This window comes from Mustela nivalis, assembly GCF_964662115.1.
Source record: "Mustela nivalis genome assembly, chromosome: 16".
In the NCBI taxonomy this organism is placed as follows: Eukaryota; Metazoa; Chordata; class Mammalia; order Carnivora; family Mustelidae; genus Mustela; species Mustela nivalis.
Genome location: NC_139035.1, coordinates 63,326,561 through 63,382,645, shown reverse-complemented (window position 1 = coordinate 63,382,645; position 56,085 = coordinate 63,326,561). Strand labels below are relative to the sequence as shown.

Below are 56,085 nucleotides of genomic sequence, written 5' to 3'. Positions count from 1 at the left end.
AAAGAGTGGACATCATATTTTGCTTTTCATTTCAGTAGAAACCTTTCATTTTTTTTCCATTGAGTAGAATGTTAGCCTTTATTATGTTGGCCTTTATTATGTTGAGGTATGTCTTTTCTATACTCAATCTACTAAGAGTTTTTATCATGAAAGAATCTTATCTTTCATGAGATGCGTTTTCTACATCTGTTAGGATAATCATGTGATTTTTATCTTGCATTTTATTAATGAAATATATTACATTTATTGATTTGTATGTGTTGAACCATCCTTGTATCCTGAGGATAAATCCCACTTTGTCATGATGTATAATCTTTTCTATGTATTCTTGAATCCTTTTTATGTGTTTTATGTTGAGAATTTTTGCAACTATATTTACCAGGGATATTGGTCTATAGTTTTCTCATGGTGTTCTTATCTGGCTGGGTGATGCTGGCCTTGAAGAATGAGTTTAGAAGTTTCTTCTCCTCCTCAACTTCTTGAAAGAGTTTGAGGATTGGTGTTAACTTCTTTGAATGTTTTGTAGAATTCTCCAGTGAAGTTGTCTGGTCTTTGGGTTTTCTGTGTTGGGAAGTTTTTAACTACTGATTCCATTTCTTTACTTGTTATTGATCTGTTCAGAATTACTATTTCTTTCTAATTTAGTCTTGGTAGGTTGTGTGTTTCTAGAAATGTATCCATTTCTTCCAGCTTATCTAATTTGTTGGCATATAATTGTTCATAACACTCTTTTATGGTCTTATGCATGTCCGTAGTATCAGTTGTAATGTCCCTTTTTATTTCTAATCTTATTTATTTGAGTATTCTCTCTCTTTTGGTTAGTCTAGATAAGGATTTGTTAATTTTTTAAAATCTTTTTGAAGAACCAGCTTTTAGTTTCATTGATCCTTTCTACTGTTTTTCTGGTCTCTATTTCATTTATTTCCACCCTGATCTTTATTATTTCCTTCCTTCTGCTAACTTTAGGCTTAATTTGTTCTTTTTGTAGTTCCTTGAGGTGTACAGTGAGTTATTTATTTGAGAGCTTTCTCATTTTTTAAAAAAGATTTTATTTATTTATCTGACAGACAGAAATCACAAGTAGGCAGAGAGTCAGGCAGAGAAGGAGAGAGGAGGAAGCAGGCTCACCGCCGAGCAGAGAGCCTGATGTGGGGCTCGATCCCAGGACCCTGAGATCATGACCTGAGCTGAAGGCAGAGGCTTTAAACCACTGAGCCACCCAGGTGCCCCTCATTTTTTTAATATATGCATTTATTGCTATAAACTTTCCTCTCAAAACTGATTTTGCCACATCCCATAAGTTTTGATATGGTGTATTTACATTTTTATTTGTTTCAAGATAAGTTTTTATTTCCTTTTCGATTTCTTCTTTGACCCATTGTTGTTTAGAAGTGTGTTGTTTAATGTTTTGTAATTGATACATCTCAAGGCTCTCCACGTAAGATTATTTGAAAAGTTGCACCAGAGAGGGATGTATTTCTTGCTTATATTTTGTTAATAAAATGATCAAATGTGGGCACCTAGGTGCCTCAGTTGGTTAAGTGACTGCCTTTGGCTCAGGTCATGATCCTGGAGTCCCGGGATCAAGTCCCACATCGGGCTCCCAGATCCAGGGGGAGTCTGCTTCTCTCCCTGACCTTCTCCCATCTCACATTCTGTCTCAAATAAATAAATAAATAAAATCTTTAAAAAAAAAAAAAAAGATCAAAACTTCATTGAAAAAAAAAAAGAAGTGTGTTGTTTAGTTTCTATATATTTGTAACTTCCCAATTTTTTTCAGTTGTTGATTTCTAGTTTCATTCCGTTGTGGTCAGAAAAGATAGTTGGTATGATTTCTGTCTTCTTAAATTTGCTGATTGTTTTGTGTCCTGTCATCTGATCTATCCTGGAGAACGTTCCATGTGCACTGGAGAAAAATAGTGTATTCTACTATTGGATGGAAAGTTCTGTATATACTTGTTAAATTTATTTGTTCTAGAGTGTGGTTCAATTCCAAGATTTCGTTATTGATTGTCTGTCTGGATGACCTATCCATTGCTGAAGGAGGATATTGAGGTCCCCTTCTATTATTGTATTGTTGTCTATTTCTCTCTTTAGATCTGTTAGTATTTTTACTTAATATATTTTGGTGCTCCGATGTTGAGTGCATGTATATGATTGTCATGTATTCTTGTATTGACCTTTTTATCCTTGTAGAATGTCTTTCTTTGTTTTTGGCTTGAAGTCTATTTCCTCTGATGTTAGAATGGCTATGCCCATTTTCTTTTGGTTTCCACTGGCATGCAACATCCTTTTCCATTTTCTCATTTTGAGCCAGTATGTGTCTTTAGAGCTGAAATGAGTCTCCTGTAGGTAGCATTTAGTTGGATCTTTTTTTTTTTTAAGATTTTTTTTTTTAAGTAATCTCTACACCCAGCATGGGGATCAAACTCACAACCTGAGAGCAAAAGTAACATGCTCCACTGACTGAGCGAGCCAAGTACTCCAGGTCTTGTTTTGTAAAATCTGTCTAGCCATTCTGTACCTTTTGGTTGGTGAATTCCATCCATTTGTATTTAGAGTGATTATTGACTTGTCAAGACACTACTGCCATCTACTGTTTGCCTTCTGGTTGTTTTGTATCCCCATTCGGCTCATTCTTCCTGTTTCTGTATAGAAATGGTGTGCTTTAAACGTCCTCATCCAGGGCGCCTGGGTGGCTCAGTCAGTTGGGCATTTGACTTGATTTCAGCGTAGGTCATGATCTCAGAGTCATGAGATTGAGCCTGTGTTGGGTTCCACACTTGGCACAGAGTCTCTTTAAGATTCTCTCTTTTTCCTCTCCCTGTGCCCCTCCTCTGCTGCTCATGCTTGTTCTTTCTCTCTAAAATAAACATAAATAAATAAATAAATAAATAAATAAGAAAGAAATAAAAGTCCTCATCTGAAGTGTCTGAGAGTCATCCCCTGATTATGACCAGGAGGTTATACAAGCAGGAGCCAAGCTATGGTGTTAGGCTTTTCTATATGTTCTTCTCATCACTATATTTACACTTTACAGTCTCTCCTATGCTAAGTTCTCACCACTGCATGATATTGGTATTTGTTTTCTCTGAGACTATGTAGTTTGTAATATAAACATGTCAATTTTATGACCACCTGGAGCCCAAATGGTCCAAGCCTCTCTTAGCTACCGTGTTCTTCAGTGTTTTCTCACGTGTATGTTATTACTGCTTGATACTCAGACCTACTTTGTAGCTAACCTGTAGATGTGTCCAAAGTCAAACCATCTTGATGAAATACTTTGACACTACAATCAATAATCATTTTTACTAATATTGATACTTTCCCTCAATTTTTGATTCAGTCATAAATTGAAATTTTCTTTGTATTCTGCTAATACAGGTGAAGCAGAGGATGTATTTGTGCTATTTTTCTGTCTTCTGCATGCATCATCTCTTCCCCATTATACTGATATTTTCCTCAGGGCAGAGACTCTTCTTATTTCTTTATCTTCTCCTCCCACCTCCGCTCCACCTCTTTTATGAGTATAGTGCCAACACAGGGCTGGAATACTGGGTATTGGCTGAGTCACTCAGTTTCTAGTAAACACCCTTGGGCAAGTTCTCCCTTGCTCAGCACTTGGTGTTATTGCTAGCCTCAGTATCATTTCCCTCCATTGGTTCCAGAAGACTAGCTTCACTTCCACAATTCTGCCAGGGCTCAAGTTGGCCCTAGCCTGCCCACCTGCTCTCACCTTTGCTAGAGTAGACTCTTTTTCTGGGACTTCTACTAAGACTGGGGGCCACAGGAAAGAACAGATGTTGAGCAGGTGACTACCACTATCTTATTCAAAATGACTTTTCCCAGTTTCTAGACTAACAAACTGAAGCCCACAGGATGTACTTTTCCTTAAGTCTCCTCAGTGAACAACATATATCTTTCATATTTGCAACCTCACTCAACTGCTACGGTCAGAAGAGATCCTCACTTGCTTTCCTGTGCTTCTAGGATTTGTCTTTTCCTAGCAATCCTCCAGTCGATGCATAAAAAGGACAAATTTTAGGACCTTTGTGTCGAGATTTGTCCCGAACTGAGTCTATACCCACCACACTTCATCTATTTCTGATTCTTCATCCTCCAGGACTTCTGCTCTAGAGACCTCACTCACTGGCTTCTCTGGCTACAAACTTTTCTGCTTTCTGTCCAGGTGATCACATTCCTCTTCCCTTCTGGCTCAGAGCCTGTTTAGCTCTTATAGTAAGCTGTATCTTAGTTCCACCCTTCTGTTTGTTGCCTCAGAAGATAGTCTGCCTGGGTGTGATCTAGGATCCCAACTCTCTCGTTCCCAACAGGTTATGAGAAATTGTTCACCCTCAGGCTGGAAATCAGCATTAAAGAAAGCTGAGTCTGCAGCCTATACTAGGTAAAACTGGAAATAAGGTCGGGGAGCAAAATATGCATCTTAAAATGTGCCTCTTTGGTGTGTGGCTACTTGTAGCAAATTAATTTTAACAAATGGAAGGTTCAAGAGGAAACTTTGACCTTATACTAACTGTCTAAAGGAATTTAGACAGAGGAGCTTTTCCAGGAAGGGAGCTATTACCATAGTTACCTACAGTATAATATGAGCTGGATGTGGTCGACGGAGAGGAACATAGCAAGTCTGTTTCTTAAAATTCCTCTCTGTGTCCCATTGTTTCTGTATGGTCCAACAGACATTTCTTTACTCAACATTTACTCTTTTTCATCTTTCTGATTGGGTTCCTTCCCTCTGAAGTCCCAGGCCCCTACCCCCTTTTCCTTAGCTCTGGATGGTATACCAGCCTCAATTGCCTGACTGCCTGGGGGCTTCCTATTCTGATGGAGCCCCTGTATGAATGTAATTGCACTGATTTTCCGCCTCACACCAATTTAACTCTTAGCCCCATCAAAGGAATATTAGAGGGTAAAAGACCGTTTTTCCTTCCCCAGCAGTCAGTGTCCTTGGCAGGATAAACTTTGACTGGACACTGTTCACCCAGGACTGCCGCAGCTGAGAGATCCTGAGACTTCTGGTAAAACCTAAGCAGGTGAGACTTCTTATCAATTCACTCTTCTGGAAATCTGCCGGCAGGGTCTAATGGAGGTGCTGGTGGTAAGAGTACATTTTTAAAATCTAAATTCAGATAAACAGAAGGAAATATTTGTGAAACTAATTCCTTGGGCATAGCAACTTGGTAAAAGTTTGTTGTAAGTAATTTTGTGTTCTATGGGTCCTTTTTTTCTCCCAGAGACAGTCATTGTTTTCTTTTGTCTTCTTTATGATCAGTGAGAATTTCTCTGGTCTCCATCAGGTGGACGGGGTACATATGCAACTGGCAGGAGGCTGAGCAGGCTGAGGACTGAAGGTTAGGGAATTAAAAAGGGGGCAGGGAGGTGGTGAACTTTTGGCTTGGTAAGTCACCCTATTCTGTTCAAAAGGAGGGAAAACACATGATTTCCTGTGTTTTGAAACAGCTGTTTAAAATAGGGCCCTTATTAGTACCGCCCCTGTTTTCTTAGGCTATCTTTGGGAAGGAACTTTCTGGATCTTGTGAAGGCTGCATTTTTTTGCCCTCTCTTATAGTATACCTCTCACATCTTTGGTTAAGCCATAAAGAGGCTTATTGGTTTAAGTCTCTTCTGAGATTAATATAAAATCCTACTCACCAATGACCACATGATGGATCCTTTAAATTGGCTATATTTGAAAGAAAAAAAATTTTGGACAGCTCTCATTCTAAACGTTGGTCTTATTGGTGTAACAGCTAGCCATAGGGACTCCCTTAATAAGATGGAAGAACCAAAATTAGGCTTAGAACAAAAATCAAAGTCCGCTCAGACCCCTTCCTATTGGCCTTCAGACATTTGCAGATATTGTAAAAAAAATCAGTGCATTGGAAGTACAATTGTCCTCCACTTAAGAAGAAAAGAAAAAAAAATTGAAAGCAATTGTCCTTATCTTACAAATCTTTGCAAAACTAGAAAAATAAATAAATAAATAAATAAATAAAGCAGCACTAAAGGCAATCCTAAGTCTATTTATAGGGCACCTGGGTGGCTCATCATTAAGTGTCTGCCTTCAGCTCAGGTCATGATCCCAGGGTCCTGGGATCCAGCCCTGTTTGGGGTCCCTGCTCAGTAGGAAGCCTGCTTCTCGATCTCACACTCCCCCTGCTTGTATTCTCTCTCTATCTCTGTTTCTCTCTGTCAGATAAATAAGGACTTTAAAAAACAAACAAACAAACAAACAAACAAAACAGTCTATTTATTCCTTTTTACCAAACCTACGACTCTCCCTATTTCTCTCACAGGGTTTTGTAAATCATTTGACCTTAGGAAAACAAAGTCCTTGGGGAAACTGAAATACTTTTTCTGTCCCTTGAAGATATAAATGTTACCATATCTTTGAAGCTTCACAGACACAATTCCTGTGGAACCCAGCTAGACCCTGTAGATCCTGTATTTTCCTATTAACCCGCCCCACAATCCACCCGTCTCTCCTCCGGGGGCCTCCAGTTTTTGAAGGCCTCAGTGTTCTGCAGCCTCCTCTGCCCAGCAAAGCAATCAACTCTCTTCCTTCTTTATATCCAGTCCCTGTTTTTGCATTATGTTTTGGCTCCGAAGCACAGAGGTCAGTTTTCAACAGTAAAAGTATCTGAAACAAGCCCCTACTCACCAAAGACTAAAGAAAAAAAGAAAAAGGAATGAAAAAACAGTCTTTTAAAAAATTACAGACTATATGCAAAGGGCTCTTGTGCTCAAACCTGATACCATAGCCTCCTTAAGATTACTTTCATAGACAGATACACATCTTCAAAGTTTTCTCTACAGATAGTAATAAGCCAGCCATTGGGGTGAGTAAAATTAAATTTATTCCAACTATTATTTATAAGCTAGTGTGTTTTATATTGTTTTGAAACAGAAGCTATGAGATCTCTGTTTTATATGTATGTACATTTTAGATAAGGTGGGTTTTTTTTTTACCTCTGGATGGTGTTGCTAAGATTAATTTGTAAAGGAGTTCTATTTAATTGGCTTAAAATTAAGCACTTACAGATAAACCATTTATAAATCTCAGATATACAATAGAAACTAAGCCAGATTTTTTTCAAGTTCTAGGCTCTAGGATAATTTTCAGAAAATAAAAGTTAGTTTAAGTTTGTTAGCTTTTCTTTAAGCAATCTCTGTGCCCAGCATAGGGCTCAAACTCATGACCTTAAATTAAGATCAAGAGATGTATGCTCTACCAAACCAACTGAACCAGCCAGGTGCCCCTGAGTTTGTTGGTTTAAATAATACAGACCGGTATTAGAGTTACTTACATTGAATATAATGCAGATATTCAACTCTTCTTCTTCTTCTTCTTTTTTTTTTTTAAGATTTTTATTCATTCATTTGACAGACAGAGATCACAATTAGGCAGAGAGGCAGGCAGAGTCAGAGGGGGAAGCAGGCTTCCCACTAAGCAGAGAACCCGATGTGGGGCTTGATCCAAGGACCCTGGGACCATGACCTGAGCTGAAGGCAGAGGCTTTAACCCACTGAGCCACCCAGGTACCCCTCAACTCTTCTTTTAAAGACTTTATTTGGCTCCGTAGCTCAGGGGTTAGAGCACTGGTCTCGTAAATACTTTATTTATTTGAGAAAGAGAGAGAGATTGAGAGCAAGCACAAGAGGGGGGAGGGGCAGAAGGAGAGGGAGAAGCAGACTACCTGCTGAGCAGAGAGTCCCCAACTTGGGGCTCTATCCCAGGACCCGGGGATCATGACCTGAGCCGAAGGCAAACGTTTTACTGACTGAGCCACCCAGGCACCCAGATATCCAACCTTTTATTCTACTTTTATTAGCCAAATAAGTTTGTCATCACCTAGACCCCAAGACTTGCCATTTCCTGCCCACTTGCTTCTACTCACTAACCTTTGTCTTACATTCTTCCTTAAGCCCTTCTTTCTTGCCTTCTTCTTAACTCAAGGAAATGAAACCCTAACACCCAGACCCCTCCAGGTGATAGTGAACTGCCCTGATAAAATCTCCACCAGACACCCCTCCCCTGCTTCCAGACACTTCCTCCTCTCTCCCCCAACTCATGCCTGCTCAGATGACCTACCATTACCTTTACCTCATTATCACACTAAAATCTCCACCCAAGGAGGAACACAAGCCTCATTTACATAACATACAATGTACAGGTGGGCATGGTTCCTTAAGGCACGTGCATGACCATTTGCCCCCTCTATATACATGACAAGGCTTCCTTATCTAAATTTTCATCCCAACTCCAAGTGAAAGGAACCTATTCATTCTCTCTTGGGGAGTCAAGACTTTGGTTCCTTTTTTTTTTTTTTTTTTTTGACAGAGACCCAGTGAGAGAGGGAACACAGGCAGAGGAGCGGGAGAGGGAGAAGAAAAGGCTTCCTGCTGAGCAGGGAGCCCAACCTGGGGCTCAGTCCCAGGACCCTCGAATCACAACTGAGCCACGCAGGCGCCCCAGGGAGTTAAGGCTTTGGAAGCCATTCTCCCTGATCTCCTTATTTGCTGCATACAAAAGTGTTCTTTGGGGGATGAATCATCCTGGTCCAGTTTCTAACCCACCAAGGAAGGAACTCAGTTTGGTTTGCTTACAAGTTTACATCATCTCTGTTGCAATATTTGTCAGCAAAAAATAGAACAAAAAATAATGGCTGATTTTTTTTTTAAAGATTTTTTATTTATTAATTTGACAGAGAGAAATCACAAGTAGATGGAGAGGCAGCCAGAGAGAGAGAGAGGGAAGCAGGCTCCCTGCTGAGCAGAGGGCCCGATGCGGGACTCGATCCCAGGACCCTGAGATCATGACCCGAGCTGAAGGCAGTGGCTTAACCCACTGAGCCACCCAGGTGCCCCATAATGGCTGATTTTGTCTAGTGTTTCATGAAGTTTTCATGGGTAATTTAAACATAATTATTAATAACCAGTAATTTAAATAGATGTAAGTAGAATAGCAGGATTTTAGGTGAACTTTTTAAAGGAATAATTCAGTGTTTAAAAATAGTTTCCCAAATATCCTTGGTACTTAAAACCTTAAACTTTTGCCAAGTTAAGTCAAATGATGGAAATTTATCAAATATCTAGATCATTTCTACATAATATAAAAAAAGAAACATTAGTTACTGAGCATAGTTTTCTCTACTTTGGACTCCTTATTACAGAGAAAGTAAAGATAAATTTGGGTCTGTTAATAAACATGAGTTTATTGAATAAACATGTGCTTTATTGAGAGACTGTACTATAGAGAATTGCATGTTTCTAGAAATTATGACATGTATTCATATGTTTGCCAGTCGAAGAATGCTGGCACAACAGGTCACAATTGCTGGCGTCTTAGTTTTCACTACAAATTAATGTGTCTAATAATATATGTGGCTAAAACTACTAGAAGTAATAAGGAAATAGCTCTGTATTAAGTAAAAAAAAAGAAAGATAAGAAAAAAGTATGAGATAAGAAAAAGTATGAGATATTGAGATGTTTTGGTTAAGGGAAAAGAAAGAAAATTTGTACTAAAGTAAAACTGGTTATGGGAAAGAGGAAAAGACAAAATCTGAACATAAAAAAATGGAAGTCATAGAAAGTTTGTGGAAAAGAAATCTTTGAAAGTGAATTTTATGTATGCTCAAGTCTAGCTAAGATTGGAATGAATTTAATTAAGAAAATGGGTTTTAATATCCAAAAGAAGCAAAATTAAAATTTGTTTTTTAAAGATTTTATTGTTTTAAAGATTTGTTTATTTGAGAGAGAGAGAGAGAGCGAGAGCATGTGGGGTGCTTGTGAGCAGGGGGAGGGGCAGAAGGAGAGCTAGAAGCTCAAGCAGATTCCAAGTTGAGTTGGAGCCTGACCTAAGTCTTGATCTCACAACCCTGAGATCATGACCTGAGCCACAATCAAGAGTTGGACGTTCAACTGTCAGCCACCCAGGCACCCCTGAGATTTCATTTTTTAAGTCATCTCCTATGCCCATAACCTTGAGATCAAGAGTTCCGTACTCAGCTCAGACTGAGCCAGCCAGGCACCCCAAAATTTGTTCTATCTGTTAAGAGGACAAAATGTTCTTGGACTGTTGTTCTGCTTTTAATAACAAGAGCTTATGAGGGGCTTTTCTTTGCATTTGAAGTGACATACCTAGAAAACAAAAATGTTGTGTTTATCAAAATAATGTTTGGTGCTTCACGTTGTCTTAATCAGGTCTTTGACGGCTTAAGAAAACCTAATCTCATTATTATAAGAATGAAGTTTTCCCTTTTTACAGCCATTTAACATTGTGTGTTTGTCTGCAAAACCTTTTTTTTTTTTTTTAACATTTTATTCATTTATTTGACAGAGAGAGACATAGTGAGAGAGGGAATGCAAGCAGGGGGAGTGGGAAGGGAGAAGCAGGCTTCCCGCCAAGCAAGAAGCCGGATGTGCGGCTCAATCCCAGAACCTTGGGATCATGACCTGAGCTGAAGACAGACGCCCAATAACTGAACCACCCAGGACCCCCTGTCTGCAAAATCTTTAATTGTCACCATGGTTAAATGAATAACTAAGTATCATTAGTTATTACGTAGTGACCTATGATCCTATTTGACTAAGTGTTTTAAAATCTATCTTTTTTTTTTAATTTTTAATTTTTTATAAACATATATTTTTATCCCCAGGGGTACAGGTTAAAATCTTTTTGATATATTTTTTCCCAAAGTTTATTTATTTATTTTTAAGTAATCTCTGCATCCAACATGGGGTTCGAACTCATGACGCCAAAATCAGGCATCACATGCTCTTCCAGTTAAGCCAGGCAGGTGCCCCACCTTTTTGATTTTTTTTTTTTTTTTTTTTTTTGAGAGAGAACACATTTCACTTGTGTGAGGATTTGGGGAAAGAGAGAGAATTTTTTTTTTAAATGATTTTATTTATTTACTTGACAGACAGAGATCACAAGTAGGCAGAGAGGCAGGCAGCGAGAGAGGAGGAAGTAAGCCCCTCGCGGAGCAGAGAGCCCAGTGCAGGGCTCTATCCCAGGACCCCAGGATCCTGACCTGTGCAGAAGGCAGGGGCTTTAACCCACTGAGCCACCCAGGCAACCCAAGAGAGAGAGAATCCTAAACAGGCTCCACATCCAGTGTGGAGGCCAACACAGAGCTTTATCTCATAGCTCCAAGATCATGAACTGAGCCAAAATCAAGAGTTGGACACCTAACCAACTGAGCCACTCAGGTGCCTCCAAACAAGAAGAACTTTTTTTTTTTAATTGCACAAATACTTTTAATTGTATTATTTCCTCACAACAAACTCATTATGAAATGTTAAGTTGAACCCAATGATGGAGAACACATTGGTTTAAATTAGTTAGCCTTTTCTCTTCCTTCCTCGTGTACCTCTCAGTTTCCCTTTCCTCCTCCCAAACACAGATCTGGCAGTCACCAGCCCTGCAGTGGGCCCCCTCCATCATCACTGCGAGAGTCGCTGCTGGTGACACCTTGGTCCCTAGCAGGAGCAGGGTTTGCTGCGCTCTGCAAACCTGGGCGTCTGGCGGGTGACTCTGGGGCTGCTCTCCCTCGTTGCACGTTTGCCGAAGATACACTCAGCAGTCTTCCTTAATAAAGGAGCAAAACCAAGAAGAACTCTTAAAGAACACCTGGTTATTGGCAAAAGAATGAATACGTGATCAGTAGAACAGAATAGAGAGCCCAGAAATAAATACACTCAACGGATTTTTGACAAAGAAGCAAAAGCCATATAATGGAGAAAAGACAGTCTTTTTAACAAACGGTGCTAGGACAACTGGACATCCACAAAATGTGAATCTAGCCACCAACCTTAAACCCGTCACAAAAATTAACTCAAAATGAATCACAGACCTAAAAGTAAAATGCAAAACTATAAAACTCCCTGAAGATAACAGAGGAGAAAAATCTAGATGATCTTGGATATGGTAATGGCTTTTTACATACAACATGAGAAGTACAATCCACTAAAGAAATAATTGATAAGCTGGGTTTTGTTAAAATTAGTAACTTCTGCTCTGTAGAGGATGTCAAGAGAATCAGAAGTCAAGTCACAGACTGGGAGAAAATATTTGCAAGTCATATCAGGTAAAGAGCATCCTGTCACCCTCATCTTGCTGAGGTCCAGAGAAACAAAATGCCTTTTCCAAGACCACAGAGTGGCAAAGGTAGGTCTAAAATCAGATCTCACCCCTCCCTTCCTAACTTAGGTCCTTAGAGATAAAGAGCCTTCTGTTGTCTAAGCCCCTCACTGTGTCATAGGTCTTGGCCTCTTGGGAAAGAGCCCTTCTGTCATGTTATTTCTCCCTCCTCTGCATCAGAATTCTTGGGTATTCTGCTGTTCTGAGAAAGGGTGACTGGTGACAAATGCATCCTCTGAAGTTAATGACCCACACAGCTTAGGACATTTGTGTTTCTAAAATGGTGTTAAAGATGAAAACACTTTAATATAAAGACAGCAACACTTTAATATAAAGACATGGACTCCTAGAGGAAGTTTCCAGGCTGTCTGGTGATGCTACTGTAGGACCTGGATGTGATGCCCCAAACCAGAGCCTCCATACCTCAATCGTTCTTTCTCCTTTCTTCTCTTCTGTGGTTGCATTTCCTCCCTGACTTCCTCTTCTTTTGGGATCAGCAGCTGATGGTAGTGCTATGTGGGTGGCTGGGCTCTGGAGGAAGTGGGTGTAATGAGGAAACCCTAGAGAGAACTGATGAAACAATCACGGGAATCCACTCAAAGGGTGGTCAGGGTGTTAAGGGGAAGAGAAACAGAACCTAGCCAAGCAGAGAAGAGAGTCAAGAGCACCTCCTGAATCAAGTGACTAGAATCTGGGAGTGTCTGGACCTGGAGTCACTGGAGGTTATAGCCCTGATTGGCCCTCTCCAACCTGGGTCCATAAACAGTGTTCCTCATTGGAGTAGAAGAGACTCTCCAGGTCCTTTGATGACAGAAATGATGAAGACTAAATTTGTATGTCAGGCGGGGTTTTTTTTTTTTTTTTTTAGCTTATTTATTTGTCAGAGAGAGAGAGAGAGTGAGTGAGCACACACACAAGCAGGGGGAGGGCCGAGTGAGAGGGAGAAACAGGCCCCCTGCTAAGCAAGGAGCCCGATGTGAGGCTCGATCCCAGGACCCTGGGCTCATGACCCGAGCCGGAGGCAGACACTTAACTGACTGAGCCACCCAGGTGCCCCCCAGTTTTGTGTTAAGCATTGTTGAGAACAAGACGAAAAACCCAACATGCTACACTCCATGTCGTCAAACTGAGACCTAATTACAGTTTGGGCTCTAACAGAAATAGAATCTTATCCCAATCACTAATTGCCTGATCTTCGTAAGTTAGGTCATCTACCTGATGATCGCAAGCCCCAACCCCTGCCCCAGCAAAGGAAAACAGACTTGCCATGACCAATGTTTTTGGCCTTATACAAATTCCTTCTCTCTGCTCAATTCTGCCTATAAAATCTTTCGTTTTGTGTAGCTCCTCGGACCTCTTTCCTATCTGCTAGATTGGATGCTGCCCAATTAATGAATCATTGAATAGAATCAATAAGATCTTCAAAATCTACTCGGTTGTCTTTTGTTTTTTTAAACAGCATCATTCATGGATTTTCTCATTTAATCTTTGCAACATTATAAAGTAAGTGCTAATGCAATCTCCATTTTAAAAATGAAACAACAGAGCTTTAAAAAGATGGGTAATATATCTAGGATTACACATCTGGTAAGGGTGGTAAGGCTTTTGATCTGGGTTTGCTATCTCCAAAGTCCATGCACGTAATCACAGGGCTTTCCTGATTTTTAAACCATTCATACCTTTCCCATCTCCAGACAAATACATTAATATCAAACTGTTTCTTTCTAACAAGTCTTTCTCATTACCATATTTCAGTTTCAATAAATAGGGGTACCGTGGCTCAGTTGGTGAAGTGTCTGCCTTCAGCTCAGGTCATGATGCCAGGTCCTGGGACTAGCCCAGCATGGGGCTCCCTGCTCTGCAAGGAGGGTGCTTCTCCCTCCCCTCTGCACCTCCCCGTTTGTGTTCTCTGCCTCTCTCTCAATGAAGAAATTAAATCTTCAAAAAAAAAAAAATATATGTGCCTGTATACTTGTATCCATTTTCTTTTAGAAATTCCTCTTTGTATTTTGTTCTTTAGCCTTTTCCCAGCTGTGATGGGAAAGAGAGACTCCTACTTCTATAGAGAGACTCGTATTTGGTTTTGTAGGGGATGAGAAATAATTTTCCCCCTCCCCTTCTAGGATCTGGGCTGAGACAACTTCCCCCTCCTCAGTAACAAAAGACAGATTAACAGCAGAAAAACAGAATTTGAATAATGCCAATATGTCCTGTATACTGGGAAATGTCCAGGAAAACTGAGTGACTCCCCACAATGGCCCAAGTCATCACTTAAATATGATCTTCAGCTAAACACAAAAGAAAAAAAAGTTACAAGGGGAAGGGAGGAGCCATTTATAGGACGTTATAGGACGTAAAATCTTATACAGATTTAAGTCTGTGCCTTCTCCACTGATAGAGTTTCCTGTGATTCAGTCATCCTTCTCACCCTAGCACCTGAAGAGAGGAGACCCCCTTACAAATGGAGATTTCCTTATAAATGTAAATGTCCCTTACAGAAGGGTCGCTGCTACTAGGTTTTCAGAACTTCTCATGTGTCTGCTGTTACTTAAAAATAACCACCTCAACATAATCTGTATGCCAAAGAGGCATATTTTGGGATGACATATTCTGTTCCCCTTCACAACAAATCACGGACAGCCAACTAGGCTTTTGCAAATAATGCAAATGATTAAAGTATACCCGACAAAATGATTACTTTGCTTTGCTTCCACTTTTTCCTTTTGCAAGACCTTACCTAAGGTTCTGTTGGTGGACCGCTCATAACCACTTCCGGATTCCCAATGGAAATTGATTTTTGCTGAAATAAACTCCTAAAAAAATTCTAGTATGCCTCAGTTTATCTTTTAACTGTTTCTTCATGGGCATATGAGGATGGGTATAGTTTACCTTTTGAAATTGTTGTGTTAGAGATAATATATGTAAAATGTCTCCTCTATAGTAAGCATTCATATGCTTACATAGTAACATACTGATTTTGGTCTCTTAATGTGTTAACTGTATATCGCTTTGTGTTTTTGTTTTGAATGACAATGAAGGAACGCGTTTGATGTCCTTTATTTTAGGGAGTCTGACAGGTAGAGAAGGGGCTTCATTTGATCCATTAAACCGAAGCATTGGAAATCGGAGAAGCTTGTAACAAGCAGAACTACAGGATCACAAGCATCATGGACCAAGTGTAGTCTTTGGAGGCAAACCCAATGATCAAACGTGTTTCCCACTTTGCAAGAGCTCCAGAAATACACGTGACAGCATTATGCTTCTAAGCGGCAGAAAGAGGAAGAATAGTAAAACAGGTACAAAGTGGTGAATGGAGGTCATGACAAGAAGGGAAAGGACCAATGTCAGCATCTTCTCATTCGAATGGGCTTGACGGAAGTCTCTGGCACTCATGCAGGACCAGATACCAGGTGGAGCTTTCCTCAGTTGCAATATACACACTCACAGTTCAACACTATGTAATTTGGCAGAGTGTCAGTGGTCAAGAATTCTTAGTAGGGCTCTTTCTATGAATCTCACCTTTGCTAACGTGTTAGGGAGCCAAATAAAGAAACCACTTAACTCATGCTCTAACTAAAACCCATTGTGCTTATTCCGCTTCACTTTCTTGAGGCAATGATGAAGATTTAAGATGTTTTGCAGTGACTGAGAACATCCCAAATGCCAGGCCAGAAAAGCCCTGTGGGAGACCACACCCCATTGCCCCCACACATCCCCTTCCTGAAAGGTCCCCCAATAATGGGTCCGTGATTAAAGGAGCAAGACTGATACAAAGCGAAGGTCAAGCAAAGCTTTATTTCGCGCCAAGCATCGAGAATCAAACCCAACCACCAGGGCCGCACATTTTAGAGGGCGACCTCTCTCTGCCTTACAGACTAGCTTTTAAGGGCAAAGGCCATGTGGTTGGGCCTGGCCACGCACAGGTGGCCAGTGAGATAGTAACACACAGAGAAAGCTGCACAGTCATGCTAGGTCACACATAAGTGATCAATTGAATTAAAATTTACTCTATAGTAGATATTTGACCTAGCCTATCACCTTGGTCAGAATTGGCGTCCAAAAGGCAGGACCCATACTCCTTGGTAGCTAGGGAGACAGTATGTGCCCCCACTGATTGGATACCTCCACCTGGCCTGACCCACCCTTGTATTTGGGCTTTGTTACCTGGGACTGGTTTCCCGGGCTTGCTTTTAAGTAAGTCCCCTGGGGGCGGGGGTGGGGGCAGAATCAGTTTAAGTTTTACTGCATAAACAACAAAATGACTGTTTAATCCAAGATGGAATCACTCTGGCTATATAGGCCCTTACACTTCCCTCCCCATGATTATGGGCTGAACACATACCAACTCCCCCCCATGATCATGTGCCCTCAGCCTGCTCTCTTGCACATACCACCCCCATTCCAACCTCTCCTTAGAAAACTCTAGGCGTCCATCTTGTGGGCTAAGTGGTCAGTTGCGAAGGCTTGAGCCGGCCACCTCTCCTGGCTGCCAGCCCCCAAAACAAATGTCTCCCTCTCTTTTTTTCAAAATCTCATCTTTTGAGTTATTCACTTGTGTTGCATTTATTCGACTTTGTTTGACAATAGTTTTGGCCAACCCAGCCAGGAGCTATAATTTTGATCTGTCTAGTGGGGTCAGAATTTCCCATTCAATAAGGAAATGTAGTTATTTCTGTTACAAAAAATAATTTAGGATAATAGTTAAGACAATGAGAGTATTGACAAGTTTCTAGAACCCTTAAACAATTTCTGGAATCCTAAATCAGTAACATACATCCACACACATAAAACCTATGAAGGCTTATCATCACTTCTTTTTTTTTTTAAGATTTTATTTATTTATTTGACACAGAGAGAGAGAGCAAGAGAGAGAATACAAGCAGAGGGAGTGGGAGAGGGAGAAGCAGGCTTCTTTTCCCATTGAGAATGATATTCGGTGTGGGTTTTTTGTATACGGCTTTTATGATATTGAGGTATGTTCCCTCTATCCTTTACTGTGAAGAATTTTAATCAAGAAAGGATGCCGTACTTTGTCAAATTCTTTTTCAGCGTCTATTGAGAGGATCATATGGTTTTGTTTTTGTTTTTGTTTTTGTTTTTTGATTGTATGATTCTCATCCTTTCTTTTATTAGTGTATGTATCATGTTGATTGATTTGTGAATGTTGAGCCACCCTTGCATCCCAGGAATAAATCCCACTTGGTAATGGTGAATAATCCTTTTTTTTAAAAAAAGATTTTATTTATTTGACAGACAGAGATCACAAGTAAGCAGAGAGGCAGGTGGAGAGAGAGAAGGCTCCCTGCTGAACAGAGAGCCTGATGTGGAGCTCAATCCTAGGACCCTGAGATCAAGACCTGAGCCAAAGGCAGAGGCTTAACCCACTGAGCCACCCAGGCACCACTGAATAATCCTTTTAATGTACTGTTGGATCCTATTGGCAAGTATCCTGGTAAGAATTTTTGTATCCATGTTCATCAGGGATATTGGACCTCAAGCTTTCTAATTGATTAAATTCATCTTTCAGCATAGCTCAACTCAAGCAAAAGACCCTGTGGGCAAAGCGTCCCTTAATGGGAACCTAAACTACCTTTCAAGCAATAAGGACAATAAGGACTGCTTTGAGCCAGCAAGACCCTAGCCATGACTGACCCCAAAATAATGATTTTCAAAAAAGATTTTATTTATCTATTTGACAGACATAGATCACAAGTAGGCAGAGAGAGAGTGAGAGAGAGGTGGAAGCAGGCTCCCCGCTGAGCAGGGAGTCTGATGTGGGGCTCAATCCCAAGACCTTGGGATCATGACCTGAGCCAAAGGTAGAGGCTTTAACCCACTGAGCCACCCAGGCGCCCCCCGCCCCAATAATGATTGACATGACCTTTACTGCCCACTTACATGTACCCACTGACCTTTGTCTCGTTTTTCTTATATAAACCTGGAAGTATTTTCAGCACTTTGGAGACAGTCTTTGAGACATTCTTCTACTGTCTTCCCATTGGCAGCCTCTGTGGAATACATTCCTTTCTTGTTTAACCACCACTTATCTCTCTTTCTGGATTTTTTCAGTGATGAGTGGCTAGACCTGGTCTATTTGGAACCTCCAGAGCCAGCTACAAAGAGAAAACCAAATTCTAATTTTGCATCAGTATATATTTTCAATTAAAATTCTTTAAAATTAAAAAAAAAAACTTAAATAGGTCCATTCCAGTCTTAGCCAACTTGACATCTAAAATTACTTTCCCAAGATTCCTTTTCCAGAAGCATTCTATAACTTTTTGTACCCATTTAAATTTTGTCTGATTTTTTTCTTCTTTCTCATTCTGAGACAATTATTTTACTTTGGGACAAAATTACTCTCTTTTTCTCTTAACAAAAACACATCTCCCTATCTCATACTTATTACCAAAAACATGTCTTATGTTCCTTGCATAGAGATGTTTCCTTTATTATTTCTAGCAGTATTATTACATATATTAGAATGCATAACCCTCAAAATCATTAATTTTTAGTGAACTAAGAAGTAAATAATTGGGGACTGTTAGATTAGCATTCCTTGAATTAGCAAATTTATAAATACATTTCATAGTTTCTAGCAGTGTATTCTTCCTCAAGGTAAATGTTTTCAATGTGGCACCCAGACACCTTTATTTATTCTGTAAAAGGAAGCCAAAAGTGGATAAACCTATGTTCCATAATTAATATTTCAGTATTTTGTTTTATTTGGAAATGATCTAGATAGTCAACAAATGCCCATTATTAACATATCTTAGCATAACATTAAAATTGCAAATTACCAAAAAGATTTTGGAAGCTATTTTTTTTTAAAAAGATTTTATTTATTTATTTGAGAGAGAGAGTGTGAGTGAGGGGAGGGAGAGGGACAAGCAGACTCTATACTGAGAACAGAGCCTGATCAAGAGTTTGATGATGGCCTCAATCTCACAGCCCTAAGATCATGACCCTGAGATCATGACCTGAGCTAAAATCAAAGGTCGAAATTTAACTGACTGAGCCACCCAGGCACCCTGGCAACTATTTTTAAGCAGATGTACCATAAAACGTAATTATTGTTGAAAAGAAATTTTTAAACTTTTATCTTACTTACATCTATTTAATATGCTTGTTCTTAATACTTATGTTCAGACTACTCATGAAAAATTCAAGGGACATTAAACAGCTAACCATCTTTTGAACTTGGCTTTCCTGGTGACAAATTCTATAAGATGATAGATGAGATGAAATGAGCTTATGTGACTTTTAGTAAACCTCAGTAGAATAGAAGTATTATACTTAATGATGCTAACTCTAAAGACATGCTCATTTTATTAAAGCAATAAATTTAAACTAGCATTTGTTTACTGAAGATTATCCTAAATCATGTGAGTTTGTAAAACATTTTTGAAATGTTTTGAAAAACATTATTTTCTAAATTTCTGAGAGTGTACTTGACTTATACAAATGCTTAATTTTCTTTAAACCAATCAAGTAGAGCTCTCTTTATAGATTAATTTTGGCAATATCATCTGGAGATAGGAAAAAATCACACATTTATAACATGCATACAAATATAGACCTACAGATAGATACAACCAGAGGTTTCATAACCTTTGTTTTAAAATTTTAGTTATGAGGCTGCTATGATAAAGCTTTGGTAAAACCATGTGACAGCTATGATAAAGCAAAAATTATCATATGATTTCACTCATATGTGGAGTTTAAGAAACACTTGGATCCACATTCTTTTTCTGGTAGATTGAATAAGTTAAAGTTAACTGCTCAGATAGTTTAAACTTTTCATTAATATTTGTGAAAACTTTAAAGATTTTTCATTTGCCTAATTTCCAAATAGCCTTTCCTTTTTATTTTTTTTCTGATAAGAATTATATTCTAAATGCAAACTGGTGCAATCACTCTGAAAAAAAGTATGGAGGTTGCTCAAAAACTTAAAAATAGAGCTACCCTATGACTCAACAAAAGCAGTACTAGGTATTTATTCAAAAGATACAAGCACAGTGATCAGAAGGGGCACCTGCACACCAGTGTTTACAGCAGCAATGTCCATAATAGCCAAACTATAGAAAGAACCCAGATGTCCATCGACAGATGAATGGATAAAGAAGATGTAGGCTATACACAATGCAATACTATTCAGCCATCAACAAGAATGAAATCACATCAGTTGCAATGACGTGGATGGAACCAGAAGATATTATGCTAAGAGTTATAAGTCAATCAGAGAAAGACAATTATCTTTTATTATTTTTTTTGAAGATTTCATTTATTTATTTGACAGACAGAGATCACAAGTAGGCAGAGAGGCAGGCAGAGAGAGAGAGAGAGAGAGAGAGAAGCAGGCTTCCCGTGGAGCAGAGAGCCCGATGCAGGGCTCGATCCCAGGACCCTGAGATCATGACCGAGCCGAAAGCAGCAGCCCAAACCACTGAGCCACCCAGGCGCCCCGAGAAAGACAATTATCATACGATTTCACTCATATGTGGAATTTAAGAAATAAAACAGATGAACGTAGGGAAAGGGAAGGAAAGATAAAATAAGATGAACATCGAGAGGAAGGGAAACCACAAGAGATGATGAATTCTAGGAAACAAACTGAGGGTTGCTGGAGGGGAGGTGGGGGTAGGGAAGGGATAATTGGGTGATGGGCTTTAAGGAGGGCACTTGATATAACGTAATGGTCACTGGGTGTTAGATGCAACTGATGAATCACTAAATTCTACCTCTGAAACTAAAAACAAAAACAAAAACAAAACAAAAACAAACAAAAATAATTACCCATCTAAAGCTTGCATTTCAAAGAGATAGACGGGATAGGAGTTCATAGAGAAGGGTGGGTAGTATGTTTTTATTTCAAAAGCACAGGGGAAGAGTGCAAGTTTCTCTAAGAAGGATTTCCACTTCCTAAATCCAGAATTTGACAATACCGCAAGCCTTCTGAAAAGAATACAGGTGGTTTTGGAAGCGGTAAAAAGGATAGGTGGGCTTTGAATTGCTTGTAGAGTTGCATTTCTGCTCTTGCAAAGAGTCAACTCATAAGACAAAAACAGCTGTTTTTAATTCCTCAAAGAACTGGGTTGCAGCCTGAATGACATTGAAAGGTTGACCCACTCAGCCAACTACATTTTCTTTAGTTGGTTTCTTTATATCAGAGAGAATACTTTCCACTAATTTACAAATCAAAAGAATCCATGTTCTGAGTTTATGGCTATTTGTCTTTGGAATGTTTTTCTTCTCTTCTGAGTATATAGTTTCATTTAGCTCAGGAGAGAAGGCCTAAAAAAAGTTTCTATTGGGCTCTGAATATCAGCTTCCAATTTGGTCAACTTCTGACCATAGAGCTATTTAAAAAAAACTTTCAAGGGTGCCCAGGTGGCTCCGTTGGTTAAACAACTGCCTTCAGCTCAGGTCATGATCCTGGAGTTTCACGATCCAGTCCACATCAGGCTCCCTGCTCAGTCTGCTTCTCCCTCTGGTCCCCCACTTCTCATGTTCTCTCTCTCAAATAAATGAATAAATTTTGGAACCTTGAAGACTTTTGGAAGCTTCTGCATACCAATTAAAATAGCCCACTATGTTTGTTTGAGTTGGAAATCTTACTTTCAAGTGCACTTCTTAAATGAATGATCTTGTCAAACTAGAATGTTTCCCATTAAAGCCATTGTAATTCTAGCTTGTCTTAGTAAGATTTTGCCATTTTTATAGATGCCTACAGCTTCCAGGACTGTGGTTCTTAGACATCAACTAAGCAGGTATGCTGGACAGTGACACACTTGATTCTTTGAAAACGGAGGACCCCATTTCCTTAGTTAAGCCTTACGTCTCACAGAACCAAATTAATAACTACAAGGGATGTACCACTGGGTTGAGGACTGTGCAGTGCTTTACAGTGTACATCACTGTAGCAGCTGAGCTACCCAGGTATCCCAGGAAAAGTGAGTTTTATAGAGCAATAGAAGAGGCAACTAGAAAATAGCTTGATTGGCTAGAAGTTTGGGGATTTTCCTATGAGGTCAGCAGGTCCTATTTTCTAGGATAAGGTAAGCTATCTAAAGCTGAGTTGGAAGATTGTGATTGGTGTCTGTAAGGTTTCCTTGACAGGTGTTTCCTGTAAGCACAAGCTAACTTAGGTTTAGATTTTGTGTCATGGGCCAGGCCACTGGCCATGGGGCTTCCATTTTGTGGGTCTTAATATACAAGTTAACTTTATCAGTTTCTAAAGATATTTTTGAAGTATTGATGTCAGATCATTGGAGTCTTGTCACTGGTCAAGAAATTCACCTAAAAATCAGATAAGAGAACATCTGGGTGGCTCAGTTGGTTGGGCAACTACCTTCGGCTCAGGTCACGATCCTGGAGTCCTGGGATCCAGTCCCACATAGGGGTCCCTGCTCGGCAGGGAGTCTGCTTCTCCCTCTGACCCTCCCCCATCTCGTGCTCTCTCTCTCTCTCTCAAATAAATAAATACAATTTTTAAAAAATCAGATAAGAGGGACACCTGGGTGGCTCAGTTGGTTGAGCAGCTGCCTTCGGCTCAGGTCATGATCCCAGCGTCCTGGGATCGAGTCCCACATTGGGCTCCTTGCTCACCAGGGAGCCTGCTTCTCCCTCTGCCTCTGTCTGCCACTCTGTCTGCCTGTGCTCACTTTCTCTGACAAATACATAAATAAAATCTTTTTAAAAAATGAGATAAGAGCTGGAAGTAGATTGGGGTAGGAACACTGAATGGGGCCAGTAGTAAAAGCCTGTAGCTAAGGATTTCTGAAGATTATGGATCTGAGAAGAGATTTTACAGTGTTAGTTCCTTGAGTCTTGCAGTTTGCTTCCTATGAGGGCATTTGGGAAAGAGGCCCCAGGAAGGGGCCCAAAGAAGAGCAATTTATTTTCTGGAGATGTTGAGGGTGAACAAACAGTGAGGAAGATGATGACAGAAAGCAGGAAAAGGAAACCAGCCTTCATTGGATACACATGATACACCAGGCATTTTGCTAGTACTTGAATTTTCTTTTCTTTTCCAAAGACCTTGAGTGCATTGATTCTCAACCTGGGGCAATTTTGCCTTTGAGAGGACATTTGTCCATGTCTAGAGACATTTTTATTTTCACAACTAGGGGTGCAACTGGCATCTAGTGGGTGGGAGCAGAGATGTTCCTAATCATTCTGCAATGGACAGGATAGTTCCTCACAATGAGAGCTATTTGACCCAAAATGTCAAAAGTACTGAGGCTAAGAAATCCTGCTTGAAGCGTAGGCATGATTACCTTCCTAGACAAGCAATCTGAGCTGGCATTCAAAACTAGACTTCTATAGTCCCAAGGCCCAGGCTCCTTCACCATGCCACAGTGATAGAAATGGTGATGGGATTGAAGATGGTAAAGATAAAGAACCAGGGCACAAGTTGGTATTCAGAAGATTGTCTGGTGAAGGAACAAGCAAAAAAATGAACGTGAGAGGTGCTTGGATGGCTCAGTCAGTTGGATGTCCATCTCTTGATTTTGGTTCATGTCATGATCTCCGGGTCTTGACATGAAGCCTCATGTCTGGCTTTGTGCTCAGTGGGGAGTCTTCTTCATCCCCCTCCCTCTGCCCTTCCCCCTTCCCTTGCACACTCACATGCATGAGTGTGCTCTCTCTAATAAATAAATAAATCTTAAAAAAAATAAAGGAATGAATGCTGGAATAAGAGGATGAGCATAACCATCCTGGTGCCACCCTGACAACATCCTTGTTCTTGCTCCACAATCCAGGAATAAGTCAGAGATTATGATAACAAAGAAAATCAAATGATGGTGGGTGGCCTCAGTCCACCATCACCAGTTTCAGGAGCATCTCCATCCAAATGGAGCTAGAAGTCAGAGAAAACTGGCTGCACCTTCTGCTCTGTTGCCTTATCTAAAGAGATCGGAACAGATCGGAAGTTTGGAGCTGAACTGGATGACTGTTCCCCTCTTACTCCCAGAGGCTGAGCCGAGCTGTGTCCCAGAAGAAGAGGAAGTTGTTTCCCAGTTTCTAAAATTTCCGTGAATTTGGAATTGGGCTGAGCCAGACCTGTTCTGGGAAGCTCTGAATCTTCTAGGAGGGGACAGTGAAGAGGAAAAAGGGTGGAAGGGGAGGAGCCTATGATAAAACAGCATTTCTTTTCACTTCCTCTTTTGGACTTCAGAATTTGCCCGTCCTCTCGGGTACAATCTGTCAAGTCTCAAGAGAAGCTCTCACCTGCCACCCTGGTGCTGCTGGAGCCAACGTGAGCCACAGCTGATGTGGATTCCCTCGTTCCTCCCCATCCCTGCTGCTGCTGGTGACGGGGTCGATTGCATGCCCTGCCATCCTTTGGGGGACATGCTGCTGTGGACAGCTCTGCTATTTCTGGGTGAGTCCGTAGCCTCCTGAGGGACAGAGGCAGATGCACTTTCCTAACTCAGCTGCTGCTTCCCTAGGTTGGGCTGAGCTTTGGCGAGGATGAGGGGTAGCGTGGGAGCCGTTCAGGAAAACGAGGAGGGTGAAGAAGGTTGATGAAGACAAACTCTGACAGACCCACTGGCCTTGGCAAATGATAAAGCTGGCAGAGTGTTTGTTGTAGTTTTTAGTGTCTTTTGCCCAGTATCACTGGGCAGCCAGGTCCCTGATGTTCTGCTACCACCTACACCTGAACCTGCTCTAGGGAAAGTCTAGTGACGCAGACTTGAGTCACTAATGAGGGGCCAGGGTGTTTTCCTTCCTTAGAAATTTGTGTTTCACAGGGACCAAATCTTAGGTGGAAGGACGAATGCTGTCTTAGATAAAGGGTGGGGAAGAAGCAATAGCACACTTGGGGTGGAGGTGGAAGTAACCATTCTCTGTTAAGCAGCAGAAGCTTATTCTGTTTATGTGTTGGATTTCCCCGGGGAAGAAGCAAAGAGAGTTCAGGTTATCCAGGGAGCAGGGGTTGAGAGAACACACAACCTGGGAAATTCTGGAATTGTCAAATGTAGGACTGGAGAAATCATGCATAATTCCTTGTACACACACATGGGGATAGGTCCTGGCTGTGATCAGGGAGAAAGTCAGGGTCCTAGGTCAAGATGGAGGCCAGGGACTGTTGGTGCCTGTGGGAGGAAGTCTAGGAGGCCAGCTAGGGGAGACTTATTGCTAGGATTATCTCTCCAAGCTCAATTCCTAGAGTTCCCACCCTCAAATACACCTTACAGTGGCCCCAGAGGAAGACATGGAGCCACTCTCGAGTTAGGTGCTATGACTGATAGTAAAATCTGGTCATCTCTAGGAGCCTTCGACCCTCACTTCTAAATGGTACTGAGATAAGAAGTGGAGGTGAAGAGGAGAGAGTATTCCTTGATGAGCAGGATGAAATGGACTGAAGTTGAATAACATGTGAAAGGAGCATTGGTCTATGTCATTTTTCACATGAAGGAAAGGAAGCTTTAGACCTTGAGAGGTCTAAAGGTCCATCTCAGCCACCAATGTGCCAGTCGCCTGGGCAAGACTCCTGGGCAAAACTTGATCTTTTCTTCCACTTGCCCTTTCATTAAGTCACCCAGGATTGGCTCCATTTTCCCCATCCTTATTTGGAGCACTATCTTTATTTAGGTCTTCATCCCTCAGTAACCAGGGGGTATAGCTCAGGGGTAGAGCATTTGACTGCATCCCTCAATAACCCAGCTTTGACAACACCTCTGGCCCCATCTTGATTGCTCCTGTCTCCTCTCCTCTGAATCTATGCCGCACACCAAGGCCATGACGTCTTCAAGTGCAGCTGAGTCACCGCACTTAAATGCCTCCAGGGCTGCTCTGTTGCGTACTAACTAAGGCCCCCATTGCCCCCTCTTTACTACATTCCCATGCCCCAAGTGGCTCTTCCTCTACAGCCAGGCAATGTGGACACTGCATTTCCTGCTTCCTACAGATTCCACAAACTGCCTTAAATAAATGTGTGAATACGCCCTGTTCTAGGACTTGGAGATTTACCAATGAACAAGACAAGACAGCCTTCCTGACCTTAAAGCACAAGGTCTTTGTCTGCCTTACAACGACTCTATTGAGTGTGTTTTCATGACTGTTGGTTGAGTGTAGATTGAGTAAATGGCTGACAACTTTTCTCCACTCTTCTCATCTCTTTCTTGTTGCTCCTCTTTCCTTCCTCTTAGGTTCTACTTCTTTCTACACCATCCGTCTTGCCAATCTGACACACTCTGGTTCTCAGCTATCACTGCTGTGTCAACAACTTCCAGACCTGTCTTTCTTGCTTGTGTCAACTACAGTTTTGTGTTTCCACCCGCTGGTTGGACACCCTCACACTGATATACCGGCTCAGAAACAAACTATATTCAAACTCAACTTTTCTTCCCCTTACAGATGTACTCCTCTTCCTAACATTTCTATTTGTGTGAGCATGAGTAACCTTTTCCTTAGCCATCCACTCACATTACCTTCACTCTCATCAAGGGCCAGCTTCCCCCAATATTGCCTCTTAAATTTCTTATGTGGGGGCACCTGGGTGGCTCAGTTGGTGAAGCATCTGCCTTCGGCTCAGGTCATGATCCTGGAGTTCCAGGGTCAAGTCCGACTCTCTTCTCAGCAGAGAGTCTGCTTCTGCCTCTCCCTCTGCCCCCCACCCTGCTCAAGTTCTCTCACTCTTTCTCTCTCAAACAAATAAATAAAATCTCAAGAAAAATTTTCCCTCATGTGCATATATTCTTCAGGTCCTATTGTCAATACAACTGTGGCCCCTTTTATCTCCCAGCTAGACTCATTCAATAAGTGATTTCCCAGAGCACTGGCAAATAAAATTGATATGGCTGCTTCCCCCTTTGACCTTCCATTCTCCTGGGAGATATAAACAACAAATAAATGGATAAATCGGCATAAATATAAATTGGAAAGGACCACAAAGATGTAAACAGGATACTGTGATAAGAACAGTCTTTGTGGGGAAGAAGAGAGGATAATAACCACGATGATAGGGAAAGCTTTTTCTGAGGAGATGACACTTGAGCTGGGACTTTGAGCAAGGCAAGGATCTAGCCATTTGAAGAGATAAAGAAAACTGGGTCTAGAGGAGGGATCTGCATACACAAGAGCCGCGAGTTAGAAGAATTTAAAGAGGGCTGGTGTTATGGGAGCTCAATGAGTCGAAAGGAGCGCAGTCCATGTAGAAAACAAAACAACCCTGAGAAATCTGGCTATGAAAGGGAGCAGAGAAATAATTTTGGAATTATATGTGGGATCAAGTGAGAAGTTTTTTTTGTTTTGTTTTGTTTTGTTTTTTTAAATGAAAGATCTGGACTATGCTTCTGTTAATGGGAAAGAACCAGCTGAGGAGAAACTGGTGAGGCAGAAGAGCATGGGGATTACAGAGAGAGGGAAATCCTCGCGAGGCTGACAGGGTTTGCGAACCGCGGTGGAGACTGATCTTGGAGAGGAGGGGAGAGACTTTCCTAGGGAACAGCAAGAAAGGAAGTTGGGCAGAGGGGCAGAGAGGTTCGACATTTGAGTTGAGGGAAGGTGTGAGATTGCCTGCCCAACTACTTTTGTTTTCTGTGAAGAATGAAGGAAGGCATCCACTTTAAGCAAGAAGGGATTGGAGGCAGAAGACAGGAAAGTTTTGGGAGTGAGGAAAAGATGAGTGTCCCTGCTGAGAACAGCAGAGCAAATTTACTAGAAAAACGTGTCAGAATGGCAGTTCAATGTCCTTTTGAAAATGGTGACCCCAAATTTATAGAGATACTACTGATCCATCTGCTTATGTGCTCATTTTAGTGACCCACAGATGAACAAGTCAAGGCATGGACAGTATAGCTGAATTTAACAAGAGATAAGGAAGGGCAAGGGGGTTAAAGGGATTTGCATGGAGGGATTGTTTTTTTTTGAAGTGATTCTTGTAATGATGAATCATCAAATCTAAACTCTGGACTGATCTTCACTTTCTTATAGCTCCAGTTGCTGGGACACCTGGTAAGTGCTCCACCCACATCCTCTCCCTCCCCCAGCCACACTCTTCCTCTGCTCCCAGCACCCACTTGGAGGTGCCCTGAATGCACCAGTAACCTAGTACTTGGGTGGGGCCAGGAAGCAGATGCCCTGCCCCTCCCCTTTCTCTTTCCCCTCCTCCCAGGGAGCGCAGGATAGGCAGCAGGTGCTTGAATCCTTCTGGTTCTGTTAGGGTGAGACGTCACAGATACTGTCACAGAAAACAGCTCCTCCTCTCTCAGTAAAATCAAGACCTCAGACATTTTTAGTCTCAGTTGCACACAAAATCCCATCATCTGCCAAGGTTATCTCCCGTGTTGATAAATCCTCCACTTTGCATGTATCTGAGGGCTTCAAGGCCTAGAAAGAAGTAGGAAGAGATACCCCAGATTGCAGCTTGGTGTTGTAAACTCTGCCGGGCACTTCTTTCTCTGTGGCAGTTAACTCCCTGCCTCCCAGGAATCTCACGAGGGTGGGGTGCGGTTCTCCCTGAGGCACTGAACCCAGGGCTCCCTAGACTGGCCCTCCAGCCTTTCCTCTTTCTTTATCCTCCTGAGGACACAGATGTTTTTGTCCACTCACTTCCCTTTTCATTCCCTCACATCCCTTTATCCTCCTCTGTACTTGGGTGTGAGGATAGGTCTATTCTAAGGGGCAAAGACTGACATCAGGTCAGAAGAGAAACCTGATGTCTGACTCACGCTGGCTACCTCCGCCAGATGCCTTCATCCGGCTCTGGAGAGAGTTTATCTAATATCCAAAACGCCTCTGTTTGTAGGGGAAGAAGGTGAGTTTCAGAAAGGTATGTATGTGTAGTATCTGTGTGGGTGCACATGCGCACACGTGCGTGCGTGTGTGTGTGTGTGTGAGAGAAAGAGAGAGAGAAACAGAGGAAGGAAGGGGAGGGAGAGAGGGAAGGAAGGAAGAAAAAAGGAAAGAAAGAACTGCCTCAGGTGCCCCCTGTTGAGGTATACATATATTTCTTGTGTTTCCTTTACCCCTGCTTCCTTTCTCTTACCTTGCCCTCTCTTCCTGAGGAAAGGTCAAGTTCCCTGAGTGGACCTGGCTTCCTGTAGGCCCCTGTGGTGGGACACATGAGTAAGAGGAATTACCTACAGTCACACAACAGTACGGGGCTTCACTGAAATTCGGGGGCCGCTTCGGCTCTTAGGGCCCCCTTTCCTCCTGCTTCCTCCTCTCTCTGCCCTTCAGCAGGTCTCCCGAAGGCTGTGCTGGACCTCGAGCCCCCATGGGTCAATGTGCTCCAGGAGGATCATGTGACCCTGAAGTGCCAGGGAGCCCACACCGCTGCAGATCACGTCACCCAGTGGTTCCATAATGGGAGCTTCATCCCAACCCTGGTCAACTCCAACTACAGCTTTAAGGCCAGAAAACAGGACAGTGGGGAGTACAGGTGCCAGACCAGCCAGACCAGCCTCAGTGACGCTGTGCATCTGGACGTGACTTCCGGTCAGTGGAGGAAGGGCCCAGGGAGGGACTGGGTGAATAAGGAAAGATGAAATCTGCTAACATGGCAGAGGTTTTTAGGGAAGAGGGGTAGCCTGTTTCCTGGGAAGCAGGGCTGTGAGTTGTTGGAAGATGTTTTTGTCCACTCACTTCCCTTTTCATCCACCCCCTTTGCTTAGTACGTGTGGTGGCAGTGGATGGTCCTAAGAGATTCCTCAGTCCTCAATTTTGCCTCAATCCTGATGGAGCAAGGTTACAAGGCTATAGACAAGCACGTAGGGTATGAGAGAAGCAGAAGGAAATTCTGACTGCCTAAAAACCCATTTTTGTAGCCATCACAAAGCATAGACAGACCACAACTGGGTCTTCAGCCTGGACACCACCAGCCATGGTGATTCATCTGCCCTTGGGTTTGATTCCTTGTCTACTCATGGGGGTTTTAATGCCTCCCTCCCCAGGTCCTTGTGGGAATCAGCATCTGCCTGCCCCCATGCAACTTCACCTGAAAATTGTGTTGATCTTTTTTTTTTCCTCATTAGAGAAAGAGGGGGAGAGAAGGGCAGAGGGAGAGGGAGAGAGGCTCCACACCCAGCACAGAGCCCGAAACAGGGCTCCATCTCACAACCCTGAGCTCATGACCTGAGCCGAAGCCAAGAGTTGGACCCTTAGCCGACTGAGCCACCCCGGTTCCCCTGGAAGCTGTGTTTTAACTGTGTTTGCATGTGTAGCCCCTGACAAGGGCAGGGGTTAATAAATATTTGTTAAACGAATGATTTTACAAAGCTTCTGGCAAAAAAGTAGAGCCACTATGCGATGACAATGAATACTGTCATCGTCACTCTTCGTGGAGGCCCTTTCCCTCCCCAGACGCCTCCATTTTCCTCAAAAGCACACAGCAGGCCTGTCACCCCCACCCTCTCCAGGCAGCAGGAACTGACAGGCCCAGAGGGAAGCTCCTGAGGCCCAACATCTGTGTCCTGCCCCTGCAGGAAGGCAAGGAGGTGAGGGCCTCCCACCCCCTGAGACTGAGTATGTCCCCACGTAGCCACTGGCATGTGAAGAAGGTGTGGGCATTATCGCTTCTCTGCAAGGCTTCCGGGAGAACGCAGAGGAGTTTTGTTCCCAGATGGGTGGGAAAGCCCTTCGATTACTTGAAGAACCTCTCATGAGTGCCACGGACAGGAACCTGACCCTGCCTTTAAGATCTGCACCAAGACAAATGTTCTTAAAGAGCGCTAAGTTGCCCCCCTTGCACAGACCAGCCGAAGGCAGATAGTCCTCATGATCTAGGTTATAACCTGGTCGCAGCAGAGACTCCGCAGAAGAAAAACCATTCCCAGCCACGTAGGTCTTCTGTGATGGGGATTCCCTCGGCAGGGAGGAGAAGTGCCGGAATTGGTGGCTGGTGCTACATGGCAACATTGGTATTTTCTCTGGGTTCTACTTTATTTTTTTCAGCGCTTGACACATCTTGGCATCCCCACCTGCCCTAATCCAATCTCGCGAGAGAGGTAGTCTAGGGAACCAGGACGGCTCAGCCTCCTCCTGGTGCGTAGTGCCCAGCCAGGGTCTCGGTCCTCCAAGAGGAGGACTGTGCAGTGTTGTAAGGCAGGGATTTGGGTGGAAGGTAGACGTGCCTCCCTGACAGGGGGCCTGGGGTTTTCATGTCATGTCCTTCTCCCAGGACAGGAAAGAGAAGACAGGCTTATCCTGAACACCCTCCACCCCTCGAATTCCCGCTGTAGCTGCAGCTGACTTCTCTGTGTCGTCACTCACTCCTTTGGTACTGACCATCTCCTCCTGCATCCGTGGCTGTGTCCCCAGCCAGTGCTGAGACTTGGTTGGCCTCGTCACTCTTCCTGCACTCACTCCCTTCTAATTCTGATTTTTTTCCCCCAAGATTTCATTTATTTATTTGAGAGAGAGGGAGAGCATGAGCTTGGGGGTGGGGGCAGTCACAGGAGGAGAGGGAGAAGCGGGCTCCCCACTGAGCAGGAACCCGACACAGGGTCTCGACTCCAGGGCCCCGGGATCATGACCCAAGCAGACGCTTCACCCAGTGAGCCACCCAGGCGCCCCCTTCTGATTCTGCTGCTGTCTTCTCCTCTGACTCTTTCCAATTCCAGCTCTGCTCCATCCTCCAGCTTTAGGGAAACGGAGCACGTGAGCCGAGGTCAGGAGTACAAATTTCCACCTTAGGCTTTATTCCCTACACAACAAACATACTAAGTATTTCGTCTTCCTCAGTCGAAGGATGAACATTGGAAGGGAAAAAAGACAGCAGGCCAATGACCTCAAAGACTCTGCTGAAGTAAAACTCCACATTTACCAAATTACATCAAATAAGCTAGTACTTCTTGGAGGTCCATGACCTCTCACTCTTCCGAAAGACTTGTCTCTGCTGTGTCCCCTCACATGTCATCTCCTAGGTCAGACTGCACCCGGGCTCTCTTCCTGAAAGAGCCTGTTGGGCAGGACAGGGCAGCAGCTGCCTTCTCCCAGGACAGGAAAGACAGGCTTATCCTGAGCACCTACTATGTGCCGGGAACTGCTGTAGCTGCGTGGGATTGTTCTGTCCATCTTCACAGAGGAGGAACCCAAGGCCTAGAAGAGGCCCACGAAGTCCGAGCTCCCCCAAAATGGAGCTACCCTGAGACACCAGGTGTCAAGCTCTTCGCTCCGCCCACAGCGCATCCCACCGGTAAGGATGGCCTCAGAGTTGAGTCAAGACCTCCCAGGTCCTAGGGTCCCTTTGTGTCTTTCAGACTGGCTGCTGCTCCAGACCCGACGCCTGGTGTTCCAGATAGGGGACCCCATCGTGCTGAGGTGCCATAGCTGGCAGAACCGGCACCTGTACAAGATCACCTTCTTCCAGGATAGAAAATCCAAGCAGTTCTCCTCTCTGAATTCCACGTTCTTCATCCCAGAAGCCAACCTCAGTCACAGCGGTGACTACCACTGCACGGGAATGATAGGCCAGATGCTGCGCTTCTCACAGCCTGTGGCCATCACCGTCCGAGGTGGGAGCTCCGTCAGGATGGAGGGAGGAGGACAGTGAAGGGACGGGCAAGTGTGGCGAAGGTCGTAGAGGCCTCCTGGGAGATCTGAGACATGTCAGAGCACACACATGTGGGCACAGAGGCAGAGCGGGGAGGAATGGGGCGTGATGAATATTGGCCCTGGGCAGCAGGAGGGGGGAGAGCTCTGAGGCAGGTCACATGTCATGTCTGTTCACTCCCCAAGACATGACTTGTTCCCAACAGTTCTAGCTCTTGTGGGATGGAGTCTCGGTGCCTCCAACTAGGGGAGGCTTTGGGTCCCCCTCCCTTCTCTCTCTGAGCTCGGCCCCCCCCACACTCTGCCTTTATTGGATGAGCAGAGACACCTGTTGGCAGGGAGGCACAAGTCCAGCCGCCGTGTCGTCCCCACAGGTAAGGTTTGGGGAGGACCCAGATAAGGGACAAGGGACAAGGGACCCAGACACAAAGCAGCTCCTGAAGAGAAGCCTTGGAGTACAGGGTGGGACGTGGGAGGCTGCTGCGTATCCTGAGGTCTGTCTCCCCCAGAGTCCGACCGGAGCGACTCCTCCGTGATGATGATGGTCGTGGCTGCAGTCGCTGGCTCTGCTGCAGTGGCCATCCTTGTGGCTGCTGCGGCCTGGTTCCGCCTCAGGCAAAAGCAAACTTCAGGTTTGTGGCTTTTCTGGGTTCTTCTTGCTGTCCGTTCCTACTTGGCCCAGGCTTTAACCCCAACCATAGCCAGGACCCTCCTCTCTGGGCTCAGAGAATCCTTATAGTTCAGACATAGCCCCATATTTTATTCGTTAATTCATTCACTTATTTATTTTTAAAAGATTTTATGTATTTATTCATAAGAGACAGAGAGAGAGAGGCAGAGGCAGGCTCGCCGTGGAACAGGGAGCCTGGGATCACGACCTGAGCCGAAGGCAGGAAGGCAGACACAGACATAGCAGACTGAGCTAAATAAATTCAGGCATTTATTCAACAAGGCTTGAAAAAACTTGCTTATGGGTCCAGCACTGTGTTAGGCACCCTGGGTGATAAGAAGTCCAGTCCCTGCTCTCCAGGGGCTCCCAGTGCGGTGGGGAAGACAGGACAAGTAAATCATTCAAGTTAGGTGGGATGAAAGCTTTAGTCGAGTCACCAAGGCTGTGATGGGGGAGGGGGGCCACAAGAGTCCATGTGATGCAGCCCAGGCGAGTGGTTAGAGAAGCTTGCAAGAGTCAGTGGTATATGTAGTGACCAAAACACACATGGGGGAGTCGGACCCCCCCACCCCCCGCACCCCTAATTAAATCTCAGCTCCACAGCTCACCAGCTGTGTGACCTTGGGTGAGTTCTTCACCATCTCTGTGCCTGTATTGTTTCATCTGGAAAATGAGGGCACTAGTAGGGCCCTCACAGGATGGTATGGGGTTGAGCAGGGCTGACACTCCGCCCGGTGCGGGGTACATAACAGCACACGAGAGAGCCGCCCTCCTGACCCAGGAGGGGACGTGTTGGAGGGTAGCTGGTAGCGCCAGCCTGGCAGAGAGGCCTGGAAGAGCATTGCTTGGCTGGGGGCCAAGGCACAGAAAGGAAGAGCACTGTGGCTGGGACAGGGGCGGGGGAGGAGCGAGGAGGGGCGGTAAGGGCTGAGCGGCTGGAAACCAAAACCTGCAAGGCGCAGGGAGGGCAGATGAGGCTGGGCAGACACGTGGGCAAGGGCCGGGTCATGCAGACCACAGAGGCCACAGGAGAGAACGGAAACTGTGTTCCCGAGCGGGAGGCAAGACGCCGGGAAGGAAGTCCCGGGAAGTCCTCGGTCCTGTCCCCTCGTCTCCCCTGCGCCTAGCACGGTGCGCCGGCAGGGAGACCGCGTCACTGAGCGCCTGCTCACAGAGGGGTGCCCGGAGAACTACGACTCTTGGAAAGCGGTTCCTCCCCCTCGTACCAACCGGAAGGAGCTGAGAAGGAGGCGAGGGGCCCGAGAAGTGGAATAAGCAAGTTGTCACGGTTCATCGCCCGGAAAGCTAGCTTGGTGGGAGAGAAAGTCTAAAGTCACCCGGAGATAGAAGAGGGGTCAGAGGGAAGAAGACTCGGAGCCACAGGGGCGAGGAAAGATGCTCCTCGTACCTCACAAGGCCCTTCGGGTCGGTGCACAGCCGGGCTCCCCATTGAGATGCACAGAGACTCTCAGGAGGGAAAAGAGCTTTTTTACAGGGGAGGCCAAGCCTGAGAAAGATACAGCCAAACGGCCTTTCTGACAGTCCCAGGGGTCCCCATGGTTAACTCAATGGCCCTTCTATAGGGTGGGCAGGTCTGGGGCAGGAGAGGAGGAGGAAGAGGAGGAGGAGGAGGAGAAGCGTCTCCATGGGGGTGGGGGAGGGGAGGGTCTCTGTTGGTTCTAACCCGTTCCAGCCCCTGGTCCTTGCCTGAGGACTCAGGCCCCACCCTGTACCTCTACTAACCTCCTCTGTGCCCCTCATAGCTCCCCTAGGAAACCCCAAGCACAGGGAAATGGGAGAGCCCCTCCCTGAGGAACCAGGTGAGTGCAGTTCCCTGCTTGGGGGCTCAAGGTGCCCTGCCTGGGGCTGCCAGGTGGACTGGAGCCCACAGGAAGCAGCTTGTGTGAGTTCAGCTGGGAGCACAGGAGAGGGAGGGGGTGGTGGAGGAGGGCAGGGGCTCAAATCGCTTGGTCCGTTCTGAGACTAACTCCTGGGCCTGAAGAGGACCTCACTGGGGATGAGAGGGAGAGGACCACCTGCCGCAGATCGAGAGGGGACGGTTGTGTCAAATTTTGGAACCAGGAATGCTGGGAACGTTTCCAGAACAGGACATCAGAGACGTTTGGGTCCTTCTGTGGGGTTTGGCAGAGCTGGCACAGGCCGGAGGTTAGGAGTGGTGAGGCTGAGACATGTGGGAATAAGAGGAAAAGAGAGGGAGACCCAGGGAATGATCCGTGGAGAGGCTGAGGAGTCTGTCTCAGGGAGTGATGGGGAAGAACGAGGCATTACGGGGACATGTGGGCTGGAGAAAGTTCTAGGGGACTGGGTGCATTCCCGGGCTTCCCTGCTGGGCAGAGTTTGGCTCTGGTGCCCACGTGTGTACTTTTATTAAACATGGGCCTGGCCATTGCTCTGTCACCAGCAGCAGGTGGAAACTTGCACATTCCCCACTACGGCATGAAGTCACCTCCCTGAGGAAATGGGCAGATTGGCCTGGTGACCTCAAAGCCCTCTGGGTCTGACATTCTGAGAGTCGGTGACTCTCCAACCCCTGGCCCAGGTGGGAGCAGGAGTATCCCAGGTGACCTCCTGCCTGTAGCTAAGTGAGAGCGCCAGGGAACCTGGAAATTTCTCGAGGGGCTCCTGGCTAGCAGAAGCAGAGGAAAAAGAGGCCCTCAGGGGCTCTGCGTCAGTGGGCCGGAGTGTGACTCAGAGCGGAACCAACAGATTCGAGAGCTTGAGCGCAATGGCACTTGTCCCGCTGTGCTTTGAGCAAGGCCCTTGTGTTCTTGGCCGTGTCCAATGGGATGCAGGCCTGAGCCCGCACCAGGCCAAGCCAGATCCAGAGAAAAGCCCAAACACAACTGGAACAGCCCCTTGGAGGTTTGGCTCTGTCTGCACCGGCACAAATCCATTTCACCGGCACTCCCGCCACAGCGAGGCAGGGGGTCTGACGGTTTCCCATCAGCAAGCTAGGTCACTAGGATCGTTGAGAGTGCATTAGAAGGAGAATTCAGGGGGTGCTTTGTTCCAGAATCTGGAACATGGCCAACAGAGACTGTCTGTCTGCCGGGTGGGGGTGGGGGTGAGTGGAGACACTGGAGGCACTGTCTCACCCTCCCACCCCCACCCCTGCCTAAGGAATGCTGCTTTGCAGATACTGAGACTACTTTTCACACTGTGAGTGAGTGAGTGAGTGAGCGAGTTCACTGGCAAAAAACACGTAGGAATTTGGTGTGTTTTAGCTATTTACCAGGGAAAGTCCTGGCTTGTTGGCTTGCTTCCTTCCCTCCTCCGCTCGCTTTCACTGTTGCGCTTTCTTCCATTTTAATGTGGCGGAGCCTCACATTCTTCAAAGGCCCCCCCCAACCCGCTGCATCGGGCCAGGGCTGAACCACCCCCCATTCTTCTCTCCCTGAAGACTGTGGCCAGCAAAAAACTGAACTTGACCTCCTGGTGATACTGAACATGCCCCTATCTCTTCCCCAGGATCTCCGGTTCCTAAAGCCGGCGGGTTGGTTTCTAGAAAAAGTCAGCAATTCTCTGAAAAGCATGCAGGGCAGATGAGGGCCTCCCTCTGCCCGTGTGGCCAGGAGCAGAGGCTGAGTCTGCCGCAGAGAACTCGGTCTGCAGGTCCTTGTTTCTTCGTGTCTGGTTGGGGCCTTCCTTCTGCAGCGGCCACTACCGTGCAGTGGGCTGATCTCTGTTCTAATTTTTTTTTAAAGATTGTATTTTCTTATTTGAGAGAGAAAAAGAGAGTGAGCATGAGTGGGGGTGGGGGACAGAGGAAGAGGGAGAAGCAGATTCAGGGCTCCATCCCAGGACCTTGAGATTGTGACCTGAGCAGAAGGTTAACCCTTGACTGACCGAGCCCCCACGCGTCCCTGACCCCTGTTCTTTCTGCCCACAGCCAATGTCACTGATACTGAAGAGGCTGCCAAAATTGAGGTGAGCAACCCCAGCCATCTCCTCCTTCCTCCTCCTCCTCTGCTGTTTTCATTCCTGTGAATTGCTCCCTTCTGCATTCCGTAGGCTGAGAATACCATCACCTACTCACTTCTCTTGCACCCGGAGGAAGAGGCAGAGGCAGATTACCAGAACCAAATTTAGCCTCCATTATCTTGCCTGCAGCCCAGGGAAAGAGAATCAGAGACACCAGGATGCCTGGCCCAGTTCCCCTGAGGGAGGACAAGAGGATGCCATGGTTCCAAAGGAAGAGAAGGACCCTTCCAGGGACATCTGTGTGAATCCTGAAGCTTGAAGTCCTAAAAGTCGCAGACAGTGTGGTCCCAGATCACTGACTGTCCTGGTTCCTTTTGAGTCTCAGCACTTCTTGCCGTCAAGACTCTTTCTGTACAGACCATGTATTACTTTTATAATAAAATATAGAAAACAACATGCCCTTTACCTTTCAAAGGCTGTACTGGTTGGAGTGTGGACTGATCTATTTCTTTTAGAGGATAAAAATCTTGGGACGGTTGTAGTGGGTAAAGTGGAGGAGAGGGAAGCTTTGGAATGTAGGGTGAGTTTCTTTCTTTCTTTCTTTCTTTCTTTCTTTCTTTCTTTCTTTCTTTCTTTCTTTTTTTAATAAACGTATAATGTATTTTTATCCCCAGGGGTACAGGTCCGTGAATCGCCAGGTTTACACACTTCACAGCACTCACCATAGCACATACCCTCCCCAATGTCCATAACCCCACCCCACTCTCCTGATCCTCCTCCCCCCAGCAACCTTCAGTTTGTTTTGTGAGATTAAGAGTCACTTATGGTTTGTCTCCCTCCTGATCCCATCTTGTTTCATGTATTCTTTTCCTACCCCCCACACCCCCCATGTTGCATCTCCACTTCCTCATATCAGGGAGATCATATGATAGTTGTCTTTCTCCAATTGATTTATTTCGCAAAGTATGATATCCTCTAGTTCCAACCATGTCATTGCAAATGGCAAGGTTTCATTTCTTTTGATGGCTGCATAGTATTCCATTGTATATATATACCACATCTTCTTTATCCATTCATCTGTTGATGGACATCTAGGTTCTTTTCATAGTTTGGCTGCTATAGACATTGCTGCTATAAACATTTGGGTGCACGTGCCCCTTTGGATCACTACATTTGTATCTTTAGGGTAAATACCCAGTAGTGAAATTGCTGGGTCATAGGGTAGCTCTATTTTCAACTTTTTGAGGAAGCTCCATGCTGTTTTCCAGAGTGGTCACACCAGCTTGCATTCCCACCAACAGTGTAGGAGGGTTCCCCTTTCTCCACATTCTCGCCAGCAACTGTCATTTCCTGACTTGTTAATTTTAGCCATTCTGACTGGTGTGAGGTGGTATCTCATTGTGGTTTTGATTTGTATTTCCCTGATGCTGAGAGATGTAGAGCATTTTTTCATGTGTCTATTGGCCATCTGGATGTCTTCTTTGCAGAAATGTCTGTTCATGTCCTCTGCCCATTTCTTGATTGGATTATTTGTTCTTTTGGGTGTTGAGTTTGCTAAGTTCTTTATAGATTTTGGACACTAGCCCTTTATCTGATATGTCGTTTGCAAATATCTTCTCCCATTCTGTCAATTGTCTTTTGGTTTTGTTAACTGTTTCCTTTGCTGTGCAAAAGCTTTTGATCTTGATGAAATCCCAATGGTTCATTTTTGCCTTTGCTTCTCTTGCCTTGGCGATGTTCCTAGGAAGAAGTTGCTGGGGCTGAGGTCGAAGAGGTTGCTGCCTGTGTTCTCCTCAAGGATTTTGATGGATTCCTTTTCACACTGAAGTCCTTCATCCATTTTGAGTCCATTTTCCTGTGTGGTGTAAGGAAATGGTCCAACTTGATTTTTCTGCATGTGGCTGTCCAATTTTCCCAATACCATTTGTTGAAGAGGCTGTCTTATTTCCATTGGACATTCTTTTCTGCTTTGTCAAAGATTAGTTGACCATAGAGTTGAGGGTCTATTTATGGGCTCTCTATTCTGTTCCATTGATCTATGTGTCTGTTTTTGTGCCAATACCATACCGTCTTGATGATGACAGCTTTGTAATAGAGCTTGAAGTCTGGAATTGTGATGCCACCAACGTTGGCTTTCTTTTTCAATATTCCTTTGGCTATTCGAGGTCTTTCTGGTTCCATATAAATTTTAGGATTATTTGTTCCATTTCTTTTTTAAAAAATGGGTAAAAAAAATTGATAGGGATTGCATTAAATGTGTAGATTGCTTTAGGTAGCATAGACATTTTCACAATATTTGTTCTTTCAATCCAGGAGCATAGAACATTTTTCCATTTCTTTTTGTCTTCCTCAATTTCTTTTATGAGTACTTTATAGTTTTCTGAGTATAGATTCTTTGCCTGTTTGGTTAGGTTTATTCCTTGATATCTTATAGTTTTGGGTGCAGTTGTAAATGGGATGGACTCCTTAATTTCTCTTTCTTCTGTCTTGTTGTTGGTGCAGAGAAATGCAACTGATTTCTGTGCATTGATTTTATATCCTGACACTTTACTGAATTCCTGTACAAGTTCTAGCAGTTTTGGAGTGGAGTCTTTTGGGTTTTCCACATATAGTTTATCATCTGCAAAGAGTGGTAGTTTGAATTCTTCTTTGCTGATTTGGGTGCCTTTAATTTCTTTTTCTTGTCTGACTGCTGAGGCTAGGACTTCTAGTACTATGTTGAATAGCAGTGGTGATAATGGACATCCCTTAGCGGAAAAGCTTTCAGTTTTTCTCCATTAAGAATGATATTTGTGGTGGGTTTTTCATAGATGGCTTTGATAATATCGAGGTATGTGCCCTCTATCCTTACACTCTGAAGAGTTTTGATCAGGAATGGATGCTGTACTTTGTCAAATGCTTTTTCAGCATCTATTGAGAGTATCATATAGTTCTTGTTCTTTCTTTCTTTTATTAATGTATTATGTCACACTGATTGATTTGTGGATGTTGAACCAACCTTGCAGCCCTGGAATAAATCCCACTTGGTCATGATGAATAATCCTTTTAGTGTATTGTTGGATCCTATTGGCTAGTATTTTGGTGAGAATTTTCACATCTGTGTTCATCAAGGATATTGGTCAGTAATTCTCTTTTTTGATGGGATCCTTGTCTGGTTTGGGGATCAAAGTGATGCTGGCCTCATAAAATGAGTTTGGAAGTTTTCCTTCCATTTCTATTTTTTGGAACAGTTTCAGGAAAATAGGAATTAATTTTTCTTTAAATGTTTGGTAGAATTCCCCTGAGAAGCCATCTGCCCCTGGGCTTTTGTTTGTTTGGAGATGTTTTATGACTGTTTCAATCTCCTTGCTGGTTATGGGTCTGTTCAGGTTTTCTATTTCTTCCTGGTTCAGTTGTGGTAATTTATATGTCTCTAGGAATGCATCCATTTCTTCCAGAGTGTCAAATTTGTTGGCGTAGAGTTGTTCATAGTATGTTCTTATAATTGTTTATATTTCTTTGGTATTGGTTGTGATCTCTTTCCTTTCATTCATGATTTTATTTATTTGGGTCCTTTCTCTTTTCTTTTTGATAGGTCTGGCCAGGGGTTTATCAATCTTACTAATTCTTTCAAAGAACCAGCTCCTAGTTTCATTGATTTGTTCTATTGTTTTTAGTTTCTATTTCATTGATTTCTGCTCTGATATTTATGATTTCTCTTCTCCTTCTGGGTTTAGGCTTTCTTTGTTGTTCTTTCTCCAGCTGCTTTAGGTGGAGGGTTAGGTTGTTATTTGAGACCTTTCTTGTTTCTTGAGAAAGGCTTGTATCACTATATATTTTCCTCTCAGAACTGCCTTTGCTATGTCCCACAGATTTTGAACTGTTGTGTTTTCATTATTATTTGTTTTCATGATTTTTTTCAATTCTTCTTTAATTTCCTGGTTGACCCATTCATTCTTTAGAAAGATGCTGTTTAGTCTCCATATATTTGGATTCTTTCCAAATTTCCTCTTGTGATTGAGTTCTAGCTTCAGAGCATTGTGGTCTGAAAATATGCAGGGAATGATCCCAATCCTTTGATACCAGTTGAGACCTGATTTATGACCCAGGATGTGATCTATTTTGGAGAATGTTCCATGTGCACTAGAGAAGAATTTGTATTCTGTTGCTTTGGGATGAAATGTTCTGAATATATCTGTGATGTCCATCTGGTCTAGTGTGTCATTTAAGGCCTTTATTTCCTTGTTGATCTTTTGCTTGGGTAATCTGTCCATTTCAGTAAGGGGAGTGTTAAAGTCCCCTACTATTATTGTATCATTGTTGATGTGTATCTTTGATTTTGTTATTAATTGGTTTATATGCTTGGCTGTTCCCACATTAGGGGCATAGATATTTAAAATTATTAGGTTTTTTTGTTGGACAGACCCTTTGAGTATGATATAGTGTCCTTCCTCATCTCTTATTATAATCTTTGGCTTAAAATCGAATTGTTCTGATATAAGGATTGCCACCCCAGCTTTCTTCTGATGTCCATTAACATGGCAAATTGTTTTCCACCTCCTCACTTTAAATCTGGAGGTGTCTTCAGGTCTAAAATGAGTTTCTTGTAGGCAGCATATTGATGGGTTGTGTTTTTTTATCCATTCTGATACCCTGTGTCTTTTTATTAGGGCATTTAGCCCATTATCATTCAGGGTAACTATTGAGAGATAGGAATTTAGTGTCATTGTATTGCCTGTAAGGTGACTGTTACTGTATATTGTCTCTGTTCCTTTCTGATCTACTACTTTTAGGATCTCTCTTTGCTTAAAGGACCTGTTCAATATTTCCTGTAGATCTGGTTTGGTGTTTGCAAATTCTTTCAGTTTTTGTTTGTCCTGGAAGCTTTTTATCTCTCTTTCTATTTTCAATGATAGCCTAGCTGGATATAGTATTCTTGGCTGTGTGTTTTTCTCGTTTAGTGCTCTGAATATATCATGCCAGTTCTTTCTGGCCTGCCAGGTCTCTGTGGATAAGTCTGCTGTCAATCTAATATTTTTATCATTGTATGTTACAGACTTCTTTTCCTGGGCTGCCTTCAGGATTTTCTCTTTGTCACTAAGATTTGTAAATTTTACTATTAGGTGATGGGGTGTGGACCTATTTTTTTTATTTTGAGGGGGGTTCTCTGCACCTCCTGGATTTTGATGCTTGTTCCCATTGCCATATTAGGGGAATCCTCTACAATAATTCTCTCCAATATACACCTTCTGTTCCCTGCTTTCTTTCTTCTTCTGGAATCTCAATTATTCTAATGTTGTTTCGTCTTATGGTGTCACTTATCTCTCAAATTCTCCCCTTGTGGTCCAGTAGCTGTTTGTCTCTCTTTTGGTCATTTGGTCATTTGGCCTTCTATATCACTAATTCTTTCTTCTGCTTTATTTATCCTATCAGTAAGAACCTCCATTTTTGATTGCACCTCATTATTAGCTTTTTAAATTTCAACTTGGTTATATTTTAATTCTTTTATTTCTCCAGAAAGGGCTTTTATATCTCCAGAGAGGGTTTCTCTAATATCTTCCATGCCTTTCTTGAGCCTGGCTAGAACCTTGAGAATTGTCATTCTGAACTCTAGATCTGACATATTACCAATGTCTGTATTGACTGGGTCCCTAGACTTTGGTACTGACTCTTGTTCTTTTTTTTTTTTTTTTTCGTAATGAGTTTTTCCACCTTGTCATTTTGTCCAGATAAGAATATATGAAGGAGCAAATAAAATACTAAAGTAGTGGCAAAGATCCCAGGAAAATGCACTTTAACCAAATCAGAAGAGACCCCAAATCGTGGGGGGGGGGGGGGGGAGAAAGGGTATAAAAAGAAGTTCAGAAAAAAAAAATTAAAAAAGAAAACAAATAAAGAAAAAATATTGAAAAAGAAAAAATATCTATATATTAGACTGGTGACAGGAACAGAGTCACCCACTTAATTTTGAGAGTATTTTGGTCTCTTAGAAGAAACTACATCCCCAAATTTTAAGGATTTATTTATTTATTTGACAGACATCACAAGTAGGCAGAGAGGCATGCAGAGAGAGAGAGAGGAGGAAGCAGGTTCCCTACTGAGTAGAGATCCTGATGCGGGGCTCAATCCCAGGGCCCAGGGATTATGACCTGAGCTGAAGGCAGAGGCTTTAACCCACTGAGCCACACAGGCGTCCCCCTTCCCAAAATTTTAAAGAATGAAAAACATATATAAGGGTAAACACAAGGAAGTGGAATATGCCTATAAAGATGAAAAAAAATTTTTTTTTGAATTTTTAAAAAAGGAGTTGATAAAGTAAGTTAGTTAGAGAATAAAGAAAAAGAAAGTGGAGAGAAATTTGCTCGGGCTGGAGACTAGAACAAGCCTGGAGGTAGATTTAGGGTATATTTTATCCTATTAGAAGAAGTTGTACCCCAAATTCTTTAGAAGAAAAAACCCTATGTGTATACAAAAAATAAAGTTAGATACAATGAAGGATAAAATATGACTATAATAATGAAGGTTCAAAAAAGATTATTATTTTTTTTAATGAGAGGTATTGTTAAGATAAAACTAGTTAAAATCATTAAAAAAGGAAAGGGTAAGAGTTTTAAAAAATTAGCAGAAGAAAAAAATTAAATTTACTGCAAGACTAAAGAATCATGGGGAGAAAGCCATGAATTCCATGCTTTGCTTTCTCTTCCTCTGGAATTCTGCTGTTCTCCTTGGTAAGTGAAGTTGGTCTTGGCTGCATTTCTTGTTGATCTTCTGGGGAGGGGCCTGTTGTAGTGATTCTCAAGTATCTTTGCCCAGGGCAGAATTGCACCACCCTTACCAGGGGCCAGGCTAAGTAATCCGCTTGTGTTCACTTTCGGGAGCTTTTGTTCCCTGAATGCTTTCCGTAGAATTCTGGAGGATGGGAATGAAAATGGCAGCTTCCCAATCTCCGGCCCGGAGAAGCTGAGAGCTCAGGGCCCCACTCCTCAGTGTGCCCTCAGAAAAAAGTGCTCAATCACTCCCGTCTCCCCGGCCTCCGGCTGCATTCTGAGCTCACCCAGCCTGCAACCAGTTCAAGGTGACCCCAAGCTGAGAGCTCACTCCTCAGCTCTGTCTCTGTAGCCAGCTTCCCCACTCTAATACCTGCGAGCTCTGCAAGACTCAGACACCCCCGATCCTTCTGTGACCCTGCAGGACCTGGGGCCACGCTGCCCCCGTATGGGCTTCACCCTGGTTTAGCCTCTGGAGCGATGTCCCTCCATGGAACAGACTTTTAAAAGTCATGATTTTGTGCTCTGTTGTTCTGCCGCTTGCCAGGAGCCGGGCCCTTCCCCCGCAGTCTCTCTTCCCGTCGCTTTGGATTCACTTCTCCACCGGTCCTATCTTTCAGAAAGTGGTCGATTCTCTATTTCTAGAATTGCTATTCTTCTCTTCGATCTCTTGTTGGATTTGTAGATGTTTTCAATGCTTTGATAAGCTATCTAACTGATCTCCTGCCACCTGATGTAGTCTCAGCCTGCTACTTCTCCACCATCTTGACTCCCAAGTGTCCTCTTCTTAAAACTGAATACTCTTCTTTAAAAATGGTCTCCTGGTTTCTGTAAGGGCCTACTTAGCCAGAGTGAGCCATTTTGTTGTTTTTGCAGTAAACTTAGATTGACCCTGCCCCCCCGCCCTCTGAGAGGAACTTACTTAGAAATAAGTCTGGGAAACCAGTAAAATATGACTGACCAGCCCCTGAAAACAGATCCCATAAACCAGGACGTGTCAGGTCAGGGGGAGGTAACAGAGCCCAGAATACAAGGATGAGTCAAGCCAGTGGAGACATCCAATCAGGAAAGCACCTCCCTAACCACCCGAGAATGTAGGCCCTGCCTTTTGGGCACCAGCTCTGACCAGAGTGATAGGCTAGTTCAAATAGCTACTATAGGGTGAATTGTAATTCAGTTGGCCACCTGTGTGTGGCCAGGCTCAACCGCATGACCTTTACTCTATAAAAGTTAGTCTGTGAGGCTGGGAGGGGTCGCCTCTTTGCAAGAGATGGCCCTCGCCGGTCAGTTTGATTCTCAATGCTTGGCGTGAAATAAAGCTTTCCTTGACCTTCACAATGCATCAGTCTTGCTCCTTTGACCATGGACCCAACATTGGGGGCTCTCCGGGATCAAAGGACGAGAACTGAGCCAGCATCAGAATTTCTGGGAAAAGCCTCCGGAGGTAAGATCTTGAGATTTTGTTCTTGAGATCCTGTCTGTCTGTCTGTCAGTCTAGATGTGGAGCTCCAGGGTAAAGCCCACCGGGGAGAAGCTGGACACAGCACTGCTTCCCAGGACTGGAGTGGATGCGGAGATGCCCCATCCCTCTGGGGGAGGGGATCGCCAGGGGGAACGGGCCCTCCCAGGTGGTCAGGGGACTGAGAAAATCCTCACCAGTGAGTGTATGTAGGGGACTGAGAAAATCCCCTCCAGCGGCAGGTTGTGTTTTTGAGTTGGGATTATATCTTTCACACCTTCGGGCTTGACATCTGGTCAAAGAAGGGCCACAACACAAAGTTTTCTTTGTCTTGTCTTTTTTTTTGTCTGTTGTGTTGTTTGTTGTGTTTGAAAAAAATGGGGCAAGCAGAGAGTAAGGAGACTCTGACTTTTATCTCTCTCTCCGTTCCTTTTAATAGATGTGGGGCTTCTCCCTTACTCATTTCTTGTGTTAATGGCTGGCTATAACTGGAGCCAACTGTGGTTGGTCTAACTTGAGACAGAGACTTTAAGGAATATTCCCAAGCAGCTGCCAAAACTCCCCTTGTTTCAGGAAAGTTCCTTGCCTTCTCTGGCCCGATTTGGACTGCCTACCTCCTCCCCCTTGCTGGCAGGAAAGCACGGTGTCTGCTCCTCTCTTGGAGCTGATGAGCTCTAGAACTGGGAACCCTTTCTCTGCCTTCTGGAGGCACTTTGTTCTTCTGTCTCTCCCTTCTGTTTTTGCACCAAGTTGCTGACAATTGCTAAAACCTTAGAAAGTTTAAAACTTTAGAAAGAAACTTAGAAAGTTCTAAGGTTTTAGCAATTGTCAGCAAGATTTAAATTGTAAATGAGATCTTTTTGACTCATAAGGCTTTTCCTTGATATGCTAAGTAACTCAGGGAGTACTGCTAAACCAATGATAAGCCCTGGGTTACATTTGGGTAAATGCTGTAACTACTCTAGAAGTTCTATACATTTCCTAAGGTTTGAATGTTTTGATAAGGGTCATCACTTGATATTTAACCATATCTATTCTGAGTTCTTGTCATTTGTAATTGTTTTAATTCTCTTGTAAAATGAATTCTGCCTTAAAGAAAATTCATATGGGAAACTTTCAGGACAAATACAGGTCTTTGATATGTTGAAATCCTGGAACTGAAATGGGTAAAAATTTCCAGAAGTAGAAACTGCATTCAGACTAAACCAGAATTAGTAACATGGGACTAGATAAACTGAAAGATTGTAATGTTGTGTCTCTTAATGTTTTGTCTTATTTTAAACATGACTGGTTCTGTAATGTTTACTCTTCCAGACTAGGGAAACTTTTTCTTAAGTTATCTGTAACTTACAGAGATGTAAAAGTATTCATTTGCAAACAAACCAAAGCATTCAACTTTTCTCTCTATCTGAACCCTCTGAAAATCAAAAGGCACAAGCTTAAGGAACTTATGGGCAAGCAGTTCCAGGTTTTTAAATTAGGGTGTATGGCTCAGGATGTGGTTGATAGATGTGCTCAATGTCAGGTGGTAAATGTGGAAAAAACTAGAATGGGAAGAGGGAAGACAGAAAGAGGTAAGGAGCCAGGAATTTATTGGGAAATAGATTTTACAGAGATGAAAGCAGGAAAATATGGACACAAGTATATGTTAGTTTTTGTGGATACCTTTTCAGGCTGGGTAGAGACTTTTTCTGCCAAACATGAGATGGCAGGAGTGGTAGCTAAAAAACTACTAGACATTTGGGTTACCATTCACAATCGGGTCAGACAATGGCCCTGTATCTGTGAGTTCAGTCTCACAGGCATTGGCCAAGGCCATGGGCACTAATTGAAAACTACAGCGCCAGAGTTCCGGGCAAGTAGAGAGAATGATCCGGACTCTTAAAGAGACCTTGACAAAGATAATTCTGGAGACTGGTGGTGGATAGGTGGATCTCCTTCTCTTCGCTCTCCTCAGGGCGTGATGTACACCCTACTTAAACAAGGTGACCCCATTTGAAATACTATTCGGGAAACACCCCCACCCACTCTGCCCTTGGCTGTAAGAGGTTGCCCTAGCAGAAATGACTGATCACTCTGTACTCCTGTCACTGTAGGCATTACAGTCTATCTCAAAAAGAACCCATTCAGGGATCCGAACTGCCCACCCTGAGAAGAGATGGATGTGGAACCACATCCTTACCAACCCAAGGACTTGTTTTGGATGCGCTGTTGCCAAGTGGAAAACTTGGAGCCTTGCTGGAAGGGATCTTTACTGTCATCCTGACCACACCCATGGCAGTAAAAGTAGAAGACACCAGGGCCTGGATTCACGCGGGTCATGTCAAACAAGCCGAGGACGAGGATGTCCCCCTAGAGATGAAAGCTGCTGCCAATGGACCCCACTGACCATGGACTAAAGCCGACTCAAAAGACTATGAGTTCATTGTTGCTCCTATTGTTACCTGTTTATGTAAAAGCTTCTAAGTCACCTCATAAGACAGAAAAGTATAGGTGAAAAATTAAATGAACGGAATTAAGAGAAGTGAAAAGGTTATACAAAACAGCGAATGGCTAACTCATCAGTCGACTGTGCACTAATGTTACTTTTTGGCCCCTGCATTATAAACGCCCTAATGTCATTTGTAAAAAAAAAAAAAAAAAAAATTAGAGCGATAAAAATGTTAGTTGTACATGCTCAGTATAACCCCTTACAACAGAAGAACAGAACTGGCTGAAAAGTCAAGGATTTGACTAATCTCCAAAGAAAAGAGGGGAATGTAAGGGCCTACTTAGCCAGAGCGAGCCATTTTGTTGTTTTTGCAGTAAACTTAGATTGACCCTGCCCCCCCCCCCCAACTGCTCCCTGAGAGGAACTTACTTAGAAACAAGTCTGGGAAACCAGTAAAATATGATTGACCAGCCCCTGACAACAGAGCCCATTTGCCAGGATGTGTCAGCTCAGGGGGAGGTAACAGAGCTCAGAATACAAGGATGAGTCAAGCCAGTGGAGACATCCAATCAGGAAAGCACCTCCCTAACCACCCGAGAATGTAGGCCCTGCCTTTTGGGCACCAATTCTGACCAGAGTGATAGGCTAGTTCAAATAGCTACTATAGGGTGAATTGTAATTCAGTTGGCCACCTGTGTGTGGCCAGGCTCAACCGCATGACCTTTACTCTATAAAAGTTAGTCTGTGAGGCTGGGAGGGGTCGCCTCTTTGCAAGAGATGGCCCTCGCTGGTCAGTTTGATTCTCAATGCTTGGCGTGAAATAAAGCTTTCCTTGACCTTTACTTTGTATCAGTCTTGCTCCTTTGACCATGGACCCAATCGTTTCCACGTGTTCTTCCTCTTCCTCCCACGGCAAAGAAAACAATCATTTTGTTTGCAACACCAGTTCTCGGAAGCAAAGCTTCAGATGAGTTCTCGTGGAGACTGCTGACTCTTCCTGACCCTGCTATTCTCCTGTATTTACCAGAAGGATGTGACCGTCTCAGGGAAGCCATCCTGGCAGGTTAAAAATATGACTGACAGCTTCTCTGGGCGTCTGGCCTGCGCCCTTGCAGAGGCCTTGTTTTCCTGGGCCTCTGATTTCATTGTGTAGCATTTTTGCATTCAGGATTTAGCAGCTTCCTTTCCTGTATAGTTCCCATGGCTTTCCATGATACTCACATTTTATTTTATTTTATTTTATTTTATTTTATTTTATTTTATTTTATTTTATTTTATTATATATATATAGAGAGAGAGAGAGAGAGAGAAAGCAAGAGCTTGTGTGCATGTGAGCAGAGTAGGGGAGGGACATGGGGAGAGGGAGAGAGAATCTTGGGCAGGCTCCATCCCCAGTGTGGAGCCTGATGCAGGGGTTGATCTCACAACCCTGAGATCATCACCTGAACCAAAATGGTGTCAGATGCTCAACAGACAGAGTTATCCAGATGGCTCAGCCACCCCTATGATACTCACATATTATAGTCCCACAATCAGATTTCACACCCACCTATCATTATAATAAGGAATAGTAGTAATATGATTACTAGGTTAATGAGGGTTTACTTTATGCCAAACTATAGAATTAGAGACTTTCAGAGTATGAGCCATTCATATTTCTTCTTTTGTGATTTTCCTGTTCACATATTCTTGCCCATTTTTATAGTAATAATGTATATCTATTTATAAATTACATGGTAGCAACTTATTTCCAAGGAAATAAAGATTTCTAGGTAAGCTATTTTACTACCTAATATTCTTTTTATAAAATTAAAATACAGATAAGCAAAAGAGATAATTAAGAACACATATAAACCTAAAAACCACAACCAATGTTAACATTTAAAGGGTGCCAATCTGTGTTCCTCTCAGTAGCAATAGGTGCATGTATTTTAAAAATTGGATCACATGGGGGCATCTGGGTGGCTCAGTGGGCTAAGCCCAGGGTCCTTAGATTGAGCCCCACATGGGGCTCTCTGCTCAGCGGGGAGCCTGCTTCCCCCGCCCCCTCTGCCTGCCTCTCTGCCTACTTGTGATCTCTCTCTGTCAAATAAATAAATAAAATATTTTTAAAATTACATCATATCATATTTTTACATGTTCATAAACACACGTAGGCAGAAACAAATGCTCACTGTAAGCATGTAACTCAAACACTACAGATATATAAAGAAGTAAAAGTGAATGCTCCCTTTCACACCTGATCTTGTTCCCTGTTCTACAAGTAACTCCTATTGAACATTTGGTGTGGATTTGGTTCTAGACTTTTCTGAATGCATCTAACACATATTTATGGTTTTTTATGTTTTTTTAAAGACCATAAGTGGGACCATACTTTACATATGCTTTTGCAATTGGTTTCTTTTGATGAAGCTCTTTCTGTGGAACTTTTTTTTCTTTTTAAGGGTTATATAGTATCCCATAGTACAAATGCTAGACCATATTTTATTTATGTATGTATTTATTTGTTTATTTTTAAGATTTTATTTATTTGACAGAGAGAGAGAGAGATCACAAGTAGGCAGAGAGGCAGGCAGAGAGAGAGAGGAGGAAGCAGGCTCCCCACTGGTGGAGCAGAGAGCCTGATGTGGGGCTCAATCCCAGGACCCTAAGATCATGATCTGAGCTGAAGGCAGAGGCTTTAACTCACTGAGCCACCCAGGCGCCCCCATATTAACCAACACTTCAAATGTCTCCAATTGGTCAGTGTCGTACACAATGCTGCAGTAAATAACTTCTGTGGATGATATCCTTGACAGCACGTGTGACTATTTCTGAAGGATAAATTCCTAAAGTAGAATCATTGGCTTAAAGGATACTCTCCTGTTGTCTCTAAAAAAGCAGCTTATGTATCCTCCCAAAGTATATCAGAGTGCCCATTTCATGGGACCCTTGTCAATGCTGGGCACTTTAAATTTTTAATTTTTACCTATCTGACTAGAATACACTCTGTTACTGTTCCCTACCCAGCGTGAATCTCCCCTAATTTTAGTAACAAAGACTGCTTTTGCTTTGGCAGAAGAGATCTACTGGCCCTCTCGGTCCATGTGGGTAGGTGGGTGGACTTCAAACCTGATTCCAGAGGATAGTGAGCGCCCAAGCTGGTCAAGTACATGCTGTTTCCCTAGAATTTAAATCTGGAACAGATTAGACTGGAGGCAGGTGAAGTTCATTCATCCCAATGACACTGCCTGAATGAGACCAACTTCCTACATCCTTAAATCTGCACTGTTTCTTGTAGTTTCTAAGGTCTGTCAACTTCCCTTTATAGTAGATACTTTAAGTTGATAGACTCCTCCTATAATATCCTTTTGAATTGATGCCTTTTTTGGGATAGATCTTTGACAAACTTTTGTGTCCTGTCATTATCTGCCTCATCAGGCTTTTCTATCGCTTTTGGTGTCAAGTTTGAAAAATCCATTTTATTAGTATGTAACTGTACACTATATTTTTTCTACTTTTTGATAATAATTTATGTTTCTGTATATACATTCCCCCCTCTCATATCTAGCTTTTGGGCTTGCTTTCTTCTATCAGTTAGATAATTTCAGCTGGAAATAACAGGAAAGCGTGATTCAAATTGGCTTAAACAATAAGGAAATATATTATCTCACATAAAAAAAGTCGAGAGACAGGATGTCTCCAGTACATCAAGTCTCTGGGTTCAGTTTTCTGCAACTCCCTAGGCACTGCCCTTGGGCTAGCAGGAAGATGATTATAGCAGCTCTGAACATCATATCCAAAAATCTAGAGAAAGAAAGGGACTAACTATCCATTCTATGTGTCTCTTTCTTAAGAGTGTTGAACCTTGGGGTACCTGGGTGGTTCTGTTGGTTAAGTGACTGCTTTCAGCTCAGGTCATGATCCTGGAGTCCCAGCATTGAGTCCCATTTGGGATCCCTGCTCATGGGGAAGTCTGCTTCTCCCTCTGACCCTTCCCCCTCTCTCATTCTCTCTCAAATAAATAAAATAAAATCTTAAAAAAAAAAAAAAAAAAGGAGTGTTGAAACTTTCTCCAGAAAGCTTGGCATATCATATTGGTCAGGACTAAGTAACATGCTTAGTAACATGGGTTCTTAAATCAATCACTAGAACAGGGAATCACCCACCATAATCATTCTGAGATTGATTGACCACTTTTTCTGTTTGTCTTAATCAGACTTGCCAAAGGCTTGCCTGTTTTATTAGTCCTGTCACAGATTTTGTCTTATCAGTCACATCTTTGCATTTTGTTTCCTAATGCATTGTTTCTTCTACGTATTTAGATTTAATAAAGGCCACTGCTTATCTTAATCAGATGGGTCAAAGGCCCATTTTACTGGGTGTAGATTTACTGCATCACTCATTTATTTCTAAACTATTTATAAACAAATTCACAAAGGTTATAACTTTTCCTCTTTTTGTTATTTTGGCTACACCCATTGGATTTTCATTATGTCTTCCTGTCGTTACTTGTTTACAGATGATCTATAACTTTAGTTTTCCTTTCTTCTTCTTTCATATATTTTATTTATTTATTTATTTGAGAGAGAGAGCAAGTGTGAGTGCGAGAGCACGAGTTGGGGGAGGGGCAGGGGAACGGAGAAGCAGACTTCCTGTTGAGCCGGGAGCCAATCCCAGGACCCTGAGATCATGACCCTACCTAAAAGCAGATGCTCAACTGACTGAGCCACCCAGGTGCCCCTAGTTCTACTTTCTTCTTAAGTTTGATATAGAAGGCTGTTGTATTTTCTTGGTTTGTTTTATTTCCAGGAGAAATAAGCATTATTGTCTTTGTTGTTATTTTCTGCTTTCATTGCATGGTGATGTGGTCTATGATTTTTCTGCATTAAATGTTTTTAAATGTATATGCGAAGGTAGTGCTTTCTTTCACCTTAAGATAATTTTTAAAATTTTCTGTTAGAGTAACACACACACAATCTGAATTATGTAATAGAACATTAGGCATATAATAAGAAATATCTGTTTTCTGACCTTTTCCTTGCCTCTCCTCTGTCCTGTTCCCCGGAAGCAATGCTTTTCAACAATTTTAACTATGTCTTCTGTTAATTTACCTCCTTATTCCCAGTGATATAATCTGTTGCTATTTCTTGATTTTTCAATATTAGGTATTATCCATCTGATTTCCTACCATAGAATATGAAGACTAGTCTTACTATACCACAGTTACTCACTTCCCACCTTCCTTACCCACTGCTCCAATGCAGCTTTATCACGATTTTATGGCTACTGTTCATTACTGAGACACACACAGTGTTCTCTGATTACATTTCCTTTTCAGAACGATCTTTTCCTCTCTAGAGATAATAACTGCTTCATTTTTGTCATTTGGTTAGTTGTCTATGTGTCCGTTATTAGCTTTGCCCAAATTTTTCAAAAGCATTCTGAAACAACTTAATACTACTTCCCAAGTGGTTGAATGTACCAGGAAGTTTTTCACCTTTTCTGTTCTTTCCTTTTCCTTTCCCCTTCCATTCCATTCCCTTTCATTTCTTTCTTTCTTAAGATTTTATTTACTTATTTGAGAGAGAGAGAGAATGAGAGAGAGAGAACATGAGAGGAGAGAGGTCCGCGGGAGAAGCAGCCTCCCCACCAAGCAGGGAGCCCAATGTGGGACTCGATCCAGAGACTCCAAGATCGTGACCTTAGTCAAAGGCAGTCGCTTAACCAACTGAATCACCCAGATAACCCTTTCTTTCTTTTCTTTCTTTCCTTCCTTCCTTCCTTCCTTCCTTCCTTCCTTCCTTCCTCCCTTCTTTTCTTCCTTTCTCTCTTCCTTCCTTCCTTTTCTTTCTTTCTCATTCTCTCTCTCTTTCCGTCCTTCCTTCCTTCCTTCCTTTTTCCTTCTTTCTTCTCTCTCCCCCCTTTTTTTCATCAGCAAAAAGTCTCCTTTGGAATTCTCTGTTCTTTGGCACTAATTTGGATCGTTTGAGGTCTAGGCCCCCCCGAATTGCTGTTGTCCTGAGACTTTCCTGGATCTGTCTTTTGTATTAAACCTTTTCCCTGAATCTTAAGTCTTCCTATTTCTTGGTTTACTTCCTTGCTTGGCTGAAACACCTTTGTCAAGGCATCCTGAAAAAGGGGGCCTGGATGGTATATTGGATGCCGCTGATACCCCACCTCATACCTACTCAACTCGTCTTAACTCACCTGCACTTGCTAGCTTGTTCAATTTCTCTTGAGAATCTGACTATGGTGGTGGGGTGGGGCAGGACTTATATAGGCTTTCCAGATAGCCTTTTATTTTCAAAATCATTCCTGATTTATATCTTGTGTTGTACTTAATTCCTCCCATTCCTGAACCTTTCTTGGGATCTTTCAGGAAAAGGATCTTCCTTTTTATTACCATTTTCCTCTTCAGGGAAATAAACTCAACTCCCTATAACTCAATTTTCTATAGCAACAGGACCAACATTTGTGGTCATCACAGGACTTCATAGATATTAAACAAAATATTGTTGTTTAATGGTTGAATATTACATACATTGTTACACCTTTGTTTATCTTAATCAGACCTGTCAACGGCCTATTTTTTTTTTTTAATTTATTTGACAGAGATCACAAGTAGGCAGAGAAGCAGGCAGAGAGAGAGAGAGAGGAGGAAGCAGGCTCCCTACCGAGCAGAGAGCCTGATGCAGGGCTCAATCCCAGGACCTTGGGATCAAGATCTGAGCCGAAGGCAGAGGCTTTAACCCACTGAGCCACCCAGGCGCCCCCCAAAGGCCTATTTTATTGGGCTTTTCACAGAATTAACTTTTGATATTTCGATCAAGTCTTCTCTCTTGTTTGTCTTCTATCTTGTACCTTATAATCTTTTCTATTTGCAATAACTTTTGTTTTTTAATTTTTTAAATGATTTTGTGTATTTATTTGACAGAGAGACACAGTGAGAGAGGTAACACCAGAAGGGGGAGTGGGAGAGGAAGAAGCAGGCTCCCCGCCAAGCAGAATGTGAGGCTCCATCTGAGGACCCTGGAATCCGAGGACCCTGGGATCATGACCTGAGCTGAAGGCAGATGCTTAACGACTGCGCCAGCCAGGCGCCCTGTAATAATTTGAGTCTTAAATAACATTCACTTCCTTAATTCTAATACTTTTATATTTTTAAATACCAAGGAATATGTGCATATTTAAAATCATCTAAGATATTTCCCTCACCAGTGTGGTCTCTTTGTTTACTGTATTCCTGTGTTCACTGGAATTAAATACTCCTTATTTCTCTCCTTTTATTTTTATGAAAACCACAATTTCATCAGAGTGTTTAAATTATAGTTTCTATCAACAAGATTACTTAAGAGTTTTCATCAAACACCTTGTAACATAGATTTCTATAACTACTCTTAGTCAGATAAATCAAATCCATCAATTTATGGTTTCTACATATCCAGTGAAACCTTCTGTCTTTTTATAGATCATGCTTCTGCTATCATGTCTTAAACATTTTGTGTTTAAGTCCACAATCGATTTGGAGTTCTTTCTTTCTTTCTTTCTTTCTTTTTTCCTTAATAAGATGTGAGACTTGGGTTGGGTTTTTGTCTTGTTTTTTTTTTTTTTTGTTGTTGTTGTTGTTGTTGTTGTTGTTTTGTTTTGTTTTGGTTTTTGTCTATGGAAAACCAATTGCTTTAGTAACTATTTGTTGAAAAGACTGCTTTTCCTAGGACAACCCTCTCAGGTCCACTGAACTAGAACAACGCTCAGACTGGCCATACCACCCATGTGAAGAAATGGCCAAGCAGGGCAAAATAACCAAGATTTAAAGGATTTCCCAACTTTTCAGTTCAATCAGGGCTTATCCCAGGTGCACTTCTCCTCCTTGGGTGCCCCATCTTGTCCCTTCAAGTGGCTATGCTGGACAGAACAATTCTACTAAAAGAAGTCTAGTGTATCTATCAACTTCTAAGGGAGAGTTAAGGGTGGGGAAACCAGAGTCACTCTCTGGAAGTAGGGCCAAGCCTGGGTAAGTGCTACTACTCCCAGCAAGTCTCAGAGAGGGCACAGGGGCTTCGGCTGTCAGTCACATGAGTTGCTAGGGCCACATACCAGGAAAAAGATGAGAAACTGAGGTGAGGGGCATCTTTTTTATTTCTTCCCAAGTCTCCCTGATCAACTATAAGAAACTGAGGTAAGGGACA

General features: G+C 43.1%; 1 protein-coding gene and 1 long non-coding RNA gene across 5 annotated transcripts; both read left to right on the top strand.

Annotated features, from left to right (window-relative positions):
• The first annotated feature begins 24,327 nt into the window (after positions 1-24,327).
• Positions 24,328-37,732, top strand: LOC309850370 (low affinity immunoglobulin gamma Fc region receptor II-like). Of its 4 annotated transcripts, none has more exons than XM_082704215.1 (8): positions 24,328-24,549; positions 28,107-28,127; positions 29,358-29,612; positions 32,375-32,629; positions 33,176-33,298; positions 35,100-35,156; positions 37,247-37,284; positions 37,369-37,732. In XM_082704215.1, exons 1-8 carry the CDS (start codon positions 24,438-24,440, stop codon positions 37,444-37,446), a joined length of 939 nt encoding a protein of 312 aa, XP_082560341.1. In that variant the 5' UTR covers positions 24,328-24,437; the 3' UTR covers positions 37,447-37,732. The 4 variants fall into 4 exon arrangements, with proteins under 4 accessions (XP_082560341.1, XP_082560340.1, XP_082560343.1 ...); XM_082704214.1 differs by having other exon boundaries at positions 29,355-29,612; XM_082704217.1 differs by lacking the exon at positions 35,100-35,156 and having other exon boundaries at positions 24,330-24,549.
• Positions 37,733-45,020: 7,288 nt separating this feature from the next.
• On the top strand, positions 45,021-48,754 carry LOC309850277. The gene is made up of 2 exons (XR_014304163.1): positions 45,021-45,468; positions 47,580-48,754. It is a non-coding gene; the product is annotated as an uncharacterized lncRNA (long non-coding RNA).
• The last annotated feature ends 7,331 nt before the right edge of the window (positions 48,755-56,085 follow it).

Bases quoted from the DNA above. Each gene is read 5' to 3' on its own strand.
- LOC309850370 (XM_082704214.1), top strand. From the start codon at position 24,438: ATGTGGATTCCCTCGTTCCTCCCCATCCCTGCTGCTGCTGGTGACGGG. The intron at 32,630-33,175 runs GTGGGAGCTCCG...TGTCTCCCCCAG, and splicing joins TGTGGCCATCACCGTCCGAG to AGTCCGACCGGAGCGACTCC. The intron at 35,157-37,246 runs GTGAGTGCAGTT...TTCTGCCCACAG, and splicing joins GCCCCTCCCTGAGGAACCAG to CCAATGTCACTGATACTGAA.